Raw genomic sequence first — 71,465 nt, 5'->3', positions numbered from 1 at the left:
GGAAGCACGTCCTCTGGAGTGATGGCCAAAGCACGAAGGGGCACATGACTGTTTAGCATATCTGGTACGTAAATACCTTTCAACGCCGGCTACAAAAGTGCCATGCAAACAACTGTTCTCACATTCAGGTGACGTAAATAAGAAGCAGTCAGCGTATCTCCCATAAATGTAAACAAACTTGTTGTCTTAGCAATTGGCTGAACAAGAAGTAGGACTGAGTAGACTTGTAGGCGCTAAAGTTTTACATTGTTTTGTTTTTGAGTGTAGCTATGTAACAAAAAAAAATCTGTTTTGTAAGTTTGTAAGTTACATTTTCACGATAAAGAGATTGCACTACAGTACTTGTATGAGGTGAATTGAAAATACTATTTCTTTTATCATTTCTACAGTGCAAATATTTGTAATAAAAATAATAATATAAAATGAGCACTGTACACTTTGTATTCTGTGTTGTAATAGAAATCAATATATTTGAAAATGTAGAAAAATATCCAAAAATATTTAATAAATTTCAATGGGTATTTTATTGTTTAACAGTGCGATTAATCGCGATTAATTTTTTAAATTGCAGTTAATTTTTGTGAGTTCATCGCATAAGTTAACTGCGATTAATCAACAGCCCTACTAGAAACTCATAGGAGCAAGACTATAACCAACAAAGTCAGAGCTAGACACTTAGGCTTCTATACCCTAAACAGGGAGAGAGGTGCCTTAGAAGGCTATCCACAAAGCCAGCACCTATGCTAGCCAATGGGAGATGCCGATGAGGGAAGTGTGTGCTAAGTGCCTAAATCCATGCTGCAGGGAGGCACCTAGTGATTAATAAACCAGGGGAAGATGATGGATGCTCAGCTGCCTAAGTCATGTGTGGAGTCTGATCTGATAGGCATACTCAGAGGCTGTTTACCAGATTGAGCCCCTCAGGTGAGTTCACCAAAAACAGCTGAGATGCCCAGTTTTCCTTATTCCCTCCACAGTCTCTGTGAGAGTAAGGGGGAGACGTTTATGGCAGGGTGGGAGGTTGAGGCAAATCGCCTGGCTGCTGGTTACGCACAGCCCGACACCAGGGCGGTTAGAAGAGCACAGGAGGGTGCAGTGCGCATCAGAGAAGCTTTGAAAACCAGTTTCATGACTGGCCAGGCTACAGTGTGAAAATTCTGTTTGTTTCTCCTTGATGAAACTCCCTCGCCCCTTGGTTCACTCTACTTCCCTGTAAGCTAACCACCCTCCCCTCCTCCCTTCAATCACCACTTGCAGGGGCAATAAAGTCATTGTTGCTTCACATTCATGCATTCTTTATTAATTCTTCACACAAATAGGGGGATAACTGCCAAGGTAGCCTGGGAGGGGTGGTGGAGGAGAGAAGCACAGGGAGGGGTGGTGGAGGAGGGAAGGACAAGGCCACACAGCACTTTAAAAGTTTAAAACTTTAAAACTTATTGAACGCCAGTCTTTTGTTGCTTGGGCCATCCTCTGGGGTGGAGTTGCTGGGTGGCCGGAGGCTCCCCCCACCATGTTCTTGGGCATCTGGGTGTGGAGGCTATGGAACTTGGGGAGGAGGGCAGTTGGTTACACAGGGGCTGTAGCGGCAGTCTGTGCTCCTGCTGCCTTTCCTGCAGCTCAACCATACGCTGCAGCGTATTGGTTTGATCCTCCAGCAGCCTCAGCATTGAATCCTGCCTCCTCTCATCACGCTGCCGCCACCTTTCAGCTTCAGCCCTCTCATCAGCCCGCCACTTACTCTCTTCAGCCCGCCACCTCTCCTCCCGGTCATTTTGTGCTTTCCTGCACTCTGACATTGTCTGCCTCCACGCATTCGTCTGTGCTCTGTCAGTGTGGGAGGACTGCATGAGCTCAGAGAACATTTCATCACGAGTGCGTTTTTTTCACCTTGTAATCTTCATTAGCCTCTGGGAAGGAGAAGATCCTCTGATCCTTGAAACACATGCAGCTGGTGGAGGAAAAAAAAAAAGGGACAGTGGTTTTTAAAAAGACACATTTTATAGAACAATGGGTACACTCTTTCACGGTAAACCTTGCTGTTAACATTACATATACAGCACATGTGCTTTCATTCCAAGGTTGCATTTTGCCTCCCCCCATCGCGTGGCTAGCCCCTTCCCCCTCCGCGTGGCTAACAGCAGGAACATTTCTGTTCAGCCGCAGGCAAACAGCCCAGCAGGAACGGGCACCTCCGAACGTCCCCTGAAGAAAAGCACCCTATTTCAACCAGGTGACCATGAATGATATCACTCTCCTGAGGATAACACAGAGAGATAAAGAACGGATGTTGTTTGAATGCCAGCAAACACACACTGCAATGCTTTGTTCTACAATGATTCCCAAGTATGTGCTACTGGCCTGGTGTGGTAAAGTGTCCTACCATGGTGGACGGAATAAGGTTGCCCTCCCCACAATCCTTTTGCAAAGGCTTTGGGAGTACATCCAGGAAAGCTGCAAATGCCAGGGCAAATTAATCATTAAACATGCTTGCTTTTAAACCATGTATAGTATTTTAAAAGGTACACTCACCGGAGGTCCCTTCTCCGCCTGGTGGGTCCGGGAGGCAGCCTTGGGTGGGTTCGGGGGGTACTGGCTCCAGGTCCAGGGTGAGAAACAGTTCCTGGCTGTCGGGAAAACCGGTTTCTCCGCTAGCTTGCTGTGAGCTATCTACAATTTCATCATCATCATCTTCCTTGTCCCCAAAACCTGCTTCCGTGTTGCCTCCATCTCCATTGAAGGAGTCAAACAACACGGCTGGGGTAGTGGTGGCTGAACCCCCTAAAATGGCATGCAGCTCATCATAGAAGTGGCATGTTTGGGGCTCTGACCCGGAGCAGCCATTTGCCTCTCTGGTTTTCTGGTAGGCTTGCCTCAGCTCCTTAAGTTTCACGCGGGACTGCTTTGGGTCCCTGTTATGGCCTCTGTCCTTCATGCCCTGGGAGATTTTGACAAAGGTTTTGACATTTCGAAAACTGGAACGGAGTTCTGATAGCACGGATTCCTCTCCCCATACAGCGATCAGATCCCGTACCGCCCGTTCGGTCCATGCTGGAGCTCTTTTGCGATTCTGGGACTCCATCATGGTCACCTCTGCTGATCAGTTCTGGCCAGTGTGGCAAGCTGCAGGTGACCATGCAAACAGGAAATTGAAATTCAAAAGTTTGTGGGCCTTTTCCTGTTTACCTGGCCAGTGCATCTGAGTTGAGAGTGCTGTCCAGAGCGGTCACAATAGAGCACTCTGGGATAGCTCCCGGAGGCCAATACCATCTAATTGCGTCCACAGTACCCCAAATTTGACCCGGCAAGGCCGATTTAAGCGCTAATCCCCTTGTCGGGGGTGGAGTAAATAAATCGATTTTAAGATTCATCGTGTGGACGGGTGCAGGGTTAAATCGATTTAACACTGCTAAATTCGACCTCAACTCCTAGTGTAGACCAGGGATCACTTTCTTCCCAAAGCTAGCAAGAGCAGAAACACTGCAGTGAAGGTGACTAGGGAAGGAGAGTGTGCATCATTTTCCTACAACTTCCTTCTGCTATTCAAATGGAGTTTCACTGATGAACGTCAAAAGGGAAGTCCTGTGAGTCAAGGAAACTCCTGAGATGTAAGGCCTTAAGAGGAGAGTACTTCACAGAGGTTTACTGGAAAGAAAATCTTCCATTTTCTCCTGAATCAAACCAGCGTCTCTCTCATAAGAGCTAAGCATGCTAACTATCTGACTGGTCCAGAAATCCACATTTAAATCAAACAAAACTGAATATAGTGGTTACAAAGGCATGTATCATATGCTCACTGAGTGATAGATCTGTGCTAGAACTGAACCAGGAAAGCTCCTCTCAGAATTCCTTGGTTAATCATCTGGGGACAGACTGGAACGTGGTGAGTTTGGCACCTAACCTACGGAGGCACTTCTGAGAATCCAACTAGGCACCTATCTGCATCTTTAGGAGCCTAAATGCTTCTGAAAATCTGGCTCCTGGTCTCCAAGGCCCAGATCCTCAACTGTATTTAGGAGCCTAAATGCCACTGAAATCAGTGTGAGTGAGGCGCCTACATACATTTGAGGATCTGGGCCCAAGTGGCTTGGTTGGCAGTGCAGTGTTTTAAAGACTGCTGTCAAGATCAGGGCCTACATTGCAAAAGTGATTAGTGATTTTTGCACCCCTAAATAGATGCCTAAAAGGGACCTGATTTTCAGAAGGTGGGTGCTCTGCACTTTATCAAAAAACAAGCCCCATACAGTGTCTTAAAGTGGGCCCCCCAAAACTGAGGCATCCTAAACCACTAGCAATGTTTGATAATTTAGGCACTGTTCCCTGTTATCCAATGCCTTGTGAAGGCCCTCCTCCCTCACACTCTTTAAAAACACCTGCTTATCAACAGAACATGCTTTATATGTACAGTTTATAGATTAAGGCCAAAATTTTAAAATGTAGCTGCTTAATGTTTTGCATCTAAATAAAAGTGGTCTGGTTTGTTTTCAGTGGAGCTAAGCAAGCACAATTCTCCCTGAAGTCAAATGCTTAGCACATTGAAAATCAAATCACTTTTATTTTGGTACCTAAATGTGAAGTTAGGTGCCAAACATTTGAAAATTTTGGCCTAAGTATCCATCTGTATACGTGATCCCCCAACCCCTGAGTCCATAGTTCTCTGTGAAGTCGGATAAAGAGAAAAAGGCATCTGATCTGTATAGAAGGGATATAGTTGGCAATCCAAAGGAAATGTGGGGACGACTGTATAGGGGAAATATACAAACGCTTAACTGGATTGAGATCAACAACTCATCACACATGGGTCACCACACAGCCATCATCACAGAGCTGCACGGGATTTGACCCAATGACCTAGATTTGCAAGGCAGCTCCATAACCCATAATTGCCAGTCTCCTCAGGCATCCAGACCCTCACTCATACATGTGTTACTTTATTCAGTCTAATAGTCTCTCATTGATAAAGACTTGCAGAAAAGAGAAAGATAGAAATGTTTGTTGTTGTTTTTTTGGAAAAGAGCTAATTCCGCTGAACTCTCCTGCGGATATACATCCTCCTCCTCTGAAAAGGGAGTCTTCTCAGCTGCATACTGCTGAGCCTCTGGCGCCTCAGGGCATTGAATCGGGTAGGAAAGAAGGCCCTGCTCATAACACTGAGTCGTTCGTTCAGCTCTTCCAGCCTCTTCTTCATTGACCGTACTTCCTTCAGAAGGTCATCAAGTGCCTCAGAGACGGGATGGAGGCTGTAGAAAGAGGGGACAGCACAGGTAGAATGACCACTGACCGGGAACCACTACTTAAGACAGAAAGTAAAACAACTAATATCTTATACTTTTATAGTGTCTTTCATCCTGGCAGATTCCCAAGTGATATATAAAATGGGCTCTTTTATTTTCAGAAGGGACTGGTGATCTAGAGTCCTTCAGTTTTTGGGTGCCCAACTTGAGATACCTTAAAGGGGCCTGATTTTTAGAGGACAAGTGCTCAGCACTTTCTGAAAATCAGGCTCCTTTAAGGTGTCACAAGTTAGGCTTCCAAAATCACTAGTTACTGTTGAAAATTTAGACCAGTGGTGAGCAAAGGGATATATATCTCCAAATACTGGGCTATGTAGACCACTTCACAGCCTTTTAGGGCAGGAAGTGAAGAATAGCATTTTCTACTGAAATTACCAGAGTAATTTGAGTGGGCAGAACGGAATTATCCAAGCTGAAACTTGCCAAGATAACCAGGCTAGCACCCCTAGTCTTGTGAAAGTGTCAGGGGATCTTTAATGGGCACAAATGTCCCAGACCAAAGTCTTACATCCTGTCTGAAAGACATCACACCCCTTAGCACCATGCTGGACCATCTGGCTCAGTACAGAGTTAGAGGGAAGAGAGCTGCCCTGAATCACTAACGCTGCTAGCTATACCAGCATCTAGTTTCTTTTGGAGATCTTCCATCCAAGTCTCAACCCTGCCTAACTGAAGAGATCTGATAACTTTAGAGTCTCAACTGTTATTTGTTATTATTGTTGTTATTAAGCCAGTAGCAGCCATCATGTGTTAAGATTCCCGCCCCCCCACCAGGTATTTAAGTCACAGTCCCTGCCCTGAAGAATTTACAATCTAAGAACTGTAATACTATGCTATAAAATTGGATGGGGAACAAACTATATTGATACCAGTATTTAGAGGGAAATTCATGCCCTTTTTGAAGAGCCCACACATGACCTAACTACCAACTAAATCCCACTTAAACCTTAATTTGAATAGACATTGTACAGGCCTTCTGCACAAGTGAACTTCACCCTGATACCTAGAGCTGGGTGGAAAGTCAGAAAATAAACGGGAAAGATAGTGATGATATTTTTGCAACGTTTCCTTTTTTTTTTTTTTTTTGGACCAGCTATAGAGCTTGTCCATTTTTTTTCTAACTTGGAATTTTTGAAACAAAACAAAGCAGGGAGAAACCTTTTTGCAAATCCCTGCCCCCCCCCCCCCCCTTTTCAATTCTGGCATTTCCCTCTGATCCTCTGATTCTAGCATTTCCTAGACAGCTGTTTCTCGTTAGAGAAAAGCCTGTGTTATGAATGAGAACTACTTGTTCTGCAATGGCAGCATTCAGTAGTATTGCTCTGAGTGAGATTCAACTTTTTATACATTGTTTTATTTCCTTTCCTCTTTCTCTCTTCCCTATGGTTAGACTCATGCTTCACTATCTGTCAGTAGCCTGGGGCTACAGCAACATAAGAGGACTGTGTTAAACTCATAGTGGTTAGTAATTTCTGAAATACGAGCTGGGAAAATGTGAGTTGATGGACTAGAGAGCAGTTTTGTGTAACTAGAGAAGTTCCATAGACTAAAATCATAGAGATTCCAGGTCTCCCCTTCACTGCCCCCCGGCCAATTCTAGATTTTCCTTGCAGCGTATTCCCAGCTCAACTACTTTGTCCAGCCAAGCTTTCTATGTCTCACATAATGGGGCTTCCTGCTCTTCCTTTGAGATAATTTTTCCACAGTCTAATAATGGTTATTAGGAAATAATTAGGAATATTTAACCTACAGGATATTCAGCTATTCAAAAATTGTTCAGGGAGCATTTTGTAGTATGTGCTATTTCCTCCTGCTTTGGGATGAGTAGGAGGATGCGGACAGTGGAATGATGCAACATACACAGAGAGAGGACACTGATCTGAACACTGAATCCTGCCGTTAGCTGATGGGAGTTACCTGGAGAACTCGGGCAGCAGAGTGTTAGGGTGACTCAGTAAGGAGTGTTTCATTTGCCAGAAGATGCTGTTCCCCCATTTCTCCAGCATACGAGTGACACTGTTAATGCCGTGGATGTTGACTTTGTCTGCTGTGTTAGCAGAATGCCATGGGAGAGGAGATTTGAGGGAACAAAGAAACTCATTAGCCATTTGTCTCATTTGGTAAGATGGACCTTCACATTTCCCCACTTAACTCAGAGGGCAACCTGGATGAGAACCATATGCTCATTCTCAGTAAATTGCATTGATATACTCCTCTTGAGAGACTATGTATGAGAGCTAACGCTTCCCCAACAAATACCTTCCACCGCCTCCCACTGCTTTACCCTCCTACTGTCACCGGACACCCCTCTTCCCGAGCCCCACTGCACTGACTAAAATAAGAACCTCTCAACCTGACTCCCAGTTGCCAGGGTCCTCCTACTACTTCTGGACAAAAATTCTTCACCAATCTCACTGGGTTCCTATCTCCTAAACATGTACTCTACACAGCCCTCCTCCTGGATGCAGGAACTCTCTTGTTTTCCTCACACATGGAGAACAATAGACCTTTTTCTTATCTGTAGGTTTCTCTGTATTATCTGCTTGAAAATAGGGTAGTGCGCTCAGGACTACTTGCCTCTCTCAAAACCCCTGCATCAAACTGACCCATCCTCCCAGACAAAGAGGCCTCAATTTATCCTTGCCTCACAGACCTTTTATGCTCTCTCTCACAATGTAAGGGATTTGTAAAGCATCAGTCCCCTGGAGATTTCTTTTTATATAAGGGGAGTAACGGACAGGTTTGGAGTCAGTGGAGCTAGAGTATTTTCTGTGGATGTTCCCTGGAAGATATAGATGTAGTTGAGAGGCATTCGTATGCCATGGCTATTCCCGGCTGCTAGAACAGCCAGAACCAGGAAATGGAGAGAAAACCACACAATGGTTGTGCTGGGCATGGAGTGAGGGGGTGTTGGTTGTGTTTTGAGTGAAGAATTATATCGGTTCATATTTTTGTCCTGACCACATCTCTCCTGTTCCTAAACAATGGATGGTAACCCCGCTCCTACCCCATACCTTGTTCTGTCAGTAGGACCTTAAAACGAGCAGTCCAGATTGAGGATTGCAGGTTTTACTAGGGATAAAATAAGAACTAACCTAAACCTTTGTCAGCCACTTGAAGATAATCTTCTCCATACTCTCTCTGATTCCCCCTACCTGTGTCTCTTACCTCCTTCTCTGTAGTTCCACCTCTGAAGCTGATTCAGAAAGTCCTTCTCACAACCACAGTTGAGCAGGAGGAGGAAGAAGAGGAGAACTGGGAGAACACCCATGGTGGAGGCTAGCTGGACCTTCAGCTCCTTACTTCTGCATGAGACAGATAATATCATTCATCCCTTTAATCCTTCCTTCTCTCTTCTCTTTCTATCCCTCTGATGGCAAATCCATTTAAGAGAATGCTGAAGTCAATTCAACTTCTATATAAGCAATGGGGCCTATCCTGCAATTCCCTGCAGTGTTTTTCTCAAACAATTGAGGGGTACAGGGCTCTCATAAATATGAAGTAACTAATACAATATTTTTTCTTAATAATTCTTTGCAGTTTGATAACACCTTCCACCCAAGGACTTCAAGGCACTTTACAAATACTAGCAAAGTAAGTCTTACTAGATCACCATGAGGTAAGGAAACATATCCCCATTTTACAGTTACAAAGATTAAGGTATGAATTGGTGAATTGATTTGTCAAGCTTTAGAAGATTATGGTAGAGGCAAGAATGTAAATCACATCTTTTAGGGACTAATTCAGTGTCCAATGAAGTCAATGGGTAGGGTTTTCCATTAATGTCATTGGATGCTGGATCAAGCCCTGCATTCCCTCGCTTGTGTCTTACCTTCTATATTGTCCTTCCTTCCTGCAGACGATCTGAACTATGAAGAGTTAATTTTTAAGCATAATTTGGTGCTGGGTGAAAGGTACTAAGATGACTACCCCTGCAAACCAAAGTCCTCAGTTTATCTCCAGGATGTATATAACATATAGATCACAGGGGAAAGCTCCTCACATTCCTTATACTCCAGGATCTTTCCCAGTATAATTTAATTCATCCCTAGCCTATCGGATTTACTGTGTAGGGATTATGTATAAATGTAAGAGGACAAATCAGAGTCTGTGACCTTTTCTTTCTGCCCCTTTGTTAAGACTGCCAACACAGGAGTCAGGTAATCCCAGCTGGTGATGCCAATAGTTTTTGTAACATGGACAGCTGTCAATATAGGAACTGACTAGAAACACCAATTCTGCACATACTGTGTATAAATAGAAATCTGTTCCATTGATGCAATAGTACATTGCCAAATTCATGTTACCATTCAGGATTATTAGCAGTGATTTATATTCTAGTTATTAATCATAGTCATGGAGGTGCCCATTTCAGAAATGGGCACATTTAGAAAGCCCAAATTACTGTGACATTCAGGTCATACGTCAAATCGAAGACCTTACTGCAAACGTTGAGGAAATTAAATTACCTTTCCAGTGACATATGACCTTCGTCTCCTAGTAGCCTGGGAGAAGTTTCAGTCCAACCATTTAGCATTCTCAATGTATAGCAGAAATTGAGACAAATAAGGAGGAATCTGAGTGCACCATTTTATTTCATTATATTTAAATAACTAATTATTTTTTATTTTACATCATGCTTATTTTTATTCATAGTCACATTAGCAATATAAATACAGCGATATTAATATTAAAATGACACACTATTTAAAAAGTAATGCATTTCACATATCAGGGATTTGTGATCAAAATTCATCCTCTTAATCATTTTTTAAATGGAAAAAAGGGAATTGTCCTTCCCGTAACACCCACCCACCCACATGCATGCACAGAGCTATTCTCACCAAAGGCTGCCAAAATGCAGAACTCTTTTTAAAAAGTTTGATTTTTACCAGAAATGCATCACTGTGGCCTGTGGTAAAAATACCTTCACTGACCTTCTCTGTACTATTCATTGTTGGAACCATGGCTCCCCTTTCTCTTCTCCTTTCTGAATAAATGAGCCCTAGCCTATTGGGCTTATTTTGTTTATTGTCTACATAAGAAAATCTCTTTCTAAGCTTTCCCAATAGGAAAGAGTTTACTAAACTCTGGGGCTTCTAATTTCAAACTGTCTTACAGTGCAGTTCAGATCAGGGAGGCTGGGTTGCTTTTCAACTCATTTAAAAAAAGAAGATCATCCACCACAATCCTTATCCCCAGCCTCTGCCTATTTCAGTACCGGGTTACTTTGATCAGTCTAGATGTATGAAATAAAAGGTGATAATAAAACCTCCCCACATCTGGTACTGAAAACCCAACCTATTTGATCTCAGGCTCTCTGAAACATCAAATGTTCAAATAAAATAAAAGACCCAGATGTTTTATTTCCAGGGCCCCTTAGACCAGTTCCCCTTCTGCCCGATTCCTTGAATTCTTGAGAGTCAACTACAGTATTATTTATTATCCTATAAGTATTATTGCATAATAATAATTGATTTAAGGTCCCATATCTCGGACCCTTACCCATGTAAATCATTTTTACTCCCTTAGGTAGTCCCATGGAAATCAATTCACTAGTAAGGACTACTCACACGAGTACAAGCTTGCAGGATCATATTCTTTATAGGCCTGAACTAGAGAACTTTGAAGACATGGGCTTTGGATCAGGCATTATATTCCGAAGGTCTATTGTTGCAGTTTAAAACAATGCTAGTAGACTGTTATATTTGTAATAAAAAAAATCCTAAATGCTAGAAATTCAGAAAATTTGCTGTAAGATTCCAACTCCAGCCTTAGCCTTCATCCTCCCCACTTTCCATTTATAGCCTGGAGGCCCTGACCAGTTGCCAAGTCTACCCTGTGTAGCACGGTATGTGAGGTCCCCAGTATTTTTTCTGTGTGTGTGATGATATAACCCTTCAGCCTACACCAGGTCTGGGACATTGTCTGCAATGTTTCACCCGGGAGACAGAGTGAATTAAGGACAGACCTTGCCAGCCTGCAAATTTGAACTCTGTACTGGAAAGGCCCCCTTGATTTCTTAGCAGGCACCTTAGTACAAAACGGATTGCTGATGGCCTGCTGCCAGTGCCACTTGGAGGGCATAGATTGAAAGACAAGAGAAACGGGTTGTGTCTCAGTCACACTCAGGTTACTCTGTTTGATGTGGTGATTGACTGAGAGAATGGAGGTGGGATAGATGGACATTGTCAGTCACATGCTGCCTGAGATGCAAAGAGGCTGCCAAGCAGCTTTAGGACACACTCGCCCGCTCCACTCTGCCTTCCAGAGAAGTGGCAGAAGTAAAGCCCCCATTTGAGTGCATGGGATACTCTAAGGTCTGCAGCCAGTATGTGTAAAATGGACAGGTCAAAGAGAGCTCTCTGTATCTGAAGGGCATGCTCCCCAACCTCTGTCAGGAGGGTGGCCAGGGGCGGGTACTGTGGGTTTTCCAGCCTGTGCAGAAAGGGAGGGCGTGGAAGGTAGACTGAGCTGTCTGGCCCACAATGAGATGGCAGATGAAAAAGGGGGAGGGTTGATGGACTGTATACGAAGGGCAAGATGTTAAATGTTGCAGTTTCCGGTGTGTGCCAGCTGACTCGGGCTCGCAGGGCTTGAGTTGTGGGGCTGTAAAATTGCCTTGGAGGTGTTTGGGCTGGAGCCTGAGGTATGGGACCCTCCCTCTCAAGGGGTCCCAGAGCTTGGGCTCCAGCTGAGCCCAAATGTCTACACGTCTACACTGCAGTCTTACAGCCCCACAGCCTGAGCCCCATGAGCCTGAGTCAGCTGACACAGGCCAGTTGTGGATGTTTAGGTACAGTGTAGATATACCCTGACGTGATCAGTGTCTGAAGATTAGACAATTTTGTCTAAATATTAGGGCTGTCAATTAATTGCAGTTAGATCACACAGTTAACTGAAAAAAATTAATCGCGATTGATCGCAGTTTTAATTGCACTGTATACGATAGAATACCAATTGAAATTTATTAAATATTTTGGATGTTTTTCTACATTTTCAAATATATTGATTTCAATTACAACATAGAATACAAAGTGTACAGTGCTCACTTTATATTATTTTCATTACAAATATTTGCACTGTAAAAATGATAAACAAAAGAAATAGTATTTTTCAGTTCATCTCATACAAGCACTGTAGTTCAATCTCTTTATCATGTAGTGAAATTTACAAATGTAGATTTTTTTTGTTACATAACTGCACTCAAAAACAAAACAATGTAAAAGTTTAGAGCCTTCAAGTCCACTCAGTCCTACTTCTTGTTCAGCCAATCGCTAAGTCAAACAAGTTTGTTTACATTTATAGGAGATAATGCTGCCTGCTTCTTATTTACAATGTCACCTGAAAGTGAGAACAGGTATTTGCATGGCACTTTTGTAGCCGGCATTGCAAGGTATTTACGTGCCAAATATGCTAAACATTCGTATGCCTCTTCAAGCTTCAGCCTCCATGCCAGAGGACATGCTTCCATGCTGATGACACTCGTTAAAAAAATAATGTGTTAATTACATTTTTGTCTGAACTCCTTGGGGGAGAATTGTATGTCTCCTGCTCTGTTTTTCCTGCATTCTGTCATATATTTCATGTTATAGCACTCCAAGATGATGACCCAGCACATGTTGTTCATTTTAAGAACACTTTCACTGCAGATTTGACAAAACGCAAAGAAGGTATCAATGTGAGATTTCTAAAGATAGCTACAGCACTCAACCCAAGGTTTAAGAATCTGAAGTGCCTTCCAAAATTGAGAGGGAAGAGGTGTGGAGCATGATTTCAGAAGTCTTAAAAGAGCAACACTCCGATGAAGAAACTACAGAACCCGAACCACCAAAAAAGAAAATCAACCTTCTGCTGGTGGCATCTAACTCAAATGATGAAAATGAACATGTTGGCCCGCTCTGCTTTGGATCATTATTGAACAGAACCTGTCATCAGCATGGAGGCATGTCCTCTGGAATGGTGGTTGAAGCATGAAGGGACATACGAATCTTTAGGGCATCTGGCATGTAAATATCTTGCAACGCCAGCTACAAAAGTGCCATGCGAATGTCTGTTCTCACTTTCAGGTAACATTGTAAACAAGAAGTGGGCAGCATTATCTCCTGCAAATGTAAACAAACTTGTTTGTCTGAGTGACTGGCTGAACAAGAAGTAGGACTGAGTGGACTTGTAGGGTCTAAAGTTTTACATTGTTTTATTTTTGAATGCAGTTATTTTTTGTACATGATTCCCCATTTGTAAGTTCAACTTTCATAATAAAGAGATTGCATCTCAGTACTTATATGAGGTGAATTGAAAAATACTAATGTTTTTGTTTTTACAGCACAAATATTGTAATAAAAAATAAAGTGAGCACTGTACATTTTGTGTTCTGTGTTGTAACTGAAATCAATATATTTGAAAATGTATAAAACATAAAAAATATTTAAATAAATGGTATTCTGTTATTGTTTAACAGTGCAATTAATCGCACGATTAATTGCGATTAATTTTTTTAATTGCTTAACAGCCCTACTAAATATTAAACTGTAATAGTCTCCCCACTTCGGCCTGCTAATTCCGCACTCCCACATAATAAGAGAGCTGTGTGAGCTCACTACCTCAAGAGCAGCGCTTCCAGGATCAACACTTGCGCTTTCCAAGTCTCCTTGAATCCATGCTCTACAATAAATTAATGCTGCAAGCATTTCAGTTTCCAGCCCCATGTTCCCTGCCAATTCACCCTCTCTTGTTTGCGTTAAACATTTGTCCCCGAGATACTGTATTTCCAGTGTGCAAGGCCCTGTGTTTTGGGTTTTTATTTTGTTTAAAATTTCCCAGGAATGTATCAATGTTTATTATAAAAACATAAAAATCAGATGAAAATCGGTGCAAAAAATTAATATAAGTTTTCTGGTAAATATTGAGGCTAATACTGGGGCATGGAAGGACAGAAAAAAAGCAACAAATAGAGAAAAGTGAGAGTGTTTCTGACCCTGCTCCCCACTCTGGAAGGAGAAAAGGCAACTTAGTAAACTGGGCAGGTTTCTGAGCCACCATCTCTCCTTTCAGAGCAGGTCCAGAAGTGGAAGAGGTTGAGGAGGTGAGAGTGCCATGTCCTCTTGTTGCCTCCTCCATCTCTTCCACTTCTGGGCCCATTCTGGAAGGAGAGACAGGAGCAGTGGTGAGCTGGAGCTGGTTTGCCCCGGTTTGCGTGAACCGGTTGTTAAATTTTGAAGCAGTTTTAGAACCGGTTGTTAACCCGCTTCCCTGCAGGGGGTGCTGAGGCTTTGATGGGCTTCGGCCGGGAAGTGATGTAATCAGTGATGAGCTGCCAAAATCTTAACAACTGGTTCCCTATAAAAAGTTCTGATTTAAGGGATGTGTCCCAGTATGTATTTTTTTGTACCAACAGGGTTACCATATGTCCGTATTTTCCTCCTGGACGGCAATTTAAGAACCAAAAAGCCTGACCTGTCTGGGAAAATACGGATGTATGTTAACCCTGCCTAAAGTTCTTCTTTAAAAAGATGGGCCTGAACTAGAAATGAGCTCCATTTCACATGTGAGGGTCCCCGCCACTCCCTGGGGGTGTGCTAGGGTGACTAGATGTCCCAATTTTATAGGGACAGTCCCGATTTTGGGGTCTTTTTCTTATATAGGCTCCTATTACCCCCCACCTCCTGTCCTGATTTTTCACACTTGCTGTCTGGTCACCCTAGGGTGTGCACATGTGTGGGTCCCAGCTGCCCCCTGCCCCCCCTCCTTGAAGCAGGTGTGCAGGGTTACTGCCCTGGGAACTGCAGGGCACCAGTGGACGTGGGGCTAGCTGCAGACAGGGGCGTGGGGCAGAGCTAGCTGGAGGCAGGGGGTGCAGGGCTGGTTGTGGGCAGGGGGTGCGGAGCTGGCTGGAGACAGTAGGGAGCAGGATTGGCTGGAGGCAAGGGGGTGTGGGGCTGGCTGGAGACAGGGCAGGAGGGTGCAGGGCTGGCTGGAGACAGCGGCTGGCTGCAGGCAGGGCAGAGAGTGCAGCAGGGGCTGGTGCGGGCAGGCCGGGGGGTGTGGCAGAGGCTGGCTGTGGACAGGGGGTGTGGGGGTGGCTGGAGGCAGGGGCGGCTGCGGGCAGGGCAGGGGGTGTGGCAGAGGCTGGCTGGAGGCAGGGCAGGGGGTGGCTGGAGATGGGGGCTGGCTGCAGGCAGGGGGTGTGGGGGTTGCTGGAGGCAGGGCAGGGGGTGCAGCAGGGGCTGGCTGCAGGCAAGGAGTGCGGGGGTGGCTGGAGGCAGGGCATGGGGTGCAGGGGTGGCTGGAGGCAGGGGCTGGCTGCAGGCAGGGTGGTAGGTGCTCACGGGAAGAGCAGCAGGATGCAGCCCAGGCCCAGCAGAGCAGCCGGGGACCCACCAGGCAGCATCAGGAGCCCCAGGGCCAGGGGAGCAGCAGCAGCAACAGGGCTCGTGCACAGGGCCAGGCGGCAGCCCACATGGCTCCCGCAGTGCAGCGCCCCCGAGGAATAACAGGAGCTCGGTTTCCTGGGCTGTCCAAGTTACAAAGCCACCCTCTCTCCTTCCCGAGCAAGGAGCCAGGTCCAGGGAGTTCTGGCATTTCATTTTTTAGAAGTTAAGCACTGACGTACACGTGTTTGTGTCTTCCACTGCATTGCCTTGCTTTGACAGACAGCCTCACATTTACACCTAGACTAATTCATTACTAACATGAACACATGCACCTAATGGAATGGATTGGATTTTCTTAATGTAATCGGTATATTCTTGTACCTGAGTGGTCCAAAATTCGCATGAAAATGGGTAAAAAATTAAAAATAACTTTTGCAAAACCCAGGAATTTTTCATTAAAAACTGAAAACAAAGGGCCTTGCTGATGTGTTCTAATCCCTATAAATATTAGGTAAGCAGAGACAAAGATATAGCTAGGGAGATTTCCCTTGTGTCTGCCCTGAATCCCACAGAGAGAAAACATTCAACCACTCAGTTCAGTACTGTACACAACTAATGTTTTCTGCTAGTGCAGCTGGGAATTTTCTAGGTTATGCAGTCCCAGTGCCAAATACAGCCTCCATTTCAAAGAGGCCAACGCCTTCGGAAGCCTGATGAGTACATACTGTACTCATTACATTGGATCAGGACTCTGAGATTGCCTTATAACAAGATGGGCTGAAATTGTTAACTGCCTTTCCACCTGCTGCTATATGCATATTGTCTTCTGATTCTACTTCTGAGCATACTGGGGTGGTTGATACTGGCTCGACCCTCGATTCAGTTTGAGATCAGGATTTCAGTGACTAGAGGTAGCAATTATTATAGTTATGTCTAAAATGTGGGGCCTATGCCCCCACTGTCATTTACACCAAAAAAAGTGAATGCAAAGTAGGTGTAAAATGTTCCCATTCTGATTTCACTGCAGAAAATGAAGGGCAACAGTGAATTAGGCTTGTGCCTTCTATGTGAAACTCCTCTCCCTTTGTTTTCAGTTGCTCATGACTTTCTCAAATTCCTTTTAAGGCTGACATTTTCTCTGTTTATTTTTCGCCCAAAGTTCAATTTTCTTGAAAAATGTCAACAATAGCGAATGAATCCTTTTGCGTTATTTGCACAGGAATAAAATACACATAGTCTTATCAGAAATGTTGTGCTTGAGTAAATCAGAACCACCAGAAGTTAGAAAAATCAAGCTAGACTCATTTTGTAGATTTAATGGACACTTATGCAGCAAGACAAATTTGCTTTTAAAAAAAATAATTTAAAATGTTCAATATGTAATTTCTGCACATTCTGCTAGCCCTTTTCTATTTTTTGTTTTTTTAATGTGCAATATTTTGAGGATGCATTTCTTATTGGACACCCAGCTAACGCTGTCTTATTCCACAGGTAAAGCCAAATGAGCTTCTAAAGTCCTCCAGCCAAATAGCTCCATATCTGGGAGCATACAAGGTGAGTAAAGAACACATCAGTTAAGGATAGTTCCATTAGAACTGTGAGAGCCAGGATGTTGAAAATACTGACAGTTCCACAGGAGAGAAAGTCTGGGAGGTCTTTAACATAAGCCCACAATCAAAGAGTTTACAAGCTTCGCTTAAAAAATGATTCTGTTTATAAGCTCCCCAAGTAAAAAGCAGGGAAATATAAATATAAACTTAATTATTTATAGTTGAAATACCACAGAAATGTCTGAAAAAATCCCACAATATTAACTCAGCACTTTGTATCTCTGCTATGTTTTCTATTTCTATTCCTTGTTAAATGTTAATTGTAATTCGTATCATTTGTTATATATATATAACAAATATATATACTGAGAGAGAGATTGAGAGAGAGAATGGAATACCTTATTGAGTTCAGGTAGGAGTAGGGTGACCAGACATCAAATGTGAAAAATCGGGATGGGGGTGAGAGGGTAATAGGAGCCTATATAAGAAAAAGACCCCAAAATCTGGACTGTCCCTATAAATTCGGGACATCTGGTCACCCTAGGTGGGAGTAACATTAACTTTTGCAATTTCCTGACTTTTAAGGGCTTGCCATTTCTGCATTCACGCCCCATTGACACTAGTGGTGTTTTGCATGTAATTATAAACAAATTTGTTCATTTTGCATATGGTCATTTGAAAGCAGACCTGATGATCTTGCAAATAGACGGACCATCCTGATAACCAGACAGATCCTCTGACCTTAATGGAAGACCTGCAGGCTGGCAGCTACAGAAACTGATGCTTTAGACCAGGGGTGGGCAAACTTTTTGGCCTGAGGGCCACATCTTGGTATGAAAATTGTATGGTGGGCCATGAATGCTCACGAAATTGGGGTTGGGGTGCAGGAGGAGGTGAAAGCTCTGGCTGGGCTGGTGGGCTCTGGGGTGGGGCCAGAAATGAGTTCAGGGTGCGGGAGTAGGCTCTGGGCTGTGGCAGGGGGTTGGGGTGCGGAAGGAGGTTAGGGGTCCAGGCTCCGAGCGGTGCTTACCTGAAGCAGCTCCTGGAAGCAGTGGCATGTCCCTCCTCCAGCTCCTATGCGGAGGTGCAGCCAGGTGGTTCTGCGCACTTCCCTGTCCGCAGACACCACCCCTACAGCTCTCATTAGCCGCAGTTCCCGGCCAGTGGGAGCTGCGGGGTGGCACATGGGACGGGGACAGCGCAGGGAGCCCCCTGGCTGCCCCTAAATGTAGGAGCTGGAGCAGAGACATGCTGCTGCTTCCAGGAGCCTCGGCACACGCTTGCGGAGCAGCCTCTGACCCCGCTCCCCAGCAGGAGCTTGAGGGCCGGTTTAAACCGGCTGGAGGGCTAGATGTGGCCCCCGGGCCATAGTTTGCCCACCCCTGCTTCAGACAGATAGGCATACTGACTGAAAGGAGTGATACTAGGCTGGTACCAATAAAGGTATTGCTGCAAAGCAGAGCAGCAGTGAAAATATTGTTGGTCCTTCCTGTCCTGAGGATGTGTACACAGTTTCTGCCCTTTCTTCAGAATGTACACACACTTTTTCAGGGTGCATATTCTCTCTCTCCTTCAGAACACATTCCCCCTCTCTTTTAGGTCTCAGAACATACACACGCAGACTCCTTCAGAACTTGCACTCTATTTCTCCCTGTCTTTGGGACTTGCACATTCTTTCTTTTCTTCCTCCTTTCATTCTGCACACTAGTACCCTCTCCCCTCCAATGCAATCCAGTAGCACTCATACAGCCTTCAGGTCTAAGCCCGTCCAACAAAGGACACAGGTGTTGAGACAGATTTTCTCTCCTCTTCCTGCATCTTCTTGCAGGTTCATTCACTCCCTTCTACTGACCAGGCTTTTTAGAAGCTCAGCTGTGTCTCCTCATGAAGAAGGCACAACTTCTTCCTAGTAAGGAGAGCAGAAAACTGTAAATAAACTTTACCTGGACTCCAGAGGGCAATCCTGTGATGAGGCTTCAATGTATCTCTCTCTCTCTTTTTCTTCTCACCGCCCCCTTTGGATTTCAGCTTGTAGTGTGTGACGTGTTCCTCTTCATATCTCTGCTTCACACATTTCCCCAATCTTTCTCTGGAACCTCTTCTAGCTGCTCTTTCTTGCCCTCCCCTCCTGTCCATTCAAGCTGAACATCTCCTCAGACACATGGGAGCCTTACGGAAGTGAAAACATCGATCAGTGGAGTTCCTTTTTAAAGTGGACCCTCTCTTGAGGGGTCTCCTCTCATCCGTGACCTTGGTTCCCCGTTGCACAGCACACAACTCTTTGGCATCCAGCACGGCTGTGCAACCTCTCTTACCATCCATAGTTTCCACTATGCCGTGTTCCTTTCTGGCAACTTGAGCCCCCTGGAGCCATCCAGCCTGGGATTTGTTCCTCAAGTTGTTTCTGCCTTTGAACAAACATGCCAATTAATTCTCTGCCGATTAGTTCATTCCTGAGCCATTGTGCCAGATCTATTTTGGTCAGAGTAAACAAGGAGGAGGATATATTGTCTGCAGTGTTTTTCTCTGCTCCCAAGTTACTTGGCTGCCAAGCCAAACAGACTCGGGCTTGGACAGTACTTGACTTAGAGACCTCCAAAGAAACATCAGGTATCACCATAAGTGATGTTGGTGACTTAGTAGAGGGTGACCTTGTCCCTCCCTGTGAGTAAGAATTGAACAAGTACTGTCTTAGGATGTGCTGAACTACTGCAGGTGCTATCCTTTGGATAAAACTTTAGTACTATGTTCTGGCTTCCTGTGATCATTACCATATCCATGGCACGATTTGCTAGTTCCCTGGCCAAATTTGAATTCTGCCTGATATTACTCCTATAGTGTCAATTGGCTGCAGTGCTTTTTTCACTTCCTTTTCTAAACCGTTTGATGATTTTGCTGTGTGCTCTTAGATAACTGCATGTTCCACCCCTGCTGCAGCTGCGTTTCAGTGGTAGGTACAATAATCCCCTTGCATAGAGTGAAGCACTTTACGATTGCTCGAGACCAAAAGCAGTGTGTGCGCACGCCTGCACACGCAGTATATAGGGCCGGATCCTCAGCTGGTGTAAATCAGCAGAGCTCCTAGACTGACTTTAATGTACTTATGTTGATTTACACCAGCTGAGCATCTAACCCATGGTTTGTAAATCAGTAAAGTGCTTTGGCTTCTTCTAGATGTCAGTCATTATTATTACCATCATTTAGTCAGCTGTTCAAACGTGCTAATCTCCAATGGAGAGGTGCCCTGACAGAGAAAGGATTGTGATTACAGAGGACTGGCTCTCCAGAGCTAGACAGTGTCAGAGACACATGGTGCCAACATTTCCTCCACTCCATCTCTTAAAAAAAAGTGCCTGCATGGCGAGTGAGGTTTCTATGTCAATGTTATTGTCCATAGCACCGAAACAGTGGGACACTTACTTACGGCGTTATACAACACCAATTACATAAAGCATCCCACAATCGGAAATATTAAAACTACTCATACAGCTCCCAGAAATGTTAGCAACCCGTGTTGTCAGGGATAAAAACAAACAAAAATTATACAACTATAACCCTAACACTGATCTACATCACATGGATTTCTCACAGCTGTTCCCAGTTGAGAAGGGACTAGCACAGTCCAGATGTGCTGACACGACAGTTCAATGGAAAGAAGAAGAAACAAACTCCTGGAAGGACTCATCACTTGAAAGTTCAGGGCACGGGCACTTGATGGTGCAATAGAATCATAGAATCACAGAATATCAGGGTTGGAAGGGACCCCAGAAGGTCATCTAGTCCAACCCCCTGCTCGAAGCAGGACCAATTCCCAGTTAAATCATCCCAGCCAGGGCTTTGTCAAGCCTGACCTTAAAAACCTCTAAGGAAGGAGATTCTACCACCTCCCTAGGTAACGCATTTCAGTGTTTCACCACCCTCTTAGTGAAAAAGTTTTTCCTAATATCCAATCTAAACCTCCCCCACTGCAACTTGAGACCATTACTCCTCGTTCTGTCATCTGCTACCATTGAGAACAATCTAGAGCCAATATTGATTGGGAAAGGGTCCCTGCAAAGCTCTGATGATCTACCCAAATCCTGATCACTATTTTTCATAGTAAATAAGTGTCTTTCAGGCCCAGTCGGGCTCCCAGCAGAGTCAATGGCAAAACTTCCATTGACTTCAGTGTGCAGGACTTCAGCCTCTAAATTACCAGTTCAAATGCAGCCTGTTTTGTTACTGAATCAGAGTTATCTGTTGGCCCTTCTGGCCTTGTGCAATTAGTTGTTAGTCTCTTGACTAGTCTTCACCAGTGGCTCTCAACCTTTCCACACTACTGTTGCCTTTCAGGAGTCTGATTTGTATTGAGTATCCCCAAGTTTCACCTCACTTAAAAACTACTTGCTTACAAAATCAGAGATAAAAATACAAAAGTGCCACAGCCACACTATTACTGAAAAATTGCTGACTTTCTCATTTTTACCATAGAATTATAAAATAAATCAATTGGAATAGGAATATTGTACTTACATTTCAATGTATAGTATATAGAACAGTATAAACAAGTCATTGTCTGTATGAAATTTTAGTTTGTACTGACTTCGCTAGTGCTTTTTATATAGCCTGTTGTAAAACTAGGCAAATATCTAGATGAGTTGATGTACCTGTTGAAGACCTCTGTGCACACTCAACGGTATGGGAACCCTTGGTTGAGAACCACTTGGTCTACTCTTCAAAGGCTCTGCAGATACAGCTGTACAGTTACCTGTATAGCTATACCAGCAGAGCCCCTCTAGTGGAGATGCAAAAGGATGTAGTTAAACCATCTCCCTGAACAACATAAGCTATACCAGCAAACGGACTCTCTAGCTGTGTCTACATGAGGGGGTGGTTGCTGAAATACTTATGTCAGTCTGGGGTGTGTGTGGTTTTTTCACACCCCTGACCAACACAGCTGTGCCAATAAGCCTTTGCAGTGTAGACCTGGCCTCAGTCCAGTTCTTAGCAGATGGGGGTCCATATTACAAAAATCCCCTGCTCTGTTGTCCTGTGTTATACATCACTAAAATGACACTGTAATAAGCATCAATCATAAACTGTCTGAGCAGAGAGGTCAAGGATCTTTTTTAAAATTCTCCATTATGTTTTTTTGCCACATCTCAAAAATGGTGCTGCATAGCAACTGCAGATGTTTTGTTCTATTCTCCTCAGTGAGGAGTGGGAGCTGGCTGTTTTCATAAGCCTTTGTGGCTTAAGTTTAAAGTTAGTTTATATGGGTTTTTTCCCACAATCTATGAGAACTCGGGAGAGTTTTTAGACTGTGAACTCTTCAGGGCAGGACCAGTGTCTTTGTATGTGTTTGTGATGTGCTTAGCACAATGGGGCCCCAAATTCTGAATGGAGCCTCCAGGCACTCTGTAATATAAATATTAAACAATATTAACTGCATAATATGAGACAGAATTGTCTGCAGTTACAGGCTGTGTACCTCTTAAAACCGCACATGAACCAAGAGGGGAGTCAGGTTTAAAGATGTCTACAGCCATACGCTTGGACTCTCCTTAAAAGTCCACTCATGAGTCACCAAGGATGTTTACAGAATTGATAGGTTTCAGAGTGGCAGCCGTGTTAGTCTGTAGTCTGAAGATGTCATCAATGTAGCACAAGTAGAGTAGAGGCATTAGGTGACGAGAGCTGAGGAAGCGTTGTTCTAAGTTAGTCAAAAAAAAGTTGGCATACTGTGGGGCCATGCGGGTACCCATAGCAGTGCCCATAACTATTTTACATTTGAGGACAATGTATACCTTCAAATCAGCGGCACTGCTATGGGTACCCGCATGGCCCACAGTATGCCAACATTTTTATGGCTGACTTAGAACAAAGCTTCCTCAGCTATCGTCCCCTAATGCCTCTACTCTACTTGCGCTGCATTGATGACATCTTCATCGTCTGGACCCATGGAAAAGAAGCTCTTGAGGAATTCCACCATGATTTCAACAATTTCCAGCCCACCATCAACCTCAGCCTGGACCAGTCCACGCAAGAGATCCACTTCCTGGACACTACAGTGCTAAGAAGCGATGGTTACATAAATACCACCCTATACCGGAAACCTACTGACCGCTATACTTACCTACATGCCTCCAGCTTTCATCCAGACCACACCACACGATCCATTGTCTACAGCCAAGCTCTACGATACAACCGCATTTGCTCCAAACCCTCAGACAAACACCTACAAGATCTCTATCAAGCATTCTTACAACTACAGTACCCACCTGCGGAAGTGAAAAAACAGATTGACAGAGCCAGAAGAGTACCCAGAAGTTACCTACTACAGGACAGGCCCAACAAAGAAAATAACAAAATGCCACTAGCCATCACCTTCAGCCCCCAACTAAAACCTCTCCAGCACATCATCAAGGATCTACAACTTATCCTGAAGGACGACCCATCACGCTCACAGATCTTGGGAGACAGGCACAGTCCTTGCTTACAGACAGCCCCCCAACCTGAAGCAAATATTCTCCAGCAACCACACAACAAAACTACTAACCCAGGAACCTATCCTTGCAACAAAGCCCGTTGCCAACTGTGCCCACATATCTATTCAGGGGACACCATCATAGGGCCTAATCACATCAGCCACACTTTCGGAGGCTCGTTCACCTGCAATGTGATATATGCCATCACGTGCCAGCAATGCCCCTCTGCCATGTACATTGGCCAAACTGGACAGTCTCTATGTAAAAGAATAAATGGACACAAATCAGATGTCAAGAATTATAACTTTCAAAAACCAGTTGGAGAACACTTCAATCTCTCTGGTCACTCGATTACAGACCTAAAAGTGGCAATTCTTCAAGAAAAAAACTTCAAAAACAGACTCCAATGAGAGACTGCTGAATTGGAATTAATTTGCAAACTGGACTCCATTAAATTAGGCTTGAATAAAGACTGGGAGTGGATGTGTCGTTACACAAAGTAAAACTATTTCCCCATGTTTATTTTCCCCCCATACTGTTCCTCACACGTTCTTGTCAACTGCTAGAAATGGCCCACCTTGATTATCACAACAAAAGGGTTTTTTTTTTCTCTCTCTCCTGCTGGGAATAGCACACCTTACCTGATCACTCTCGTTACTGTGTATGGTAACACCCATTGTTTCATGTTCTCTGTGTATATAAAATCTCCACACTGTATTTTTACTGAATGCATCCGATGAAGTGAGCTGTAGTTCACAAAAGCTTACGCTCAAATAAATTTGTTAGTCTCTAAGGTGCCACAAGTACTCCTTTTCTTTTTACAGAATTGATAAGTTCCACAAAGATTCCTTTGTTGTTTATATGAACCTCAAAGTCTACTGAAGTCTTTAGAAATTTCCCGGGGACTCCCAATGAGTTTATAATCTCCTCAGGAGACCCACCTTCTCTGCTCTAAATTGTAGCAAAGCCACCTACATCAATGTTATATAAAATCTGTCAAAAATGTCCAATTTCTGTCTAATGTCTTTAAGCACTAAGCTCCATACATGCCTCCTTCACAACCACTCCTCCCATCCTCTTTCCCTAGATAAAACTGCATGGGACTGATTCACCTCTCATGTACTCGGGAGCAAAGTTGGAGTTAAGCCACTGAAGTCAAAGGGCTCAATTCCATGTTGCCCTGTATCTTATGTAGTAATTTACCCCAGTGCAAAGTGGGTGTCAAATGTTACCATACCAGAATGACAGCATTTTACGTGCACGTAGCACTCACCTTATACTGGAATAAATGACTACACATGAGGAAGGGCAACACTGAACTGACCCCATGGGGTTATACTGGAGTACAGTTGGTGTGTGGGAGAGGAGAATAAGGCCATATATACCTACTTGGAAACTGAATCGTACCCACTAACTATGGGCTGAAGACATGACCCTGCCCTACCCTCATGGTATGGGTCAGAGAATACAAACTTCTCACTAGAGCTACTAAAAAAAAAAAAAAAAAGACACTTTTTTAATGAAAAATGCCTTTTTGACCAAAATAAAAATTTAATGAAAAAAATGATTTTGATTTTTTTCATTTTTCAATGAAAATATTTGAAATGAAAAATTCCACCTGCTGTCTCTTCCCCCACAAAACACACACACACACACACAAAAACACTTGTGTTTTGATTCTCAAGAGAAATAAATACTTTCTCACACTTTCACTTCCTCCTCCCCCTTTTTCGGGGGGGGGGGAGTAAAAAATGTGTGAGAAAATGGTTTATTATGCACTGAAACAAAACACACTTTTTTTGGCGGGGGGAAATGGGAATTTTTTATTTTAATTTTTTTATTGAAAAATAATTTTTTGACCCACTGAATTTTTTGAATGAAGTGAAACATTTTCACTGTTCAATTTTTCCATGAAATCTACTCACCTTGTTTCGACCAGCTCAGCTTCTCCTATATAACCCTTCACACATGGTACAGACCTTATTCATCGTTCTGTTGTAGGGAGAAAACCTCACTCAACCCTATTTACCTTCCCAGTATTGGTCAGGGACTTCAAACTTTAGCTACAGCCCAGAGATCAACTTTTTGGTCATGATCCTAAACATATGAGTGTTGGACCGTCTGTTATGAAAGAGATATGTAATAGCTCACTTGTTATGGGTTGTTGAAGTAGTCCTCCAGGGAGAAACCACAGGCAGTATGGATTCAATTCAGGTCACTACCTCATGAGTTGTCAGCGGGGACACATGGGACATATGGGTTAATGACCCATTCTTATCTCTGGAGGCTGGCCCCAGAGGAGGGAGTGTGGAGCTAGCCGGATTTTCCAGGTTCCAAACACAGGAGCTATGGGCTGCCACAGGCAGTTGAAGTCAGCAAGCAGGCGTCTCTGTGTCCCTGGAGAGAAACAAAGGCAAAAATGGCAGCTCCTTGTTGGAACTGGGTTTGGAGTGATTTCAAAAGGCACAGAATCTGCCCCCCAAAACCAAACTCAGTTGTCAGGACAGACTCAATTTCTTTCATGTGCAGTAAATAGGGTCTTCCCTCTAGGCAGAAGAGAATAATAGAGGGTAAGGCTACAGAGTGAGCATTGGTGGTGGAACTTGAGCAAATATTTCCAGACTTTCTGGCGCTTTAGTTTTATAAATGGCCTTCTAAACTCCTGACATTGAAACTTTTAACTCTTCAAGCTTAACTGCACATTTCTTGACTTTCAAACTTTTTTTTTGAATGACATTTTAATATTGTTGTAAATTAATGGTCTATTTGCAACTTTAGTGTTATTTTAGAAAAGTTTGTTGCTTGGGCTTAGTAAATTAGATGTGTCCAATTTATATGCAAATCAGTGCATATCACTAGCTCACATTCACAATGTAAAGTAGGTAAATTTCATTTTTCATGCTTGGTACATCACTAAAATCCCGAACACTATGCTCTGCCATCCATGCATCAAATTGCATGAATTTGCAGCACAAACTATTTGCTCTTGCTGGAATTTGACCTCACATAGCACCCCTGCCTAACTCTGAAGTTGGAGAAAGAGACTTTTTTGCATTTATTTAAACTTTGGGATGCTGCGGGACAAATTGACAAGTATTGTAAACCACGGGATTGCTCAGGGCATGGGAGCCAGATGTCCGGAACACAGAAATGAAAAGTCCAGATTCTCTGACACCTCTATCTGTCTGCCTTCTGCTTGCACTCTTGCTTTCAGCTCTAATCTGTTCCAGAAGCTGGTTCTTAGAAAGTACTTCTTGTGGGATAGCATTTGACCTCCTCTATCACAAGTTTCCTTAACAGGTATAAGACTGACGCTGTCGGATTCTCTTCAACAAAGCCCTACATTTCTATGATTCTAAAAGGCTTACATAGTCACAAAACTGTCACAGGTTTTTAACGTTACCTACATGGGAATCCTCCTTATTTCAACACTACTCCTGTGTCTAAGTTAAACATATGTGTAAATGTTTACAGGATTGGGCCTCACAAACTCACTAGCGTCTGCAGCCCCACAAAAACCTCATCTGCAGCAGTAAAATGCTGCCACCACTCAACAACACTACCAAGTCTTGTACGCTGTAGTGATTTACTAAAAGATCCAGCTGCCGAAATGATTTGATTATGTGAGAATCTGTGTTTGTTTGTTTTTAAAGTAAATTTCTAGCCTCACGGTTGTGAAAAAAACCTGGAAAATGTGAACCCTAAGGCTCAAAAACCAGAAGGCAAATACAAAGAACCCCACATTTCCCATTATTTAAAGCACAATCTCATGATTTTTGAACATTTGGGTCTGGTGCTGCTGACTGATGGGAAAAAAAAAACTGCTGCGGTCAGTTAGCATGATCCTGGTGGCCTCTCAGTGTGGCTGACATTTGATCCCTGTCTCTCTGTATAGGGCAGAGATCAGCAGTTCTGCCTTTGCACCTTGTACAGCGGCGAGCCCGGTCTCGCCCAGGCGAGTCCCACCTTAAATGTAACTGGTGGTTCTTGTCCCCCTAACCCCCCCCCCGTTTTATTTTATAATAGAGCTTTAACTTTAAAATAACAATGAAAGAGAAACAGAACAATAGCAACTACGAGGAGCGATGGGAACATGACCCGAGGGCTCCGTGGGCCAGGCAGGGGTCTCTGCCCCGCCCCGCTCCGCGCCTCCTGTGTGCAGCGTGAGCCCTGTGTGGCTAGAGAACTACACTTCCCAGCAAGCCGCGGGCCGCCGCGCATGCGCACCGTGAGCTTTCAGCATGGCCACGGTGCTGTCCCGCGCGCTGAAGCTGCCAGGTAGGGAGCGGGCTCCGCAGGGACAGGCCGAGGGGGGAGGGCGGGGCAAGGCGGGGACAGCTCGGCGGGACCCTGCGCGCAGGGGGGCCGGGACCGACTCGCGCGTCCCTCGGGGGCCAAAAACATCCGGGTCTTTCTGCGGGGAGGGAGAGACCCCCCCAGGGACATCCTGGTTCGGGCAGCTTGGGTGGGGGTCAGTGTCCGTGCCCTGAGGTGGGGAGAAAGGCGGGGGGGGGGGTCACTGCCCCTGAGGGTGGGGGGAGAAAGGAGAGGGGCGGTCACTGCTCCGGGGGGGGGATGAAGAAGGGGAGAGAGGGGGTTACTGCTCCTGGAGTGGGGGGGGAAGAAGGGGAGAGAGGGGGTCACTGCTCCTGGAGTGGGGGGGGAGCTAGAGGGGGGTCACTGCTCCTGGAGTGGGGGGGAGAAGGGGAGAGAGGGGGGGTCACTGCTCCTGGGGGGAGGGGGGGAGTGGGGATCACTGATCATAAGGTGTGGGGAGTAGGACCTGAGTTGGAAACAGATGGCAGAGGTGGTCCATTTGCTCATCGGATGCCCCTGACACTGTTTCTGTTAAATATCTTAGTCTCTCTGCACCCTGTCATGCACTCTTATAGTGCTATATTCTGAGATTAAGTAACAATACATTTTTGCATACTCTTTGCAATACTTTGCTCTCCATTTCCTACAGCTCGTATTATTGTGGAACATATTTGATTTTGAACAGATTTAGAACAATGTTTAAATTGCTGCCTTTTAAATACCTTTTGCGGTAAACTGATGCAGTGTGTAAAAAAATAAATAAATGAAGGAGAATGAACACCTAAAAAATATAAAGAAATGTTTGTCTTTGTCTCGTCTGCTAGTATGTGTCATTCCTATAAATAACCTACTCTTGGAAACCAGGCTCCAAATTAAAGTTCTGTCTCCGCATTTATCTGGGTAAATATGAAAACCCTGCCAAATTTGTCTGTATAATTTCCAGTAATCTCTATGTTATCATTTGTATTAAAAATGGGAGAAAAGAAATATATCTACACCCTGGTAATAGGATATTCAAGAAAAGGGACTGTTAGTTTAGAGAAGCACATATTTTCGGAGGCATAGATACAGCCAACTGTACATTTCTGTGAGAACATTAAAAGGGACTTATGCTGAAAACACATCTTGAATATCTGTATTTTACTGTAGAACAGGCTGCCAACGTTTTGCTACAGAACGGGTGGAGTCAATACAGGTGCCAATATTAAACCAATGGGAAAGTGCCCCATCAACCTTCATCTCTATTGCTTGCACTCAGGAAAACGAACAGAACTAGTACACCTGCTGCTGGGGCTGGGGCTCCTCCCTCCTGCTGGGTCTCACCAGCTTCTTAGTGCTCCCATGGCTTTGAAGTGAAATTCAGTAGGCAGTTGACATGGCCTTCCTCTTCAGCAGCACATATACTAAAATTGGAATGATACAGAGAAGATTAGCATGGCCTCTGCGCAAGGATGACACGCAAATTCGTGAAGCGTTTCCACTGGCCCATGAGAACCGACTGTGATGGCACCTATAAGGCCCCATCTCGAGCATTAATCAATCCAGGGCAAGGTCTTCTACCAAACTGAAGCTTGGCTCTAGTGCTTTTTTTCATTTACAGAACAATTTGTTTGTTTGATTAAAGAGGATGGAACAGTTGTTCAAAGCTGTTTACTTGGAAAAAATAAAAGTACAAAATGGGAGAGTTATAAATATGTGAGAAAAAGGAGCATTTTGCAACTGCAAAGACAAACTTCTCCCTAAATTTCTTGACTTAACTAATAATGTGTATCCACCTGCAACTGGACTGCATTAATTTGGGTACACAAAGTAAGCTATTTTTAGTTGAACGAAGGCCTTTCAAGTGCACTTACAAAAATAATCCTTCTATCTGTGCTCAAATTAATTTGTACAGCTAAGACACTACTTGTGTGACTAAAACATAGTCAAAATGTAGCTTTCAACAACCACGAAAAGTCTGAACTGTTTTTCCTATAGCTGCTTTTTCTTTCACTTTTCATTAATTTTGCAAATATGTGCTATCTTATCTCCCTAAGGGTTTAGATAGATATATGTGGAGTGCCCAGAGAGGCATCAGCCAACTCCTAACAGCAAAAAATAGAAAACAAAGTATGGCACCAAAGAGGGTTCAAAGACTATTGGAAGCAGATTCCTGCTTTTTAATCATCAAGAAAAACAGGCATTGAAAATTACACTGGTCTAAAGTTCAGGATTTGCTCTCTTCACTCTAAAACTAGTGCTAAAAAAGAGCACAGCTATTGGCCAAGAGACCGGTGATAGCTTGGTGTCTCTCAAACCGGCAAACCTTTAAACTTTTCATAATGTTGACGTAGTTTTAATACAGGCCTTACTGGATGCCTCGCCTCCTATTTATAATTGCATGAATGGAGCACCTTTTCTCTCATGTGAGATCACATAGCACCCCTATGACAACCACAGCAGTAGCTTACATAGAAAAGTAATATTAGGAAAGGAGGAGATTTTTAAAGACACAAAGGGCTGTTAGGTGCCCAGCTCCCATTGAAAGTCAGCAAGAGTTGAGCTCCTAACTCTACCTTCTGCCTTTAAAAATATCAAATACTAAGGGGGAGATTTTCAGTGTCTGGAAACAAAAAGCCCAGTAGCATGTGTTAAGTATCTTGGCCACAGACGACCTGCAATTGGTCTATGGACCACAGTTTGGGAACCTATGCTTTATATCATTGGAAAGCTTAAAACCATTTTTGTATCTGATACCACACAAGGTATTGGATTTTCTGATCACTGATAAATCAGAACCAGACAGTGCTGGATATTCTTTTGAAGACCAGTCAACTTCTCCAAGCGCTGGTCCAGGACCCAGTAATCAGAAAGCAAATAGTTTGATCTCTGGAGAGCTTCTCAGTAAATCGTAATTCCTTAAATGGGTGAATGCTTTGACTTATACAAATCTTAGTGCTATTTATGTGTCTCTGCTTACAATTCAATTGGGGGCTTAAATAGATGGTTTGAAAGCATGGCTTACCCACTTATTTTCATACTTGTTTGGTCAACTAGTGGGCTTTGCATCTTTAAGTATGGTGAGTTGAAAATGTAGCTGCACAAATGATCTTGCCTGAATGTAAAACTCGGGCACATCTCTATGAAAATTTGGTCCAGCCCTTGGAGCGGCACTGACATGTCTGCTGCAAGAAGAGCAAATCTACTGACAGATTGTGACAATAAAATTAGAATTAGGGCTTTGATTTTGTAGAGAATCACATTTCATCGGTAATGGAAAATAGAGCCTTTCACCTTTAGGTTGTCAATTTCAGACTGGACTGTGGTCAAGGGAGATAGTAGATGGCTCAAAGGATTCAGAATATAATATGGAACGTCTAACCTATAAGTCACTGGTTCATTTTTTACCTAGGTCATTAACAGCTAAAATCCATTATTGCATCCATTAGCTTGTGTCAAATGAGTTGGGACGTCAGACCAGTTCATAGCGGGAAAGGTGTCCTCGTCACAGAACCTGCACCACAGTTGGCATCTCTGTGGGTGCTCCCAACAAGGAGCTCATGGACTGATTTAGTTATGGAATCTGAGCTCTTCTCTCTTCCCTGGAGGTGACCCTTCCAGGACAGGGGTGATTGAATGGAGGAAGCTTACACTGCCAATGTTGTAACTACTCGATAGATTTCGGTCTCCAGAGTGGACAATATGAAACCTTTTATCAGCCCTGAATTCTCTAAATTAAAGTACCACTGGGTGAAGCATAGCATGCAGGCACAACAGAAGAGAGAGATTTATATTTGTGGAAGTATATGTTCCTGTTTTGCATTGTGGTCTCTCTGGGCAGACTGCTTTCCATGCACCGAGCTCCATGGCAGTCCGTGAGGCTCCATGCTGATGCCAGTGCGGCACGGGGAAGTAAGAGTCAGTCTGTACACAGGCTTGTACCCAAATGTCCACAGGTGTGAATGAAAACTGGTTTAGTTTAGTGCAAGTCTGTGTGTGGACCTGCATAGATCAGAATAGAAGTGGCTTTAAAAGTCAGTTTAGATAACTGACCTTAGCTAAATGTGACACTTATCTCTTTTGGTAAGAATACGTCACCTAACGCAATGGCAAAAAAACTAAATTAAGGTAGAGCAGTGTTGCTTCGTGGCATGTCATCCTGTTGCAGAACATTGAGTTGAGCAAAACTCAAAACATCTGAAAATCAGGAATGCACAGTTAAGGTTGCCTGTGCAATCTTAACTCAGCCCTCTTTCTGCAGTGCCCCAGTGTGCCCCATTAATATACATACCTTTACTCTGCCAATCCCACAGTTGCTGAAATGTAAAAGTAGGTGAAACGCTTGTACAACCCATTCACTCTAACCCACAGGATTCCAACTAACACTTGCTGGGAGTGGGGAAGGGTTGTCCATGCCACCTTCCTGTAGCCTCTTTCAGCAACATCTAAATAAGCACATACACTGACCCTTGGTATTATGAGATTCAGGAGGTTGCAGATCCTGACACACTCACACCCTTAGCCAACTTCCCAGAAAGACTACTCACAGGATACTATCTCAACCTACACTTTCACTTAACCATCATTAAAGCATTAGAATCCTCTCATATTCCATTACACTCCTGATATCCTTTGTAATAAAAGCTCTGTGCCCTGCTACTGACAAAACCTTCTTCACTTCTGCATAGAAATGGTGCATACTTCATCCTGAAGGTACACATGCACCTCTTCCCTTTCCTCACACACATGAGAGGGTGCAAAACATGGAACTTCTCATATCACAGTCACTGCTGTGTCACACTCCTCAAAGTAATCCACAGATCTCACAAACACACCTTTACCAAGCAGAGCTAACTACTGCCTCCACCATTCAGTACAGCTACACCTGACACACACGTTACCTGGAATGCATGCAGATAATAAATGCTTAGACTGTAGTCATATGCCAACTTGCTATTGATAATACCCTTTGTAATAAGAACCCTGTGCCCTGCTAATGATAGAATGTACACAATTCTGCATTGAAATGGTGCATACTGGATCCTGAAGTTACACATGTAGCTCTTCCCTTTGCTCTCACGCATACTGGAAGATGCAAAACATAGATTTCGTTATATTATAACTACAAATCTGCTACACACCTCAAAGTAATCCACGTCCTCCTATCACAAATACACTTTTACCAAGCAGCCCCAACTACTGTCTCCACCATTTAGAGAAGGTATATTTAACACACTGACTGCACTTTCAATGTATGCAAATAATTCCCATTGGCTACTGTCAGCTCCAAGGGAACAGAAGGAAGATTACATGGGCAATCTTTTTTGTCCTTTAATAGTGTAAGATGGAATCCTGTGGGTGAACATGAATGGGTTGTCAAAGGAGATGAAGAGCTTGTATATTTCAGCAACTATGGGGGTTGGCAGAGTAAAGTTATGTGTATTAACGGCATATTGGGACATTGTTGAAAAAGGGCAGAGTTAAGGTTGCTTAGGCAACCTTAACACTGCATTTCCTGGGTTTCAGGAGTTTTGCTCAACTCAGCGTTCTGCAAGGGGACAACATCCTACCAAGCAACCTTAACTCTCCCTTAAAGTACATTTTTCCCTTTGAATTTTCTAGTTTTTTTAACAGGAAAAGGTATGCTGGTGATAGGAGTTAGGAGTCATTTAGGCAGTTGTCCATATCATGTCCTGCAATTTGCATACTGAGTCAGCTTGCCTCCACGCACACCCATCAGCTGGACCCCACCAGTCCAGACCTCGCCAACCATGCCCCTGACCCGTTCACTGCATTCCCCATTCCAACCTGTCTCTCCATCCACTACTGTACCCAGGACCTCCCACCACAAGCAAGGAACACATCTTCCTGAAGTCTTAGCTCCCTGGTATAGGAACACTTCTATTGCTTTACTTCCTCCCCTCCTATAACTCAACTCACATACAGTGCCTGGAGCGAAGGACAACTATGTTACAGTGGAATGGTATTCCTGTTCATGTTTCAGAGTGGTTGGAGGGTGGAGTTTGTGGCAGGACTGGAGAGAGAAATCACAGACAGTGTTTCTGTTCCAAGGTACTGACAGTTTTATGTTTGAGAGAAAGATCCTCTGACCCCTGTCCAATAAATGTATCCCATTGCCAAGAAACTGTGAGAAGTCAGAGTTTGCAATGTTTCTGTGTCATACAATACCCTTGTCCCAGGCATCTATGAACCCTTCAGTTTCCCAGTTAATGTTATTCCAGCACTTATTCATATCTTTCATATTATATATAGCAATTATTCAGGCGCTCAGCCAAATCAGAGAAAACTATCAAAGATCCTGGATATAGATCTCTGATGCGGTTTAAATCTGCTCTCATACCCAGATTCTGCCTGAGTGAATCTCCACAAAGTCCAGTAGATCATCTCTTAAATCGCCTGTTAGACACTGCAGCGATTCTTAAGTAACCGGTTGTTAGACACTGCAGAGAGGGCAAAATAAGGTGCCCAGTGCAGGCCACCTCTCTCCATCCAACTCAGTCTGTACTCAGCAGTCCCCATGTCATGGTGTACTCCTTGCTCTCCCACAAACTAATGCAGTCTCATAATCCAGGAATCATCCAGAATCCACACCTATTTCTTTTCCCTCAGCAGTCAAGGCATAGGTGCCAACTCCGGGGGTGCTCCAGGGCTGGAACACCCATGGAAAAAAGTTAGTGGATGTTTAGCATCCACCAGCAGCCAGCTCCCCCCCTCCCGCCCAGCACCTCCCGCTCGCCACAATCAGCTGCTCTGCAGCATGCAGGAGGTGCTGAGGGTAGGAAGAGGAGCGGGGACGGGACCTGCTCAGGGGAGAGGGCGGAACTGGGTGGGAAGAGGCAGAGCAGGGGCAGGAAGAGGCAGGACGGGGGTGGAGTGGGGGCAGGGCCTGGGGCAGAGTGGGAGTTGAGCACCCCTATAGAAAGGAGGAAGCCGGTGCCTGTGAGTCAAGGTACCTGTGCTGTCAGTTCTGAACCTTTGTGCCTTTGGAAGCACCACATTAATCTGCCCTGAGATCAGGAAGTAGCCACTTGCTCCCTTCCCCAGTGTCTAGTAAAATACAGCTTTTTCTCAAACCACCAATCCGAGGTTTGCCTACGTCACCTGCTCCAAAGCCACAACCTTAACAGTGCATTTCCTGGGTTTCAGAAGTTTTCAGTTTTGTTCAACTCAGTGTTCTGCAAGAGGACAACATCCCACCAAGCAACCTTAACTCTGCCTCAGGACAGATTTTTGTCATTGAATTTCCTAGTTTTTTGAACAGGAAAAGATATGCTGGAGATAGGAGTTAGGAGTCATTTAGGCAGTTGTCCATATCATGTCCTGCAATTTGCATACTGACCGCAGAGAGGCAAGACCTCCCATATCCCAGTTTATATGGGGGGCTCAGACTGCCTTAGTGGTGCAAGAGTCCATCCCCTGCCACCCCAATCTGGGCGCACACATGGGAGGGGAGAATGTGGGGCTGACAGGTGCCCTATTTCACCCCACTCCTCTACCCCTCCCCCAAACATCCGTCTTCCCAATATCCCACCCCTCCACTCCCCCAACCTCCATTTCTCCCTCGCTTGAGCCCCCAACCTCTCTCCACTCTCCCTTACCACCTGTCCTCATTTGGCTCCCTTCCTATAACACCCCATTTCTTCACTGCAGCCCCAAATCCCTTTCTCCCACTTCCTCTCCCCTCCCTGGAAGCATTCATATGTCTATTTTTCCCCTCAAAAACCTTGATTACGTTTCCTCCAGAATAAAATTGCCATCCATGACTCACAAATTGCAGCAATCTCTGGTCACTCAGTCCAAAACGCCTTTGGTTTTAGGTGGGGGCTTGTGATTAATTTATCCTTCAGTATGTTAATTGAAGGATGAGTTCACAGCCGTGAGTCTCAATGTGGTCTGTGATTCATCCAGTCATTAATACCTCTCAGTTTAACAGTACAAGGCAGCAGAAGGAAACTGGGTTTCCAGAGGAGCCTGTAAGGCAGGAATCCCTTCGTCAAATGATCCAAAATTTGGGTCACTAACCCTACTCTGCACTGTCCTGAGGCACACAAAATTTCAAAGGAATCTGATTAAACATGTAGATTTTAGAGATTTAGAAAGATCAACCTTTAAACAGAAGTTGTGACACAGCTTTAACTATCACAGCGCTTCTATGTCACTATAATGTTGCCTTAGCTGCTTCTATTTAGAGTGAGGCAGTTAAGGATTTACTGTGACTTGAGCTGTAGCTCACGAAAGCTCATGCTCAAATAAATTGGTTAGTCTCTAAGGTGCCACAAGTACTCCTTTTCCTTTTGCGAATACAGACTAACACGGCTGTTACTCTGAAACCTGTGACTTAACAGTGTTATTTGATTGGCTTTTACATTAAAAAAATCCTATAGTTTACATTAAAGTTACAATTTCAGACATAAGAAAGGAAAAAGTGAAGGTTCTTTTATGGTAGACTGGGTGCACTTCCAACATTTCTACTGGTTGGAGAGATATTACTGGTTTGGCTTCTAAAACTGATAGAATCTTTCCAAACTGAAGAATTTAAGGATGGCTGTTGCAATGTCAACTCTGCTGTGTAGCACAGACTGCATATTTTATACATTTAACAACATGACAGTTACGTACTAAGCTGTGCATTTAAAGAGAAAAACAGAAATAGGAAATATTACTTCTGAGCAGTATGGTTGAATTAACTTTACCATGAGAACCTAAAACTTTCTGATTTCTCTTCTTTGGATCATTCCCATTCATCATAGTATCGGAGGGTGAATACAATACACGTTTTTGCGATTACCATGTATATATTATTTATGTCTTGCAAAGTGTTCCTTTAAACACCTGGAGGCACAGTTTAGCATCTGGCATCACAACTCGTTCCTGTGGAAGCAGCTATGATGTCACAGAAATTTAGATTGTGACATCACTGAGTGGATCAAGGAGGAGGAACAGATGAAAAATGAGATATAGAGAGAGGACCCTGCCATGGATACACTATAAAGGCTACCAAGTGAGGAAGGGCTCTTTCATGATTAGAGCTTTGAATTAGGAGATTGCTGAGGAGAGTCTGGGACTTAGGTATGCAGAGGGTTAAGCATGAAGATATGTAGGGTTGGCAGAATTCAATTTTTTTTAAAAAAATTTTTGACAGATATTATCGATGTTTATTTTTAAGCATTTTTTTATTCTTATCAATTTACATTTTCACAGGTGTGGAAAATTATGGGGGGGGAATCTGACATTAGTGGGGGTCCACCAATAATTGTTTAATGACACTAGATGTTAAGATTGAAAAAGTTAAAGTTTTATAACCACTCAAACACAAATTGTCAACGTCACATGTCAAAATACACAAGATAAATATCTTTAAATCCAAACTCTAATAAGCTCACAAGTAGCATTTTTCTTACTGTGCCTCTCTGTAAATTTCAGCTGTTATCGATGGAAATATTTTTTCATGGGTTTGTGTGTGTACGATGAAATCAGCGCTTATCAACATATACAAATGAGATTCTAATCTTTCCAAGCCTAAAGATATAGTATGATAGCTCCATGGAACTGTTTCTCATTACAGACCCCCAAAATTAGAGGAAATTAAGCAAATCCTGAATTGTTTTTTGCCTTGGGGAACTAAACTGTTCATTTTCTTGTAGCCCCCACTCTGAGACCTGGTGGATGTGCATGGACCCCACCTTCTCCCTTACACCTCATCCCCTCCAACCATGCCCATCGTCTGAGTAGACACAAAATACAGACATCCTGTCTTCTCTCTCGCACTCTCCTCCCTTTGGGACCCAAAAGTGCAGAGAGCTTGTTCTTTCTTTCCTTTCCACCAGCCATGCTTGATTCTCTCTCCCTGCTTCTCTCCTCAGGAAAAAAGAGCCCGGACCTAGGGGAGTATGACCCCCTCACTCAGGCTGACAGTGATGAGAGTGAAGATGACCTTGTGCTCAACTTGCAGAAGAATGGGGGAGTCAAGAACGGGAAGAGCACCCTGGAGGAGGTGCTGGACCCAGACTCAGAAGTGGAGGTCGAGGTGACAAAGCAGCGGCTGTCAGAGAGTGTCCCAGATGGGTACCCTGCAGAGGCCACTGGCAGCCTGGAGCAGAAGGCAACCTCCTCCCTGATGCCTTACCTGCGCACAGCAGTCTTTTTGCTTACCATGGTTATCTCCATGATTCTGGTGCTGGTGTGCGCCTTTCTCATTCCTTGTCCTCCTAGAGACTTGCATAACACCTGGAACCGCAACCTTGGCCAGGAAGCAGGTGAGAGACCATCAGGAACAGCAGCTGTGTGAGATTGGGCAGGGGGTAGCTCACAGGGTGGATGTGGGGGAAAGACCCACCTGGGAGAGTTTGTTTAGAGCAGAGGAGCAGCAACTTAATCCTCTTCACCACTGCATATGCTCTGAGGCCATAAACAGGCATATGGCTGATGCACCCAGCCTTCCTCTGATCCCTATTAAATATGGTACATGTCTCAGGCCAGTCCGAGATAAATCTGTTGTCCAATAAGGTCTTACTTTCTCCAGTGCCAAAAAAATAGCAGGGTTCTTCTGACTCTCCTCCCATGTCACCCCTCTGCCTGGATGGCGTTACCCATTTTGGAATTTGCCCCAGATATAGATGGGCTAGTCCACTTTGGTCCCCATCACTTCCTTATCCAGAGATTACACCCCACAAGCTCCTCCATTCACGCGGGGTGTGGGGAGGCAGAGACAACCCGAGCCTGCCAATAGTGGGGGGGCAGAGTGAGGTCAGCTGGCTTCAGTAGTGTTAATGAGCATGCTCAGTACAAGCCAAGCAGCAAATCTGGGTGGGGGGATATGACGTGTTGCCTGGGGTGGGGAGGAATGGATTTTCCTTTGTGTCTGCAAATTGGCTTAACTAATGTTATTTCCTCTGCATATTTCTCTCCCTGTTAAATCTATAAATCAATAATTTAAATGTTCTGAGGTCTTTGTCCCTCCTCAAACAGTCATAGAATAGCTAGCTAATCTGTGGTATTTTCTAAAGTGCTTCCCCTCTTATATCTCCATTGAGACAGAATGATCGGTGACGTGATTCTGTTAGGCCCTGATGTGATACTATTCCTTATCCTTCTTTCCTCCTCCCATTTGTGGGCTCTGAGAAGCCAGTCAGATGTGGTGCCAGATCACTGCAGTGGATGCAGATAATTCATCTCTGCTGGCTCCTGTAGGCCCCTGCTGGATCTCTGGCTGAGCCTGGTGCTGGAGCTGTGCTGTGTGGTGAGGGACATAACAGCTGGGGGAACAGTGCTGCTTCGGTGATCTCCTGTGGATTCCATGATGGCTGGTTATTCAGACCCCTTTTCATTCAGGCTTGTCCTCATCCCCATTATACAGAGTGGGTTTGGCAGCCATTCTGATAGCAGCTCCTGATTTGCTTTGACTGTCACAGGTGGAGTGCTGTTCCCACTGGAGCTCTCCGATGTGAATGGTGATGGGCTCCCGGACATCCTGCTCTCCTTCACTGCCCTGATGAATGCTAGCGTATTGGGTAAGGTGTTATCTGCCGACTTTGCTTCGCCAGTGATGCCAGCCTTGATGGCTCTTTTGTTGGGTTGTCTAGTGTTTTTTTTCTTATTTTTCTCCCTGTGAGCCTTCATGGGAGGAGTTCCCCTAACCATCTGCGGAGCCGCCACATTGTCCTCCTTCAGACCTCTCCTTAAAACAGCTCACTTCTGCTGTGAAAGTCCCAGCTGATATATTGATTGACAGTAGTAATGTTACTGCGCCTGGCTGTTTAATGTTAAACAGCCCACTCCCCCTCAGCAGGCTGCTTTTAATTTCTCTGCTAACATTTGCATAAGAACACATGGGATAACCCATCAGAAGTCTAGAAATAACTTAGCTTGTCACTGAGTGCTGCTGGTTTCCCACTGCTCCAAGCTTCCCGTTTCTGGAGCTTCCCAGCTGCCATTGTACTGCATCTCCACAGACTGTCTTCACCTCGTAGTGACATGAAATCTGTTCCAGTCCCAGAGAAACAGTCAAGAAGCAAGGCTCCATTATGCTGGAGTGTATTGACAATATCTGGTGCCTAATTGCAATGATTGGTGTAATACAAATACAGATAGAAAGGAAATTTGCCCTCCCCCATGGCAGAGTGCTACATAAGTAAGGCCCCATGTACTCCATTACAAGTGAGATGTAAATTCCACAGCAGGGTCCCTGGAGTCCAAGGAATTCTGGTGCAGCAGATAGAAAGTCCGATGGCAGGTTCATTTCAATTAAAAAATTGTGATTGTACTGAATTAAATATGAAAATGAATCATAGATTCATAGATTCATAGATATTTAGGTCAGAAGGGACCATTATGATCATCTAGTCTGACCTCCTGCACAACGCAGGCCACAGAATTTCACCCACCACTCCTACAAAAAAAACCTCACACCTATATCTGTGCTATTGAAGTCCTCAAATTGTAGTTTAAAGACCTCAAGGAGCAGAGAATCCTCCAGCAAGTGACCCGTGCCCCATGCTACAGAGGAAGGCGAAAAACCTCCAGGGCCTCTTCCAATCTGCCCTGGAGGAAAATTCCTTCCCGACCCCAAATATGGCGATCAGCTAAACCCTGAGCATATGGGCAAGATTCATCAGCCAGATACTACAGAAAATTCTTTCCCAGGTAACTTGGATCTTACCCCATCTAAAACCCATCACAGGCCATTGGGCCTATTTACCATGAATATTTAATTACCAAAACCATGTTATCCCATCATACCATCTCCTCCATAAACTTATCGAGTTTAATCTTAAAGCAAGATAGATCTTTTGCCCCCACTACTTCCCTCGGAAGGCTATTCCAAAACTTCACTCCTCTGATGGTTAGAAACCTTCGTCTAATTTCTAATCTAAATTTCCTAGTGGCCAGTTTATATCCATTTGTTCTTGTGTCCACATTGGTACTGAGTTTAAATAATTCCTCTCCCTCTCTGGTATTTATCCCTCTGATATATTTATAGAGAGCAATCATATCTCCCCTCAGCCTTCTTTTAGTTAGGCTAAACAAGCCAAGCTCCCTGAGTCTCCTTTCATAAGACAAGTTTTCCATTCCTCGGATCATCCTAGTAGCCCTTCTCTGTACCTGTTCCAGTTTGAATTCATCCTTCTTAAACATGGGAGACCAGAACTGCACACAGTACTCCAGGTGAGGTCTCACCAGTGCCTTATATAACGGTACTAAAACCTCCTTATCCCTACTGGAAATACCTCTCCTGATGCATCCCAAGACGACATTAGCTTTTTTCACAGCCATATCACATTGGCAGCTCATAGTCATCCTATGATCAACCAATACTCCAAGGTCCTTTTCCTCCTCCGTTACTTCTAGTTGATGCGTCCCTAGCTTATAACTAAAATTCTTGTTATTAATCCCTAAATGCATGACCTTACACTTCTCACTATTAAATTTCATCCTATTCCTATTACTCCAGTTTACAAGGTCATCCAGATCCTCCTGTAGGGTATCCCTGTCCTTCTCTAAATTAGCAATACGTCCCAGCTTTGTATCATCTGCAAACTTTAGTAACACACTCCCACTTTTTGTGCCCAGGTCAGTAATAAAAAGATTAAATAAGATTGGTCCCAAAACCGATCCCTGAGGAACTCCACTGGTAACCTCCCTCCAACTTGACAGTTCACCTTTCAGTAGGACCCGTTGTAGTCTCCCCTTTAACCAATTCCCTATCCACCTTTCAATATTCCTATTGATGCCCATCTTATCCAATTTAACTAATAATTCCCCATGTGGCACCATATCAAACGCCTTACTAAAATCTAAGTAAATTAGATCCACTGCGTTTCCTTTATCTAAAAAATCTGTTACTTTCTCAAAGAAGGAGATCAGGTTGGTTTGGCACGATCTACCTTTTGTAAAACCATGTTGTATTTTGTCCCATTTACCATTGACTTCAATGTCCTTAACTACCTTCTCCTTCAAAATTTTTTCCAAGACCTTGCATACTACAGATGTCAAACTAACAGGCCTATAATTACTTGGATCACTTTTTTTCCCTTTCTTAAAAATAGGAACTATGTTAGCAATCCTCCAATCATACGGTACAACCCCTGAGTTTACAGATTCATTAAAAATTCTTGCTAATGGGCTTGCAATTTCTTGTGCCAATTCTTTTAATATTCTTGGATGAAGATTATCTGGGCCCCCCGATTTAGTCCCATTAAGCTGTTTGAGTTTCGCTTCTACCTCAGATATGGTGATGTCTACCTCCATATCCTCATTCCCATTTATCATGCTACCATTATCCCTAAGATCCTCTTTAGTCTTATTAAAGACGGAGGCAAAGTATTTGTTTAGATATTGGGCCATGCCTAGATTATCCTTGACCTCCACTCCATCCTCAGTTTTTAGCGGTCCCACTTCTTCTTTCTTTGTTTTCTTCCTATTTATATGACTATAGAACCTTTTACTATTGGTTTTAATTCCCTTTGCAAGGTCCAACTCTACTTGACTTTTAGCCTGTCTCACTTTATCCCTACATATTCTGACCTCAATAAGGTAGCTTGCCTTACTGATCCCTCCCTTCTTCCACTCCCTATATGCTTTCTGCTTTTTCTTAATTACCTCTCTAAGATGCTTGCTCATCCAGCTTGGTCTACAACTCCTGCCTATGAATTTTTTCCCCTTTCTTGGGATGCAGGCTTCCGATAGCTTCTGCAGCTTTAATTTAAAATAATCCCAGGCCTCCTCTACCTTTAAACCCATAAATTCTTCAGTCCAATCCACTTCCCTAACTAATTTCCTTAATTTTTGAAAGTCAGCCCTTTTGAAATCAAAAACCTTAGTTGCAGATTTATTTTTGTTAATCCTTCCATTCAGTTTGAACTGAATTAGCTCATGATCACTTGAGCCAAGATTATCCCCTACAACCATTTCCTCTATGAGGTCCTCATTACTCACCAAGACCAAATCTAAATCATTCAACCTGTGTGGTATTCCCCGTGTTCTTTATTTTACACTGTTCTCACATTTTCAGTTTTCAACATGAAGCAGATTTTTGTACTGGCCTCACATTAACTGCACTGTAGATGCTGTTAGGGAGAAGTTGGAAGTTTTGCCATCTGGATAAGACCTATGTGGGGCTCTTAGATGTGGAGACTAATAAGCACATTAGCTGGATGTTTCTGCTAAAATGATCAACAGTATGTGTGATGTTAGGCTGACATTAAACTTATCATCATTAGGTATTAAAGTCAACATTTGATTAAAACATATTGGGGTACTTCATACTCCATTTAGCTATTATTTTGTGCTGTCTGCAGACTCAGGCAGACAACACTGTTTGACACTGATTGCATGCTTTCAAGGTGTTTTTCACAACAATGAAGGCTAGAAACATGGGGGGGGTATCGAAAAATAAAAAACCTAGATTGTGGAGCAAAATTCTGCTGCCACAGAATCACAGAACATACAGGACCCTGTGCATAACTAGCCAGGTTCCTAATAGAAGGGTAGTTGCAACTTCCAAGCATTAACCATTGGCCAGCAGAAGAATAAGCATTAAAAAGAACAATAGTCTAGTCCGGTGTGACAGCAGTTAGGGTGATGAATTGAATGGACCAATAGTTGCTCGGGTAGGGCAAATACTATGTTCCTTTGCCAACCAAGAACAGAAATGTAACTTCAGGTGTTCCTATGGACAGTTACTGCCAGTCCTATTCCTGTGAGCTAACAAGGGACTGAAATAACCAAACTCATGGGATTCTTGTGAATGTTACCACTTTAATCTTATGGCACCTTAGAGACTAACAAATTTATTTGAGCATAAGCTTTCGTGGGCTACAGCCCACTTCATCGGATGCATAGAATGGAACATCTAATAAGAAGATAGATATATATACATACAGAGAACATGAAAAAGTGGAATAAAAGGCTAATTAATTAAGACGAGCTATCGTCAGCAGGAGAAAAAAAAACGTGTGTAGTGATAATCAAGATGGCCCATTTAGACAGTTGACAAGAAGATGTGAGGATACTTAACTTTAGAGAAATAGATTCAATATCATCTTAATTAATTAGCCTCTTACTCCACTTTTTCATGTTCTCTGTATGTGTATATAGATATCTTCTTACTAGATGTTCCATTCTATGCACCCTATGAAGTGGGCTGTAGCCCACAAAAGCTTATGCTCAAATAAATTTGTTAGTCTCTAAGGTGCCACAAGTCCTCCTGTTCTTTTTGCGGATACAGAATAATACGGCTGCTACTCTGAAACCACTTTAAGCTTGTCCACTTGGGGACAGCACAGAGTAGCAGCATAACTGAACGGCGTGTCCCCCTGAGATCACTCTGCCTTTTTCCTCTCTTTCCTTTGATTGCAAAGGACCTCACTGCCCCTCTTGTGTGTCTGCAGGTGTTTCTAGGCCATCGGTAACTGTCATGGCCCTTTCTGGTATGAACGGCAGCACCCTGTGGTCCAGCCACATTCCAGAAGAGACTCGGAGTGTGCAGTGTAAAGGACTGATTCTCACCGCCCCAGCTGAGCCTGTCTGCCTTGTGACTGGAACATCCAAATTCCTCAGCCTTCTCCATGCCTCCTCAGGTAGTTCCAGGCATGAATGTGTGGATGAACTGATCACCTGCAATAATTCAGCACCATGGTAACAACAGAGGAACAAGTCCATAGCTAAAAGAAAACTGCAGAGTAATACAGAAGATGATCTAATCCAGGGGTTCTCAAACTATGGGTCAGGACCCCAAAGTGGGTCGCGACCCCATTTTAATGGAGTTGCCAGGGCTGACTTAGACTTGCTGGGGCCTGGGGCTAAAACCAAAGCCTGAGCCTCACCGCCTAGGACCAAAGTCCAAGCCTTGGGCGGCGGGGCTTAGGTTACAAACCCACTGCCTGGGGCACAATCCTTTGGGCTTTGGCTTTGCCCCCCTCTCCACCGGGGACGGTGCGGCTCTGGCTTTGGTTTTGCCTCCCCAACCTCCCACCTGCAGCAGAGGGGCTTGGATGGGCTAGGGCTTCGGTCCCCTCTCCTGGGGTTGTGTAGTAATTTTTGTTGTCAGAAGGGGGTCACAGTGCAATATAGTTTGAGAACCCCTGATCTACTCATTAACAGATATTGAATTACAGGGAATAATATGTAATGTAATCCTTTGCACTTCATTAATGTAGCCCTATAACATCCCTGTGATATAGATAAAGGATATAGGAGTCATTTCACCTACCATTGAAATGTAGCCACCTCTTGAGTGGAATGCAGCAGCTGTTTCACAACAACACAGATGCACTAAACATCATATCTAGAGAAAGAGGTGAGGAAGTATGCTGTAGCCAGTTACATCTTCAGGAGAATTTAGGTGGATAAAAGTATTTACCAGATCTGAGTGAATATTGCATTTTTAGTCATTTTGATTATGTTGACGCTCTTTTTATGTTTACTCTTAATGGACATCCTTTCAACTGAATTTGCGAGCAGAAATGTTCATGGGAACAGTGAATTTTAGGCAAATGTTGGAGAATATTCTTGGAGCTTGAATGAGTATTTGCAGTGGAACCTTGGGTCTAAGAGTTTTACTCATGCAGTTGGGAACATAGAAATGTTCCATGACTTCTGTGCCCAGTGAAAAATAACCACCACAGCTTGACTTGCAAACGGTTGTTATGAATTAATCCGGTGAGACTGTTTACATGCGTAAGTGTTTGCAGGGTCAGGGTAGTCTCTCTGAACTCAGTACTACTGCTGGTGTGAGTACAGTTACTTGTGTGCCTAAGCATTTGCAGGATCTGGCCCTAACTTTGTTCTGTACTTTGGAGGGGTGAGGGGGCTTTCCCACAGCAGAAGCGGGAGAAAAGAATGTCAAAATGTGATTGTAAAAGGATAGTAATTGGCAGAGGGACTCAGAGGGCAGGGAGAGCATCTGGAATTACTTTGAACTTGTTTTTTAATTTGGTTAAAAAAATTGCGAATCCTCTTTTACTGGGCCCTTACGTGGGTCCCCACTGACAAACCGTGTTTAAAATCACTTCTGCTTGCATGCCTTTATCCCCCCATGTGGAGAAGATAAAGATGCAACAGGGGCTCTTTCCGGTTGGAAATTTAACTGAGACACAGATTTCCATTTCCAAAATCTGTCCCTCCAACTATGCGTTCCCATCTGTTCCGTTCCCTGGGAGTGTCTGCATAGCTGTGACATCAACAATCACACTTTACTACTGGCCAGTTAGGACAGCTGGTGTCCTGCAAAGCCTCTCTCTTATTTAGGATCTGATCCTGGCAGTTGAACCCCAGAAGAGTTGCAGTTTCAGAATCAGACCCTGATAGAGATGTCAGAACGCAAATAAAGCAAAGCATTGGCAGGGTGAGACTCAAGAGCAGTTCACAGCAGTGGGGAGGGAAGAATTCTGCTTTCCACTGTGTGTGAATTCCACAGCCACCAGTTCTAGGTTGGGCTTGTTACTCATGCTGTTGGGCGACAGTGCCTTCTCCCCCTTCCTCCTTCAGGAAGGTTTAGTTGGACTCCCTGGGGATTCTCATGAATTCTGCTTTCTTGAAGTGCTGCAGTGCTCAGATGTTCTCTCCTCCTATAGGGAAAACCATCTGGACATTGAACCCAGCCCACCTGCCAAGTGGGACCCTGGCTGCACCAGCCGTCATGCTGCCAGATTTGGATGGGGATAAGGTTGGAGATCTGGTGGTTCTGGCCATTGGAGAGACCCAGGTATGATACATCCCCACTAGAGCTCTGAATGGGCCTGAATCTTTGGAGGGGGAGCAGGGCCATGGTCTAAAGAGAGTATAGTGGGGGAATGGTACAAATTCCTTCATCCAAGTAGTTTCCTTACCTCAGATTCCCCTTAGGTACAAACCTGGCTTCCTTCTCTTGCTCTGGAGAACAGGATCAAGTAGTAAAGACATTGTCTCTATCTTTTATCAGCTGACGAATGTCATTGTTGAAGTAATTAATCATTGCCCACCGGCTGAGACGTGAGAATCACTCTCTTTCTCCTGTGCTTCCCCCTTTAGCAGTTACTGCTTTTGTTTTTAAAGTGTTTTTGTAGCACTAGTGAAAGCTGACAATTTAACAGCCCAGTGATGTGCTCTGTTTAGCTACAGAAGAGACGTCCCTGCCTGGCAATCATGGTGCAAACTTCCCCTGTGCTGCTCCGTGCACAATGACTTAGAAGGTACTGCCTTTAAGGTTGATGAGGGAGTTCAGACTCCAACGTCCATTCATTCACTGGCACCTCTGCTACTGACAAGGGTGCCTAGCATGTTGGGGGGGTTGTGACAAGGACATCGTAACAGAAGGAACTAGACCAAGACTGCTAGCTCACACAGGAAACAAACAGAGGAAGTGGGAGGGAAGGAAAAAGATTCCAAATGGTTTGTCACTTGATACGTGCTGCTGTGTGGGGAGGGAATGGCAGAGCTTTTCATGCTGGGGAAGAGAGGCTGCCTACTGTGTGTGAGTCAACTCCCAGAATTCCCTGCGGCTCTCTCACCTTTGCAGCCAGACCTGTGCTTTATCCTGGTATCGGGTAAGACGGGAAACCCTCTGGGTGGGCCCGTGAAGTACAGCATCAATGGAGAAGGAAAACTGATCGGCCCCCAAGCCCACATTACCAGCCGAGGAGCCATCTATATCCTGTTTGGCTTTGGTAAGATGGGCCACGGGCCCCTGCCACTTCCATTTGATCTCTTTTCTAAGGCACTTTAAAGCTGGGATTGCTGTGAGCTCTGCCAGGATGTTCCTACCATGCCTTCCACTGGTGGAGGCTCAGATTTGGAGAAGATGGGAGCTCCCCACACCAGTGTAGGAAATGGCACAGGAACAGTGATACCTGGTTGCAGCTCCTAGGACTAGAGTGGCTTGGAGCTCCCCAAAGCCACTGATCCTCCTACACCTCTTCCTACATTATGTCCTGCTGGGAGAGGCCGAGACTCTCCTCCTGCTTTTGTTTGATCACTTTCCACCTGCAAGTGGTCCCAGCCTCTTGTGCTCTCAGGACTGTCATCCAACAAGTGAGAATCTCAATCTTTGCTCTCCCTGTAATGTATTTGCTAGGTAATGTCCAAGCAGTCGCCCTGAGGGATCTCTTTGCCCAAGCCAGAAACCGTGACAGCTTCCCTCCTGTGCTGCAGCGGGAGGAGCCAGAGTGGGAGAAGCGCAGATCTGTCAACTTATCGGAGCTCATTGACATTTACAGGTGGGTTGTGGTCTCACCATTCGGGCTAAGCTGTAGTTCTGCCTGGGCACTGTTTGGGGTGCCCCTTCCACTTGAATATCTCTGTTCATCAGAGTCGCCTAGGCAATGCCTGTGATATCAAGAATTCCAATTCCCTCCCTGTTCCAGTGTTTGCAGTGGGCAAATGCCATGTGTTATAAAGAGAACCTCTTGTTCCTCTGAGCCCTTGTTCCCCCTCTTACAGCCACACGTGCATTTGAATAAGCCCGCACTGAGGAAAAAAGGTGTGTTTTTAAATAATTAAGAGTCCAAGTTAGCAGCGCTGTCTGTGCACAGCAGAGTGGGCCAGGGTCGTGTAGCTCCTGGGTGTCCCTTATTCTCCACACAGTGATTCAATGCCCAGCAGAGCCTGGGAAATCCTTTAGTGTGACTGGGAACAAGGAGAAAGCAGCAGGCCCCAGTTTGTATGAGGCAGTGAAGTGGGGATTCAGTCACAGGAAAAAACCTGGATTAGACTCTCACATATTCAAAAGTTTAGAGCTTGGCATTGTCTGCTTTTATTTCAATAAGTAAATAAAACCTGTGAAGCGCAATTGCCTAATGTCGGCTTTCTGCCTCTCCCAGCGGGGGCGTTGAGTTCCTGCAGATGGTGACGGCTTCAGATACCAACTGCAGTGACCTCCTCATCACCACAAAACACAGCCTGACTTTGCTGCGAGGAGAGGACCTGGAGCCCCGCTGGAACCTGGAGCTGCAGGACATTCACAGGTTAGTTACACTTTTGTTTTTTCTGTCTCTCCTTTTTCTCTTTCTCTCCTCCAGACACACACACACCTGTGAGAATCATCTGGAATTATTCCCCAAGCTTGCAGGGATACCAGGGAGCTGGAGTCATGTGCGTGTTGGTAGGTTAGTGCTGTGGGGAGGGGAGAATGGGAGAGGGAAGGAACGAATTAAAGGGACGGACTGAATAGCCAACATACTAGATTCAAAGAGTGACATCCATCTTAGTATGCTGAAAGGAAGAAATTCATCCCTGTGCAGGCAGCCAGCATGTGGTCTATGCCGCACTTAAGCCCCTCTAGATGACGGTCCATATGCTCCGTGCTGGCCCTTGCACAAGGGTATATTTCACTCAAAGAGCTTAAGGAAGTTGCAAAATCCCCTGGGACAATAACAACAAGTAATTTCCCCAGCATTAACTGGTTGAATATACACCTGAATATACAACTGGTTGAATATACACCTTATTTCTCAGTTGGCAGAAATAATTTGTTGGCAGCATAAACCAAAAACTTGTTTTGGTACCTACAAAGGTGGATACAACTGTGAACTTAGTGTTAACTAACAGGTAGGAATTTATAGAGGAGGCGAGTGTAGAATCTTCATTAACCAGTAATGATCACTGTACAATTGGGTGTGATGTCCTAATACGCCTACGAGGACACAGTGATTACTTTGAAAAGGGCAGATTGCAAAACTTATGCAGGAAAATGGTGAAGAGGAAATGAAATATAAAGGTGGAAACATGGTTAGATCATGGAATCATTCTACAGCCTGTACAGGACTATTGTGCCAACGGCCCAGATAGGCTGTTTTTTCTCAGTGGGTAGATACAAAGAGTAAAAAGGGGGATAAAACATTCATAGTAAAGTAGAGAAGGGGATGAGTTTATTAGCGCTAAAAGAATATCATTTAATAAATGAAAACCCTGCTTAAACAACATAGCACGAAGTACAAACTCTGCCAGGAAGTGTCACACATGAAACAACGGGAGGGATGGCGTGTCAAACATACAATGTCTAAACCCAGCGACTATTCCTGAAGGCTGAAGAATTTTGGAAAGGGGAGCAAAGGAAGATTCTGGGGGTAACAGACTGGGAAGCCTCACTTCACTAATGGGGATAGTGAGGGCCATTCTCAAGTCTTGTCGTCATTGGAGATTGGCTCCAGTTACAGCCGCCAGTATAGCCATACCAGCCCAGACACATCGGGGAGACGGGCTAAGCTGCAGTTTCCAAATGTGCAGCTTACACATCCCGGGTTCAGTCAGGGACAAGCTGTACAGTTTATAGTGCTTTTCCCATTCACACCAGGGTTTTTGTACCTGTGCACCTACATTGGGGGCTGGAATCCGCACAACCCCCCAGCATAGACAAGGCCTAAGGATAGAATAGTAAAACACTTGGATAAGTGTCACTCAGTAGAGTTAAACCCACACAGCTTCTGTTAGGGGAAAATCTTGCCCTTTTGGAAAAAGGTAACAAAATACAATCATTGATAAAGGCGTCCTGGTCGATATAATTTTATTGGATTTTCAAACAGCTTTTGATAGGATCCTTTAAGACCAGAAAGAAGAATGAGTAGCCAGAAGCTAAGGGACAAAGTCTGGTGGACTAGCAATTGATTAAGCAATCGAAAATCATGTTGTAAATGGATGATTTGCAGAGGAGAGAAGGTTTAATAGCAGGCCATCCCAGTAATTAGTGTGGTGGCAGAATTGGTTTGTTACACCGCTGATTTTGAAGAGGAAGTTGATGTCGATTGATGGACAGCACCTAAAGTGTGTTTTCAGTTTGGGGAAAATTCCAGATGAATTCAAACCCACAGGGGAATCAGGAATCTTGATGGCAGAGGAAATTCATCTTAAAAAAATGTAAGGTAACATTCACAGGCACAAAGTAGCCTCCACTTCTTGTTTATGCCAAGACACAGGATTCTCCAAGGTAAATGACTTGGGAAACATTGATGCTAGTTTAAAGATATCTGCCACCGGGTTCAGAGGCAGTGAAAAAGGAAGTGGCATGCTTGGTGTACTACAAAGGGGATGAGCAAATACAGAACACACTATGGGGATATTGTATTGAAGAACTGTCTGCTCTTATTTGGAGCATTGTGTCCAGATCTGTCCACTTTAAGAAAGATAGAACTCAGAGTCAAAAAGCCAGAGAGGCAAGCTAGATGGTTAGAAAACTCAGGAGTTTACATCTGATGCAAGAGATACAAATCTAGGATTATATAGCCTAGAAGGAGAAGAGTGAGAGGGGACTTGAGCTGAACTATTAAAGGTTAAGAAGGGTTTAGTAAAAACTGGCCAGTGACTCTTTGTCACACTGGCCCACAATAAAGGAACAAGGAGTAATGTGATAAAAATAACGGTAGATATATTTAGAACCTCTGCTGCCTCACACATCATATAATCAGTTTGTAAAACTTACTGCTGCAGGCGGTCAGACAGTCAAAAACTGTTGATGGATTTTAGAAGGTCTCGATAATTTTATGACTGCTAATACAAATGAGTAGTTGTGCATGCTAAGGAAAGGGTAATAAAATGTCAGGCTGCATTATGATAAACTGATTGATTACCATATGACTCAGCCAGGAATTTCCCCCTGTGTTTATGGCACTGAAGAATTGCTTAGGAGCATTGTGGTTATTTTTCTCTCCTCTGATGTATCCGTGAATGGTTGCTGCCGGTCAAGGACTATGCCTGGTGGATTAAAGGCCTGATCTGGTTTGGCAAATCCTGTGTAAATAGAAGCGGGATGAGTGTCCATCAGGGGAAGATTACCTAAAAGCAGGTGCACTGTCTCGCTCGATATTCCGTGCTTTTCTGGTCACTGTTACTTTCTCAATATTCACAGCCAGCCTGCCCCTGGCTACTTCAATGCTGACCAAACCCTGGACTTCATGGTGCAGGCGCAGAGCAACAACAATGTGAAAAAGGTAAATCCTAGGAAAGCAAACACTTGGGGAGGACTGTGGTGGGACAGAAGAGAGGGCAGGGTATGTGCTAGCTGTAAGGTCCCAAGTCTCTGCCATAATCATCTGTCTCTTCCCATTTCGATGGCTGATGGTGCTCACGTTGTGTCCCCCTCCCTGTTTTCAGATGCTGGTGGTGGATGGTAAATCAGGCCTCCCTGTTTGGAGCTATGATCTCCCGTGTCACATGCAAGAATCTGATGCACTGTCAGTGATGACTTTGGAGAGGAAATCTGTTTTTCTCTTCTGGGCTGACGAAATGCAGCCTGCATTACAAAACTTGGTAAGCAAGAGCCCTGTTCCCACCTGGAAGCTTTCTGCCTGAGGAGTATTCAGTCTCTCCCCCTTTTCTTATTTCTTCTTCAGTTACAATGTTACTGAACTTAAAACCTTCCATATGGGATGGGTGGTGAGATGGGGTGGTCTCTTGGTTCTAAATTCTGAACTGAGCATGCACACACACACACAGTCTGCTTTTAAACCTACTACTAGATTATTAATATTTTTCCTTAAATAGCTGCCATTTTTATAGGCGCCACATAAATGTGGGCTCCCCTGTACCTGTTCAGCAGTTCAGATCCACTCTGTCATTGGTAATGATGTGGAACGCAATCAAGACCCCGACACGTATTAGTTTTTGTCATGGGAGACAAGGTGAGAATAAATTGTATGTAGGCCAAGAGGGAGAACAGAAGTGAAGGAAATGCATTTTAGGTGGCGTTACGCACACCCACATCTACACGAGGAGGAATAACATAATGAAATCTTCCACCTGTCTCAGGTCCGGTAAAGTCAACCATCACCATGGTATCTGAGTGAAGGGAGAGAAAAAGTGTACAAGGCCTTCAAGCCAGCTCTGTCTAAATTCTGCAGTGATTGTCAATAGCAGTTGATTCTCACCCCTCGTGGTTGTAGCTAATGGCTGCAGTGCTTGCTGTATGTCTAGGGGAGAAAGCAGTGAGAGAACTCTGTGGGATGCTGCAGAAGCCTTTCCTAGCCCAAGTGTCACTGGGACAGTGTGCCCCCTCCTAAAAATATAGTGTTCCTAAGCCCAGAACTCTTTTATATGGAAGTGGGGGGGGGGAGGGGTTGTGCAAATGTTCTGCTAAACGTGTGTTTTCCAGGAACTCCAGGGCTTAGCTTCCATAATCATTTCAACCAGCATTCCACAGCTCGGTGGGCAGGCTGCTAGACTGGTCCAGGAGAGGGGAGAGCAGTGAGAAAGGGAGAACTAGCTGAGTCAAAAAAAGCTGCATGATCTTGGATCAAAACCACAGCCGTCACTTGCACCTGTGACAGTTCTTAGTGGAGACAGCCCCATGAAAAACTCGCATGAATGAGCTCAGACAGCAGCCTGCCAAGCCAAGCCTCCCTTTTCTGCTATTCAGCATGCTTGCAAGAGCAGGCGCAGCCTGGCACTATGAAGCCACCAATGGAGGGCAACACCCAAGAGGAGGGTGGCAAGGGAGGAAAAGAACAAGAGCAAAAAGAACTTTAAAAATATAAAGCAAAAAATAGACGGAAGACAAGAAAGGGGAAAAAAGAACAGAGTGAGGGAAAGGAACGAGAAATGTGCCAGGGTGTGGCGTGAAGGGACATAGGGATGGGTGGAGGAGTGCCTCACAAAAGGAGTTCTAGCTAAAGAAAATTGATAACTGCTGCTTTACGGCTTCTACAGAGCCGTCTGTCAGGGCAGGAGCCTGTGGACAACTTGCTCTCTGAGGAAGGGATTCTTGTTTGCTTTAGTGACTTGTTCTCCTGGTAGCTGGGCTTACAGTGGTCCCTGCCTACTGGATGGTTGTGCCGGTTCCTATGGCTTCTGTTGCATTTGCAAAAGTCTCACCTGCCGCCCTCTTGCCTCACAGTGGTGGTCCCAGTCCCCTAAGCTAGTTCACCAGCTTTCCCTGGCTGGCGGAGAGATGGGTTCTCAGAATGTTTCTTTCTTTTGCCTATCTCCTCCCTCAGCATGTGTCCATAGAGAAGCTGCTTGGGCTCACACGTTTTTCTAGACATCCTCCAGGGGCTCCTTTTCATACTGAGAAAGAGCTTTGGGGACAGCTGCTGTGGAAGAGCTGTGCAATCAAAAGGGAGGCTAGCTGAGATAAAGCATGGTGGGAGAGATCTCGTGTGTGAATGGTTCTCTCTGGAGCAGGAGAGTCCATCCTGGAGAAGAACCGAGCTTTTCATAGCAGCAAATCAAGGATGATTACTGTAGCTCATGCCAGTCAGTGTGAGATGGGGGTTCTCAGCAAATGGAGGCTTCTTCCAAAGCAGGGGTTGTTGTGGAAGATGTAGCCATCCCTTTTCTGCCTTTCTTTCCAATAGGAGCCTGGCCCAAGAAACAAGCGTCCAGGGCTACACCACCTCTACCTCCTGCACCCTACCTTTCCTACCATCCTTTTGGACCTCACCAATGTAACAGACACAGTGACTGCTTCAGCCAGTAAGTATACAAGGGCATGGGGTGCTGCTTAGTCTTGTCTCAAAGGGAAACAAAGGGAAGCTTGAAGAAAGCCAAATGGATGTTAAAAACCCTTCCCTGTTCTGAAGGAAAAGTTGGCTGTGACATGGTATGAGGTTTTGCTGTGCTTCAGATTAAGCAGGACCCTTGGTGTCCACCAAGTATAGGCCAGCTACAGAAAAGCAGTGAAAACCGCCACCAAGGTTCAACTCCCACCCCTACTCTCTTGCCCAACACCAGGTCTATAGGTTGGCAAGTAGAAAACTCACCAAATCACTCTTAACATATGATAAACACTAAGGGCCTGATTCTGGTCTCACATTGGTTTTTCTTTGGAGTAGATCCATTGATTTCAGTGGAGTTCTTCAGTATTTACTTCAGTTCAAGAGGAATCAGATCCAATCATCTTGCTGCCCCAGTAGTGTGCCCGAGAAAGTCACCTATTCTGCACTATGCAGGGTGACCAGACAGCAAGTGTGAAAAATCGAGACGGGGGTGGGAGGTAATAGGTGCCTATATAAGAAAAAGCCCCCAAAATTGGGACTTTCTCTATAAAATCGGGACATCTGGTCACCTCGCGTTATGTGGAAGAACCTGCTCTGCTTCCTCCTCATTCATTTGAAGGGGTGATTGAAATTAAATACTTTGTTTAAATATTCATTTTTCCTTGGATGGTTAAACCTGGATTTGCCTCCATACAAAATTACACAATCAGGGAAGTGGAATGTGGGAGTTTAAACTACCTCCTAAGAGCATCAGCTGGACACCCAAGGGAGCATACTAGACCAGTTGCACCAATAGTGGCCTGGCTGGTGTGGCAGGAGGCAAGATACGGGATTAGATGAACTGGCATTGAATCTAGTGTGCCAGGAGCTGGGGCCCAATGCTAGATATGCCACAAACAAATCTGCTGGGGCATAATGGTTTTAATATTCATAGCACTGTTGAAATAAATGGCCGCCTTGAAAGTAAGTGTAAATTTGTTGTTAGAGCAGGGAATTGGAGATGGTTGTTCCTGGGTTTTGTTCAGATTATTCTATTAATTATGGGGCTTTGGACAAGTCTGTTACCCTCCCTGCCTTGGTGCCCATTTCCCTGTCTGTAAAATGAATAAAATGCCTACTGACCTGCAGAAGAGCTCCGTGTAAGCTTGAAAGTTTGTCTCTCTCACCAGCAGAAGCTGGTACAATAAAAGATATCACCTCACCGTGTCTCTCTCAAATGCCTACTTACAGGAGTACAGAGGATTAATGTTTGTAAGGTGCCTTAAGATTTGGGAATGAGAGGCTCCTCAGAATGTATTACTTTATGCAAGTATGTGTAGCTGCCAGCATGAGACTCTCAAATGCCAGTTGAGTTGCAAACTTCCTATTCTGATCTGCATTGCAATTTATTTCCACTGCAGATTTCCACCTTCGAGATTTTTGAACAGAATGATCCAAATTTATATGTGACTAAAGATCCACAGTCCTTACACAGGGTCTGTCTACGCTGCCGTCAGAGGTGTGACTGCAGCACATGTAGACATACCCGAGCTAGCTCTGATCCAGCTAGCTCCAGCACCGTAGCAATGCAACTATGGCAGCACAAGCTAAACAGCCCGGTTTGGGGCCCTGAGTATGGACTCAAGCGGCTAACCTGTGCTACCATTGCCGTTGTTAGTGGAGCCAGTTAGATCAAAGCTAGCTCGGGTGTGTCTACATATGCTGCAGTCACATCTCTGACTGCGGTGTAAACAGACCCTCACCCAGACATGACTCACACTGAAGTCAGTGGGAATCTTGGCTGAGTGAAGACTATAAGCTTTTGCCTGAAGGGTGTAATTTTCTCAGTGTTCACCGGTATTTTCTCTCCCTTTCTTATCAATCAGTTGGAATTAACGATCTCCAAAAAGATGCGTTTTACATCACCGTGACAACGAGCCCTACCTCCGAAAACCAGCCAGGCCTGCTGTTGGTCAGTAAGCTGAGCCTGCGGTGGGCCATGCTCACTCAGAGCCGAATGGTGCCGCTGATGGAGACCACCCCAAAAATCAGCCGTGGGGAAGTGAGGAGATTCCTCTCCAGGCTGAAATTTATTGATTTTCCTCACAAGGTGAGACAACTCAGAGGGAATCTTTGCTAAGTCACAGGGGTCAGACTGGGCAGTGCCCCTCCCCTCATGGGCAAGGGTCGGGATCTTTCTGCGCTGGCATTTGCAGGATGCCATCCCTTCGAGCGTAAATTGAGTGGATTGTCAGGGCCTGCAGATGCTTTGGAAGTTAGGACGTGACAGTTGGACTGGAGGAGTCTTGGGAGCAGGACAAGGACAGGGGATGGTAGCTGGGGAGGGGACGAAGGGCAGTGAGGAACATGGGGAAGGCAGGGGTCCCCTGCCTGGACTTGGGGCTAGTAGAGTCCTGGCCATGAGCCCGTTTCTCTGCCTGGCTGATGACTTTTCTCTCTTTCTCCAGTTCTAGCATGTTGGCCCATCAAGTTTCAATAGCCAGGTGGACGTGTGGTCTGGGTGGGGCACGGGGAGCTGCTCGGCGATTCCTCAGGACGTCCGCTGTGCCCAGGGAGTGGGGACTGAGCACTCTCTCTGTCCCCACCCCCCGCTTGCTGTGGAATGGCAGGGCCGGGTTTGCCATTGCCAGATGCCACCACTGGGAGCAACTGTGTGTGACCCCTTCCCCCCCACACCCTGCCTGCATGCTTCCTTCCAGGTAACATGGAAATGAGAAGGCAGAGCGTTAGAGCTCTGAATAGATACATGTATATTTTTGTATGTTTTAATTTATGAACTGGTTCCAGGAAGCTCCCATTTGTATCCATCGAGCATTTCCTGCCATTCTGCTCTAATCTCTTTATTTTTGTAGTGGAGCTTCTGCCTGGCTCATATGTGGCAGGGCTGGTCACAGAGGCTCCACCAGCTGTCCTACCTCTTTATTTTACAGTCACCAGGCCACTCCACTTTTCCATGTCCAGTTCCCAGTCTCCTGAACCGTCCAGCCCTCTGTGCCCTTGGCAGGTTGGGAACGTGTGCTCCAGAGGAGAAAGGTTCCACGTCCCCACTCCAATTGTCCCGCCCAACCAGGTTGAAGTAGTTGGTGGAGCGGCTCCCCATTCCTAGGTCGCCCTTTCCCCTTGCTTTGTTTGCGGGCCCAGAGCTCCATAGAAACATGCCCAATATTCACAAGAACATCACACCATTTGGATCCCAAAGCAAATTTGTTAACTGAAGTGGGCCGGATCCTTAGGAACAGGGGAGTGCAACTACTTTGTGCCGTGCCTCTGGCAGACTCTAGCCTGGATATGTGGCCCCAGGAATATCTCAGCAGTGTGAAGTGGTTCCTCAGATGGTGTAAAGGCTTTTCTGAACCCTCTTGCTTCTTGCATAGGAGGAGGGGCTGGAGGCAGGGAGTAGAGCCAGGAGACCCTTTTCTGAACTGATCCCAAGCTGAAGTTTTGGTCCTTTATGGCCATCACCAGGTAGCATAAGTTAGAATAGCCAGAAGGCTGCTCTGACTTAACAGTGGGGACCTGTGCTGCTCCCAGCTGCCCCAGAATCAGGAGAGGATTAAGATGGGCTTTATATTATCACTTTCCCCCCAACCTTCCTCGCAGTGCAAAAGCCAGATCTGTCCCCAGTATATTTTAATTCTATGAAATGTAATCTCTGTGTCTCGGGGTGTGCGACGGCCTGTGCTCCAATTCTGGAGTGTGTCCGTAAAGCCTCCTGTGACATAGGGACAATGCCTCCTTGGTGATGTCTGGCCCCTACTAACTTTCCCCGCTGCAGGGTGCCCTCTTATAGGAACTGGTTTCCCAGCATGCCTCTCTCAGGCTGGCCCTTTACATTTGGCAGAGCCAAGCAACTGTAGCCGTAAAGTGGCCAATTGGCTGCTGCTTGGTACATTTTTCTCTCCTCCAGCTAGTATGTCCCCTTTGTTTTCCTCCAGTTCTTCTTTTCTTAGTGCTGAGGAGAGGGCACAGTTTGGCACCTCCTTTTAAAAGGGCACATGAGCTATGGGTGTGGTTGGCTCTGTACCCTGGGCTCTTGGCCCAGCTCCCCACTGCTTGTTTCTCTTGCTCTCTTTCCAGTGAAATGCTTCTGTGCAGTCTCTTCAGGGGTAGCTGCAACCCCGAGGCTGGGCCTTGGGCCTCTCCTTATTAATGCCAGAGCCTTTGAACAGTCTGTATATGTTTAATGGTATTTGTGTGTAAATAGCTTTGTAAATATTAGCACAACTGTAACAAGGAGCTCTGGTCCTGGCGCCTGCCCTGCCTCTATTCTCTTCTAGCTGGGTGTGGTGTTTATATGTGTTGGTTGGTTTGTAAATCGGGCTGGCTGGTAGTGGCTGAATGTAAGGACCAGTAGGCAAGTTAGGAACAGGGATGTGCTTCCTCCTCCCCCCCATCTTGCTGGAAAAGGCTGGTGGGTCACTACCTGAAGGAGTAATTCCCCTGAGGTGCTTCCTTAAACTCCTAGGCGTGATAGTCAACGTCCAGTGATGCTAGCTCCCCCATACTGTGAATTTCTCCCATGCGTTCCCACTGTGAATAAAGACTCTGTCTGTATATTGTTGGGAACTGTGAACTGCAGTGAAACAAATAAATATCATGTACAATATCCCCTTTGTGTGTGACCGTTGTTTTCCTTAGCCTGGAAGGGAGACTGCTTTTTGTTACGGGCAGGGCTCCCTCAAGGGCATTTGGGGAGTGAAGAGCGAGCAGGACCTCACCACTGCACCTCTGAGGGGATTGTGTGGGAATGAAATGGACAGGGGTCCTGAAGAGGGAAAGAATGGAGCAAGGAGCATAGATGGGAGCCCCAAAGAGAAGGAGGTTGGGTGCACAGTGTGTAGAAGGGCGCCTCAGAGGGCACGGGAGCAGACAGAACTTGGCCAGAGGTGATGGATACCACAGGTGATGGGTGCTTTAAAAGGGGGATTGGTGGGTGGAGGAGGGAAGAGGTGACTGGAAGGCAAGTGCAGAATGAGACCCTCTTTCTATCCCTGTTCCAGTGGGAAACTCCTGGTTTGAAGCGATTTCTCTGGCTGTTCTGGGGGAGGGTCTGGAGCCAGTTTAACTCAAAAGGGCCAGACGTGACATTCTGCAGCGCACTGGGTGTTTTGAAAAATGGGACCCATTTCAAGTTGTGTGGCAAATAGAGCTGGGCATACATAGCCCAAAGCCTTAGGAGTTTATTAACATGGAGGTCAAAATGCCATGATCAAAAGGAAAGTTCCAGACTCTCACCATTATAATTGCTGACAACTGGTACTGTCCCCCTGGGTGTACCCTTTCCATTTTTGTGGTACTGTTGGCATTGGAATGGCTCCCATAGCACCCCTGTGGCAGCGCGGGAGCCTCAGGATACAGGTGGCATAACAGTTTCCAGTGGAAAGGGCCTGTGCGTTTACCATTCCCGACTCACATGGTACCATTGCCCTCAAGAGAGCAGACCAGCTCTAGCAGGACAAGCCACAATGTCACTGTGAGTGTCCCTGCAGTGCTGCCCAGAGACATCGATAGCGGTGACCACATGCCTTCCCCTCCTCCCAGCCCCCCGGAAGCGTTAAAGAAAGGAACCAGAACCCTAGGGAACTTGTTAACATTGATACTAGTATTTGGTTCAGATCTCAATCTCCCTACCGCTTCCCAAACAGCCTGCTCCCCACTCCCTAACAGTGGTCTTCCCCGACGGACTGTCCCAAGACCTCGTCTAGCTCAGGTTCCTGCTGTAGCACCTTCTGCTGCAGCTCGGAGTAAAAGTCGACCCCCTCTGAGACAGAGCGGAGGGGCTTGTCTCGCTGCTGGTAGTAGCTGCTCATCTTCTCCCTGTGGTGCTGCTGCTGCATGAAGCACTGGTGGTGCTGTGACTGGTCCTTGACGCTCCCGTCGTAGCCTTTGATATGGTTACGCTTGAACTCCAGCACGGTCTTGGTGTAAGTGTTGAGAGTGGTAACAGCAGAGGCCATGCAGCAGGTGAAGGAGGCCCAGGCCATGCTATGAGAGGGGAAGGAGAACAGCACATGCAATGAGGACCTTAATAAAGTCTTCCACTGTCAGAGAAGTATGATGGGGTCAAGAAATGAACCAGATGCATTGCAAGGAGCTAATGGCCTTCTTCTGGAACACCAGGCAGAGGCCACTAACTGGAGATGGACATCAACTAAATAGACCAGAGCTGTAGCCCAGACCCAAACCATTCTAGCCCTTGAGCTTTATCCTGCCTCCGTTACCCTTCCCTTCCCCCAAACAATGGAGTAAAATGTTGCTACATCCATAACATACAGTAGAGAAAGAGGTGGGGGAAAATGCCGTAAGGAAAAAAGTGGATGCAGCGAGAGAAAATGACAGGAGGACGCTGGAAAATCTGCACCTGGAAAGCATGATCCCGAGGCAGACCCCTCAGAGGAACAGGCCAGCCAGGGAGATCCTGAGTATCTTGTTCATTTTGCGGTCTTCAGTTACATTAACCACGCTCTGTGGCACCTGTTGGATACTTTGTTTTGTCTTGTTTTCAAATAGCTTTTGATATGGTCTTTTCATAGGATCATTACAGAAAGAAAATAACCTTTCACATTCAAGTAAGCCAATATTACATACATGGAAAACAAACCCTAAAAATAAACTTTTTATATGTATCTAGGTTTGAAACTGCAGGATTTTCCAAGGAATAAATACTCAGGACTCATCATAGATCACTGAGGATACTGCCCAGCATGCAACTGCAGTTAAAATGGCATTTTGGAAAACGTCATCATGGACAGAACAATGTTAATCATTTGTGTTCAGTTTTGATCACATTATTTTGAGACAGAGCTGAGACTAAGAAGCTCCACATCAGGGCAGCTAGGCTTGCAGAGATGAAATATGTAAATAAGATTATTTAGAGTGGCAGAAGTGAGGGACTTCTCAGAGAAGAGATTGAGAAGGGCACAGTGAAAACTGATCAGGCCATCTTTTTTATACTGTCCCATACTTTGACCTGAAATTGATTTGAAGTTAATGGCAAGTAAACTTAAAACCAATGCAAAAAATACTTCACACAATAACCAGACAGTCAGTGGAATACAATGCAGCCAGAGGTTCCAAAGCCAAACATTGCAACTAGATTTAATAAGGTCTGGATCATTTTATGGCCAATAATGTAGTTCTGCTAATCTAATCTCATGCTTCAAGCTATAAACTGATCACTGTCTGGGTCAGGAAAGAACCTTCCTGCTTCCCTCCTAGCCCTGCAAGATAGCACCGTTGGCCAGATGCTTTTATTGGAGTTCTGTGTTCCTCCAAAGCACTAGGTATTAGCCACTGCTAGAAGAAGGATCCCAAATGTAATGCACCAGTGTTCTGATCAAGTCTGAAAGGTTTTGTGTTCTGGTTGTGTCCCTCAATCCCAGAGTTTCCCAACACCTCCTTGAGCCATACCCTCAAAACACCATTATCGGGACTATATGTTCTCTAGCACTATGCCTATTTCCCTCTTAAATAGGTGGCTACTGTTATCCTGTGGAAGAGACAATGTTCCTGTGACTTATGACTGTATAGGGACAACAGTGAGCAGTAGACACTGTGCTCAGTATCTTGGATGCACCAGTACCAGCTTCCTTAATGCATGTTCACTACATTTATGAGGAGGATCTTGCACTGTGCATAAGTGGTGATGGAACTTTGTAGAGCCGTTATGATGCTGTATACGGAGAAGTATGCTGGATTTAGCATTAAGGTGACTATGGTCAGGACTGCAGACTCATAATTACAGAAAAAGTGTTATACTGACTGATGCAAGCAACAGGAGGCCCATGTAGAAGGTGGCAATGGAGACAGATTGTGAAACCACAGGAAAGGAGGGATTCTGGTGAATCATTTCAACAGAGCACCAGGCACTGTAGTTTCTAGGCATGAGTTTATAGACAAGATGCAAAATAACACCTAAACCATCCACATTGATGGGTTCAGATGGCCATGTGGGATGTGATGGGAGGCTGAGCCCTAAGCTTGCCCCTGTTTATATTCAAATGTGGGAATGTGCCAGTTTTATGAGCAAACCATGATGAAATGGAGAGGATGGATGAATCCAATTCTAGAGAAATGGCTGGTAGTGAAGGTCAGGGCACTTACTCTAGCCCGCAGCTCTAGGTGGTCGTCAGATTGCACAAGCTCAGCAGGATTGAGCCTGGTTGGTATTTACATGGACTAAGCAGGGAACATCGGGAACTTAATTTGGTGATGCTTGCCCCTCTGACTCAGTACTAAGCCAGTGCCCTAGTATGCTGTCAGGGGGCACTGTGCTGCTGGAGAAGTTGGCGTTTAGGCTACGTGTGCACTATGAACGAGGGGTGTGATTTCCCCTGCTCGTGTACACATACTCACACAAACTCTCATTGAGCTAGCATGAGTATAAATAGCTGTGTAGCCACAGCAGCATGGTCAGCAGCAGCAGAGGCATGACTGAGCTTCTGAAATAGGGAGGTCTATTAAACTGTAGGATAGTTTCTCAAGGTAAGGGGTGGAAGCTCCATATCCTGGTTCATTTAAAATTGGACTGGACAAAAAACTCTGGGGAATATATGTTTCAGGGAGCAATCCTACACTGAGTCAGGGGAGTGGACAGATGTGACCTAGCTGGTTCTCCTCCATCCCAGATCTATTACATTAACCCGTGTGAGACAAGGGTTGAGGCAAACACCTAAGGATGACAGAGAAGTAGCACTGGGGAAGCCATATTGGAGCTGTCTTCAAGGGCAAGGGGGCTAAGTAGAGGAGTTCTGGAGAGGTGGAGTGTGACTGAAGCCTACAGCCATAAGGATGTGGAGAGCCTCACAGTTCACGTACTAGAAAGCCCAGCCATAGTCCCACGAGTGCGGTCTCCAGTCCTCTGGCCCCAGATTGACAGTTGCTTGGAAGACTTGTGAGTACATCATGTGAGCCACCATCCCCAGCAGGCCTAAAGCAAGAGGACAGGAAGGCACAATTGTCACAGTGGAGGCCAGGGCCAGCTGATTTGTTCTTCTGTCTAGGAACTAAGGCTTAGAACCAAATCCATCCTTCCGCTCAGCAGGTTCAGCAGCTAAGTAATCTCCACCCTTGGGCCCTGTTCGCCCACCCTGTGTCTTTGTCTCTCCTCTAATTCCTCATTATTCTCCTCAACGCTGCCCATTTCCTTCCCTCTCACTCTCACATTCTCTCCATTGCCCCTTTCGCCCCCCATTGTCACTCTGAGGCTAATGAATGTGTGAGGTCTTGGCTGCACTTTCTTCCCTGAAGGATTTCTTGAATCCTTTCCTTGATGAGTTTCACTCCCTGCCCTGAGCCACTTGTGCTGCCACCCCAGAATGCTTTCATGACCCCGTGTCTGCAATGGAGCACCAACCAGACAGCACAGAGGAGACAGCAGCGAAGGCATTGAGCTTCAGCCCGCAGACTGGATTCCCAGAGTACAGCATTTCTATCAGCAGCAGGATGAAACTAATGAGCAGCAAGCTGATGTAGACCATCTCTGACCCCAACGACAGCCACAGGATTCCTGCCACAAACCAGAGGAAAGAAGAGACCTCTCTGAGTCAGCACAAAATGGGGTCATGATCTGCCACAGCCCTCCCGACCCTGACCCCCCAAAGGATCCGCACCATAACTGGGGAGAGAGAGAAGACTCCATACATTCCCCACATCCTGCTGAGCAATGTGGAGTGAATAGCCAAACATTGGCTAAAAAGAATGTGGCCATTCTGCAGGGATGACATTCACCCCTGTGCAGATGGCCTGAAGAGGACGTATATACCACTTAAGCCTTCAAATTAGAGTTTAAATTATATGCATAGGTCTTGTGTGGATCCTCTACACAGGTACATCTAGGGCAGTTGAGTAGAGCTCAGAAAAGTAGGAGATGATCTTATACACAGGGGTCCTGTAACATCTCTGTACTGGGATCGACTGTCTCCCAGTCCCCTGCTCTAACCACCATTACTACTAATAGACACCCTAGCCCTGAAATTGAGCTGTACCTTTCACTGCAAGGGAGGGGGAAGGTGGCTTTAGGACTGACCAATAGCTCAAATTAGCCAGAGGCCGGTGAATGTCAGCTACACTCCCTCCTCCTCCCAACATACCCACCTCTGGCATGACCCTATGCCAAGAGCTATAGGGGGAGAATGCAACATAGAGCCCTTATGCCAGCCCTATGCCACCCAAGGAGTCCCCTTCCCCCATTTCCAGATGGGGAGGATCAGTTGTTTTTCTGAAGTGAAAAGGGGATGGAATGCAGCCAAGATTTGGCACCCCATCTCTGATTTTATATTGTACTATATAATAACAGATGTGGATATTGTATTAAATAGTGTAGCGTACAGTGTATCTCCTAACTTCTATAGACATTATTCTGCTCTCCTACAGGATGTTCTAAGCTACTCCAATTATATAAAATATTATGGATACTAATTAGGATCTATACAAGACCATTTGAAAATCAAACATTTGGGAGCTCTGTTTCATCCCCTGTGCAATTAGCAAAAGCCTTAGTTTGGACTGTGATGGAGTTTGGAATCTTAGATGACAGGTGACATCACAGTGTCACCTGGGAGACCAGGAATGCCAGTTCCAGAAGCTTCTTTTTAGCCTTGGCTAAATAACAAAGCTCGAACAGGACTGCCTTTGAGCACAGAAGCTGAGCTCTTATGCATCAGGAGTCTGGCTTTGAGCCAAGAACGTGAGTGCCAACTCCCTGGAGCTGGTGGAAAGTGATTGTATGGGGAAAGCCTGAGCTGCCTTGTAAGCCTCGAGCTAAGGAGGGCTCAAGACTCCAGTTGTCCAGCTCCTCCCTGCTACTACTCCAGTGAAGGAAATGTGATCACTGGGTTGTTTCCAAATAAGCCATATAGACCCAATGCAGGAGAAGTTCAAGGTGAGCTGGGAGACTCGTCTCCCTATTCTGCAGTTCAGGTTTTGATAAGGAGCAGGAAGCATCTAGTTATACTAAGTTCTTGCATAATTGTTTCTGGATATCATTTTCCATTCTGTAAGTTCACAAGTAATTCCCACTCCTGGTTTTGGTCCATCTGTTGTAGAGTTGACTTGGACTGTAGTTCTACCTGTTAGAATAATTAATGACTGTAATTTAAAAATACAACAAGCTTTCTGCCTGTTCCTTTATAGTGGTAGGGAATCCTATTTGAGGAAGGATTGAGCCTAGTAGTGGATCATGGATAACACACACTACTCTGTTAAAACTAATTAATACTGAAAGACTAGGAAGATGACCTTGTGCTTGAATAATGTATCCATGCAAAGTTGGTTGGGGATAGGCAAAGCACAAACATTTAAATTACCCAGTAGAAATAGCTCCCGTTGTGACTACAGGTCAGTTTTTAACTAACAAGTGCCATCAGTAAAAATACAGATTTGTTATTCCCAAGGAGACCAGGGTAGATGTATATATTTATTAATGTAACAGGATAAAACGAAACAGCAACTTACTGTCTCCGTGACTGCCACCAGAACTCAATCCCTCTACAACAAAACACAAAACTCCCCTCCCTTGCACAGATCCTAACCCACAGCAAACTCGGCCCTGCACAGCAGCCCATGGAAATCTGGCCACAGGCCCTGTCTATGTGTTTTATATTTTGACACCTACAGTAGAGATTTCTGACTCAAACTAAGAATGAAAGCAGGCCTCTTGCATGCATCTGGGAAAGTAGCTTGTTAATACTAAGAATTCTTTGCTCACATATTCCGTTTCTCTTCCGTAGATTTCAAGGTGCATTACAAAGGTGGGGTATGCATTATTATCACGATTTTAAAGAGAAAGTAGGACCAACATTTTCAAAAGTGGGTACCCCGAAATAGTGGCCTTGAAGTCAATGGAAGTTTTGCCATTGGCTTCAGTGAGAGTAGGATTTCACCCTTAGGGTCCAATTTATAGATGTTCTGATCACCCACTGCTCCTATTCAGCTGGAGTAGTGGATGCTCAGAATGACTGAAATTCAGAACTCGAGTGTCTCAGGTTGGGACCCAAAAATTAAAGCACCCAAAATTGTGGCCATGTTTCAAATTTTTGACAGAAGTGACTTGCCCAAGATCATATGTCGAGTCGATGGTACAGCTCTGTTACTATTTATCATGTACACAGATTGCCTGTATGCATTCTAGGTTATGACCAGGATTAGACATGCTGAAACACAGCAAAAGAGGCTGTCTTTACCACATTTCCAGTTGGGCTGACAGCAAGAAGTACCAGAAATTATGTGAGGAAGGTTCAGATTTCTAGCTTTTTGGGTAGACATTTGGGGTGAAATCTTCAGTACTTTGACTTCAATAGGCCATGATTTTACCCAACCCTTTAGGTACCTACAGCACCCTCTCAGCCTGCAGAAGTTCCCCACTCTCTAGACGGTGCATTGGGCAATGCTAGTGAGAAAAAGAAAAGACTCATTCTTACCTCTCTCTGCGGGGGGTGAAAGCTCAATGAAGCTACGACATTTCTCATCTGAAATGCAAACACAATCAAGCTCAGATTATATGGATTCTCAAAAGATAGTAGGGGAGGATGGAGGGGAAAAAATTCCACCTTAGTTGCCTCTTTGATTTCTCAAGCTTGCAGGCTCTACCTATCTTAAGGTCTCCTGGAGTCTGCTGTCTTTCTGACCAAAGAGATGGTTGCTTTGATCTGGTTTAGGAGTCCAGTGCAGAGAAGTGGGGAAGGAAGGACAGTGGTCTGTCTAGTTCAGATGGGGCTCTTATGAGAAAGCTAGCGTACATTCAAAAAAAATTAAGTACAGTTGAGTATAAGTAAATAGCTATAAATTCGAAACACTAAAAGAAAGCTATGATGAGAGAAAACGTTCCTTTGCTGTCATAGAAGTTCCACAAGCTGCTTTAACTCTATAACTTCACCCCTCCCAGCTTCAGCTCAGAGATCATAAACTTTCTTCTATCCCACTCTTCTATTTCAGGATTTTCCAGTATCAGCTACAAACCCTCAAACTCATCACGTGGCCCATGCTCCATTTGCCTGCCTGTTATTTGCCAAACACACCAACTCTTTTCCTCTTACACTCCATGAACAAACCAGAGAGGTGCTTCTTGTCCCACTCCAGCTATGCTAAGAAAACCACAATATATATCCTAATCTCCATAGACAGGCCATCTACCTTTTTTCACTCAGAGACATAGAACTCTAATCTACCCCATCCACTTTCCATATATAGCCTAGGAGTACTTGTGGCACCTTAGAGACTAACAAATTTATTTGAGCAAAAGCTTTCGTGAGCTACAGCTCACTTCATCAGATGCATCTGTAGCTCACGAAAGCTTATGCTCAAATAAATTTGTTAGTCTCTAAGGTGCCACAAGTACTCCTTTTCTTTTTGTGAATACAGACTAACATGGTTACTACTCTGAAACCTGTCATATATAGACTAGAAACTCCATTATCATTTTCATATATAATTTTCTGATGTGAGTCAGAGACATTGCTCCAGGCCAGTTATCAACTGCCATCCAATCCACCCAACACACACAGGCCAGAATACCCTAGGCACCAAACTAAGCTCAGCCATTGCTTCTTGACAATGGCAGAAAGATGAGCATTGACTTGTCTGTAGAATGTATTATGTTCTCATTAATTGGCCAAGATTTTAAAAATATCCAGAGTTGTATCTAGTCTCTGCTGCACCTATGAAGGAGACTTAACTCCACCAGGGCCCTCATGCCAGCTATACTCTAGGCTGCATTCAGCAGGTTGATTCCAGCCTCTGCTAAGGAGCTCATATAACAGGCACCAGAGGAGTCAGCTCCCACTTAGGACATGGAATTTTCACTTGCCACTTGTCCTGCAGAAAGTAGCTCACAGCTCCTTCCCGATGAAGGATGTACTTTTTCTTAAGAACAGGACACCCCTTCTCCAAAGGAAACTCTGACTCTCCCCTCAATACAGAATCACTATTACTTCCTCACCCTTAGGCATATACAATCCAAAATTGCTTTGGCTGTCATATCCCAGTGCAAAGTTTTGTCTAATCCGCACATCCATTATAACCCCTAAAACCTCTTAGCATAACTGCTTGCCAGAGTTCTCTTTCCCACTGAATCACCCCTGAGCAGATAATTTTCCCCATATATATTAGCTTGCCTTTTTTCTCCAGCTGAATCTCATCTTGTTATTTTCTGCCTACAATTCTAATCTCTGTAAGCCCTTTATATTATATCTTTCCTCTCGGTGTTCAAAATTCCTTCCAGCACAGTACCATCTGCAGATTTCATTAACTCACTGTTCACTACCTCATCTAGACTTTAATGAAGTTATTAACAACACTGGCCATAATGCTGAGCTGTGCAGTGGCCTCATGAGACACCTTCCCCTAACTCAATACTTTGCAGCTGATGATAATCCTTTGTTTCTGGTCCTTCAATCATAACAGGGGCTATATTCAAGCCAGTCTGAATTAATTTTGAGAGTCTGATTTCATGAAAAATTGTACCAAATGCATTAGTAAAATCCAAATCTATCAGATCTCCTTCCCTTCATGCCTCACTCTTATTCCAGTACTGCCAAGAGGCCTGTTAAAGCTCTGAAAACCCTTTGAACTCAGTCGAATGATGGAGTCTCATTCCCAACTCATCCCTGGTATTGCCATGGAAATTAATCACAGCTTTAAGCATTCCCACCTAAGTGCACCCTGTTCTGAACCATTCCTGACAATGCCCAGAACAAACCAGTCCTCTCAGCAAGACCTGAGAGTGACTGAAGCTTTTTTAAATATTGTTGTTCTGCTTTTAATTTGTGACCTCTCTGTTTTCAAGCGCTGATCCCAGCAGATCACAGAAGGAGAAATAGTGCACAGAATGCCTTCTTTAACTGACAAGTTCCATTGTGAGTGCCTTTGAGGAAGGGGGAATGCTGGCTGGCACAGAGAAATGGGGATGGGCTAAAACACCTTTCATTTCTGCATTATTAATTTCAACCTAGCTGTTTGCTGCCTTTGGGGCTAGCTCTGACCCTGATATGCCAGGCCATAAAGATTGGCTTGGGGAGAATTCCCGCAGAGCAGGTGTGACTTGGGGCTGACCAAAGCCGCAGCACAGGAGTTGAGGCAGGGGTGGGGGTGAGCAAGTCAGGGTGATTTTTTTTTTTTTCTGTGAAATACCTAAGACTTTAATGACAAGCAGTAAAGAAATAAAGTTTGCAGATAATGATACAACTATGAGTCAAGCTACTGCACTGACTGGCTGAGTAAGGAAAAATAAATATTACTGTGAACATAGTGTGACAGGGTTGGGCCAGATGGCTACAGGAGAGTAATTTTTTTTTTTTTTTGAAGCAGAAAAGAATTTTATTTGCATAACACTTACAAAGACTCACCAAAAAGGAAAAAACAAAACTATGCAACAAAACAAAAGCAAACGCAAGGTATAACACAGCAGCCTTCAGGAGCAAGTCAGGGTGATGGGAGGCATGTTTAAAGGGCTCTGATCTGCGGAGCAGTCCATAGGCAGCCTGGGTAAGGTTGCCATAAATTAGACCAGGACCACTAGCCTAAATTTCACTGGGGGCCACACCAGCCCCCCAGCACAGGCAGAATTTGGTTGGCACAAAGATGCCATGAAGCATATTGCCAATGCCAAGCATTCAAAAAGCATGACTGTGTCCCCCTCCACCTCCTCCACAAACCATGAGCTTCTAAAGATAAGCCTCTTGTTTATACTCCCTCTTTTGCACCTTTGGGGTTCAGGTTTGCAAGCTTTTCTCCACAACTCTGAGGGAGAGAAACTTTGGTGGGGGGGGGGGTGTTTTAAATGACGGTTGAAATTCTCTCTTATTCACAGGACTCCAGGGCCTGGGCCTTTAAGAAAAACACCTCCTGTTATGGTACTTGCAATGAAAACAACAACAGTGGTCAGCCCTGCATAAAGCCATCACCTTGTCTCTCACCACATAGGCTCCGTCCCCTACTGAACGTGACATGAACTGGGGGAGGGAGGCTACTCCAGTTCATGCTGGGACAGATGTGGACATTACAAAACCACCGCCTACCACAAATAGTGCCAAGGTGCCTTTTTGTTAACAGTCTCATCTTGTCTCCAAGGCCCATTCAACTCCCCCCGCATCATTCCCCTCACCGAGGGATGAAGTATGGTGGTGTGGTTTGTGGGTATGGGTGGGAGGCAGACACTGCCACTGCCCCAGCTATACCCATTCTGTGGATATGGAGAAGGTACCTTTCCCTAGTGTTGTCAGCCTGGCACCTATCATTGATACTAAAGGCATTTTGCTGTAATAAGAATGAGGCTGAGGCTGCCTTGATGGAGATGCTACCTGGCCCTTCCATGTTCTCCTCACAGGAAAGCCACATGCCAGTGTGGAAGTATCGGAAGGCAAAGCGGTCGTCCCCAGTCTCCCAGCTGTAGTGCACTGCATCCTGGGATGAAGAATTGCTAGCACCTCCGTCACTGGACACGTGCACACCGATGCATTCGGTGGCTTTGCCCTTGCCACATAAAGGCTTGGGCACCTTCTGGGTCCCAACACACCAGTAGCTGCCAAGCAAGGCTGTGGTAGAGAGGCTGAGAGCCAGCAGATTCAGGACAACTGCCAAGACAGCACGATGCCAGGGCAGGATCTTCAGCAGTTCCATCTGCAACAAACAAACATGAAGGACTCACATACCAGCCATGCATCTCCCTTCCCACGCACAATGGCCCAGACCCTCACCGGTGTGTAGGCTCCTCACTTCCGCTGATTTCACTGGCAGTCAGAACCTAAATGCCTTTGAGGAGCTGGGCCTATGTCATATCCCACCAAAATGTGTAAGTGTGTGTGTGTCAGGGCAGGGAGGAGAAACAGGACATTCTGCCATCCTCAGGGCATCTTATTCCCTCAATCAGGAATGAGAAACCATTTCCTGACAGCATGACCCCTTCGACTGTGGAAATAGTCACTCGAGGGAAGTGGTTGCTTCAGCCATTTAAAATTGGACTGGACAAAGGGACTGGAGAATAGACTCCAGGGAATACTCCTTCTGTGACAGAGTGAGTGGAGTTTCTCTCTTCAGCGACAGCTGTGTGCACAAAACTGATGAAACGATC

General features: G+C 44.9%; 2 protein-coding genes and 1 non-coding gene across 3 annotated transcripts; 2 read left to right on the top strand and 1 right to left on the bottom strand.

Annotated features, from left to right (window-relative positions):
- Positions 1-27,887: 27,887 nt before the first annotated feature.
- On the top strand, positions 27,888-59,006 carry FAM234B (family with sequence similarity 234 member B). The gene is made up of 13 exons (XM_077831271.1): positions 27,888-27,962; positions 37,865-38,257; positions 39,413-39,511; positions 44,390-44,578; positions 46,574-46,704; positions 47,497-47,644; positions 48,052-48,193; positions 48,797-48,940; positions 51,817-51,898; positions 52,062-52,217; positions 54,260-54,377; positions 56,266-56,489; positions 56,848-59,006. Exons 1-13 carry the CDS (start codon positions 27,926-27,928, stop codon positions 56,851-56,853), a joined length of 1,869 nt encoding a protein of 622 aa, XP_077687397.1. The 5' UTR covers positions 27,888-27,925; the 3' UTR covers positions 56,854-59,006.
- LOC144259772 (U6 spliceosomal RNA) lies at positions 29,383-29,487 on the top strand. Its single transcript, XR_013344908.1, has one exon. It is a non-coding gene; the product is annotated as a U6 spliceosomal RNA (small nuclear RNA).
- A 1,054-nt stretch (positions 59,007-60,060) lies between the features above and the next one.
- GSG1 (germ cell associated 1) lies at positions 60,061-71,014 on the bottom strand. The gene is made up of 5 exons (XM_077835552.1): positions 70,696-71,014; positions 66,820-66,867; positions 63,756-63,908; positions 63,218-63,329; positions 60,061-60,385 (listed from the first exon to the last, which is right to left on the bottom strand). Exons 1-5 carry the CDS (start codon positions 71,012-71,014, stop codon positions 60,061-60,063), a joined length of 957 nt encoding a protein of 318 aa, XP_077691678.1.
- Positions 71,015-71,465: the final 451 nt, after the last annotated feature.

The sequence above is a fragment of the Eretmochelys imbricata genome, chromosome 1 (genome assembly GCF_965152235.1).
Source record: "Eretmochelys imbricata isolate rEreImb1 chromosome 1, rEreImb1.hap1, whole genome shotgun sequence".
Classification (NCBI taxonomy): Eukaryota; Metazoa; Chordata; order Testudines; family Cheloniidae; genus Eretmochelys; species Eretmochelys imbricata.
The sequence above is the reverse complement of the archived record's forward strand: the minus strand, read 5'-3'. Positions and strand labels throughout refer to the sequence as shown.

What these genes read in the sequence shown, in the direction of transcription:
- GSG1 (XM_077835552.1), bottom strand. Translation starts at nt 71,014, where the DNA reads ATGGAACTGCTGAAGATCCTGCCCTGGCATCGTGCTGTCTTGGCAGTT. An exon ending in TTCACCCCCCGCAGAGAGAG is followed by an intron (nt 63,909 to 66,819) that starts GTAAGAATGAGT and finishes GGTTTGTGGCAG; the next exon opens with GAATCCTGTGGCTGTCGTTG. An exon ending in TGTCTCCTCTGTGCTGTCTG is followed by an intron (nt 63,330 to 63,755) that starts GTTGGTGCTCCA and finishes CTCTTGCTTTAG; the next exon opens with GCCTGCTGGGGATGGTGGCT.
- FAM234B (XM_077831271.1), top strand. Translation starts at nt 27,926, where the DNA reads ATGGCCACGGTGCTGTCCCGCGCGCTGAAGCTGCCAG. An exon ending in CAACCTTGGCCAGGAAGCAG is followed by an intron (nt 38,258 to 39,412) that starts GTGAGAGACCAT and finishes TGACTGTCACAG; the next exon opens with GTGGAGTGCTGTTCCCACTG. An exon ending in GAGCTCATTGACATTTACAG is followed by an intron (nt 48,194 to 48,796) that starts GTGGGTTGTGGT and finishes TGCCTCTCCCAG; the next exon opens with CGGGGGCGTTGAGTTCCTGC.